At 38.8% G+C, this 72,089-nt stretch overlaps 1 long non-coding RNA gene across 1 annotated transcript; it reads left to right on the top strand.

Annotated features, from left to right (window-relative positions):
- The first annotated feature begins 32,269 nt into the window (after positions 1–32,269).
- Positions 32,270–52,341, top strand: LOC148107150 (uncharacterized). The gene is made up of 2 exons (XR_015723026.1): positions 32,270–32,331; positions 50,302–52,341. It is a non-coding gene; the product is annotated as an uncharacterized LOC148107150 (long non-coding RNA).
- Positions 52,342–72,089: the final 19,748 nt, after the last annotated feature.

The following is a 72,089-nucleotide window of genomic DNA, read 5'->3' as shown; positions in this document are numbered from 1 at the left end:
CTTACCCCAGAAACCCTCTCCTTCCCCTCGATCGGGACAACCCACAACAGCTGGGAGTTACCCCAATTCCTCCGTTCTCCTGCTCCTAATAGCTAACTCATCAGCAAATCCTGTGAGCTCCATCTTCAAAATGGACCCAGAATAGGTCTAACCACTCCATCCAAGGCCACCTGTCTGGTCCACAGTGCCTGAGTTCCTGGAAAAGCTTCGTCATTGACCTGCCTTGCCATCTTCAACCCTCTGTCATCTGTTCTCAACGCTGTAGCCACGATGGCCTAGTGAAACAGGGTCTCATGGGGTTATAGCCCTGGAATGGCTTTCTGTCGCCCTCTGTCACCTCCCTGAGGTCATGTCCTAAGCTGTCCCCTGTGGCCACAGGGCCTTCTTGCTGCTCCTGGACATATCTGGAATTCTCCTGCCCCAGAGCCTTTGCACATGCTTTCCCTTCTGTTTAGAATGCTCTTGATGTGTTCTCACTCGCCTTCTGAGAAGTCTGAATAGGAGTGACAGGGACAGAAGGTGAGGCTGTGTGTGTTGGGTGAGGCTGGAGGCCCAGAAAAAGGTTTTCTGCCAGCTCTCCACCTGTGCCTCACTTGTCCTCAGCCAGGAACTTGCACACAGCCCTCACCTGTCACAACTCTCACACAGGAGACCCACAGCCACCCCTGGAGCCCACCCTGCCCACACCCTGCTGCAGAATGCATTCAGCTCTCCTCTGGGACCCCTGTCAGCTTTACCCAGACCTGGAACTCCCCCGTCTCCTGCAAAGCTCCCGGATTCCCCCTCTTCTTGCAAAATCACACTGGCGCAAGGCTTTCATGAGAAAGCTATAATGCTAACTAATGAAAGGTTCACACCTACTTTCCCCTTCTGTTGCCTTTCTCTCCTTCTGTCCTACCTGTGCAAACTGTAACATATCAGTGGAACATGAACATGCTCTGAGATCTGAATCTTTCATTGCAGCTTTCTGAGGACTCCTTATGTGATAAGAAACTAGTGTATCTTACAACAGGGTGTTTTACAACTATCATCTATAGAACAGTACAGCCCAAATCACTACAATTTTACCTCACTCTTCATGAAGCAGAACACTTTTTCCTTTCTTCTTTTACTTAAATTCCAGTTAGTTCACATGCCATGGAATATTCGCTTCAGGGGTAGGATTTAGTGATTCCTCACCTGCATACAGTACCCGGTGCTCATCACAAGCGCCCTCCTTAATACCCCTCACCCATTTAACTCTTCCCCCCACGCCCCTGTCCTGCAGCAACACTCAGTTTGTTCTCCAAGGTTGAGTCTATTTCCTTGTTTGCCTTTCTCATCACCCCTCAACTCTGTTCATCTGTTTTCTTTCTGAAATTCCACAAGCGTGAGAGCATAGGATATTTGTCTTTCCTCACTAATTTTGCTTAGCTTAATACACTCTAGATCCATCCACATCCTTGCAAATGGTAAGATTTCATTCTTTTTGAAGCTGGGTCATATTCCCATATATATATATATACACACACATATACATATATACATATATATACGTATCCCACATCTGCTTTATCCATTCATCAGTGCATGGACTTTGGGATTCTCTCCATAGTTTGGCTACTGTGGACATTGTTGCTATAAACATCATGGTGCATGTACCCCCTTCGAATGTGCATTTTTGTATCTTTTGGGTAAGCACCTAGGAGAGCAATTGCTGGATCATGTGGTTGTTCAATGTTTAACTTTTTGAGGAACCCCCACACTGTTTCCCAGACTGTCTGCACCACTCTGCATTCCCACCAACAGGATGGGAGGGTTCCCCTTTAAGCAGAACATTATCTGCTGGCAATTTCATAAGAGGAAACAAAACCTCTGCGAGATGCACCCAGGGTCAGGCAAGCAGTTGCAGAATTCACCCCAAGGCTCCTGACGCCAAGCCCCTTGAAGCCACCAGCATGCCACTATCCAAAAGAATTCCCAGACTCTCCTTCTGACTCCACCACCAAAGAAACTACAGACAGAATATGGCACCTCAAAATATCGAGATAATAGTAAAACTAGAAAGTCAAGCTCAACTTTTAAACAGGAACAGGCCCATTTGGATAATTTTGAATTTTCCCTCCACCCTAATTTTAACTCTTCTGGTGAATAAACTAATCAATGATGAAACATCACCTTTGTCAAATGACATCATCCAAGTCTGTATCAGATGAAAAAAAGCCACCTAACTCTAGATGCTGGCCACTCAACCATATCTTAGGCCCAATTGAATAAACATTGTTAGACGAAGGAACAAATTAGATGTTACAAACAGGCACAGAGTGAATCTCACCTTCCCTTTCTAATAAAAGAGGGTTCCTAGGAAACAGATAGTCAAAATACATTTGTAAGCAATAAATGGACAGAGAAATTGTGATCCCCTGCAAAGTTCTACCTGCAGGGAAACTAAGTAATTCTTGCACCAAACCCAGAATGCTGACAGCTACTTCAATTTTACTTTGTGGCTCAACTAGAGAAAAGAGAAAAGCCCAGGAGGTTTTGGGATAATGAGAGGTTTTACCTCCAGTCCTGACATAGATAGGACATTATGCCAAAATAGCTGTGTTTTCTCTGAACACTGGCGTCCTGTGACAAGCTGCCTCCCTGACTCAGATGCTGACGTTCAAAACCTCGAGTCTCATGGAGCCAGAGCAGAGAAGTGCTGTCAGCTGGGGAGAAGAAGGCACCTCTGACCTAAAGCCTGCACACCTGCTTCGGTTTCTGGACGAAGGGGCAACACATACTTGTTGTTTAGCACTAATTATCTTCATTCTCAATAGACCAATGACCTTGCCTTTTCTGGAAAGCAGACTTACTCTTCTAAAGAAACCCTCAATTCGTCTATTCCCAATGCAACTAGAGTGGGGTCTGGTTTACGCCCGCCTCCAGGCCCCCACCTGGAGGATTTTCCTGCATGATTCTAACAGCCAATTACCACTAACTCGGGGGCACACGGGGCATAATGCTGAAGTTGGGGGATGGCTCTGGGGCTTGCTACTGCCACACCTGTGCCTGGGGGACCAGGGCACACCCTGCTGAACTCGGGGTACTGCTCAAGATGCATCACCTGCACTGTGTCAGAGAACCGGGGGACACCCCACTGAAGGTGGGGATTCTGTGAGGTCCTTGCCCGCACTCTTCCCGGGGAACAGGGGAAACCCTGAAATTCTGCAACCCATCCCACAAAAGCTCAGGTGAGTGGGCGCCCTGGAGTTCACGGGTATGGGGAATAAGGCCAGTTGAGGACATGGGGCGGAAGAGACTTTAAAGGGAAAAAGAAAACTCACCTGAGTCCCCACAATGAACCCTCTCCACGTGCCCTTCCAGAACCCTGCCTCCCACCTGGGGCGCACCCTACCCCCCGACCCCCACCCCGGGGCATGCTGCTCACTCACCAGCCCGGACCTCCGCAGGGCAACTCTCTCTCTCCCAGTGCCCCTTCTTCTGCCCCAGGTCTGCAACCCGCTGCAACTCTGGGACCGCCCACAGAGACGTAGCTCCACCCCCAAGCGGTGATTGGTCGGGGAGGGTGGTGCCCTAGCCCCTTGGATGCCGGGCAACCCGCCCTCAAGCCCCTGGAACCCTGAAAGTGCAGGGGGTCCAAGAGGCGCCTCCTCTACTCAACACCCAGCACGGGCATGGGTGGGGTCGTGGGCCGGGCTCCCCCCACACACCTGGCCCCTTCCAGGGACCCCTCTAGCTGCAGACCACCCTCAGCGTCCTGCCCCTTCCCTTTCTGCACCAGCCCTCCCTGCTGGGGTGTGCCTGGTTCTGGGCAAGGTCAGTGGCTCTCAGACCCTCCAAGGCTTGGGCTTTAGGACATGCAATGATTTCATGCATTTTCAGTATGTACATGTCAGTATGACTTTAATCTTATGGGAGCCAAAGAGGTTCTTGATTTTTTCTTATCTTCATGTTGGCATTTTTGGTTATTGTTTTCTTCTCGAAACAGATGTACAACATGTGCTTGGGGCAGAAATAGGGCCCATGCTTTGAGGTTTTGCCCAGTCATTTTGAGCCGGGTAAAATGTTAAAGGATAGCTTCCCTGGGAGCCCAGGATCAGGGCCCACAGATGATATAAGATAAACATTACTTTTATCATTATAATTGCTCCTAAATGGAGGAATTTGAGACAAAAGCACCTTTCACAAGAGTACCAAGAAATCAAAATGATGCCCACAGAAGGCTACCTGCTCCATGGTCAGCACAGGTAACAGAAGTGTTCACAGTCTCTGGACTCCTGCCCTTCTCCTGCCCAAATCTCTGAAGCACACAGACCACTTAAAATCAGAATTGTAGAACTGCTAGACACCTTAGAGATGTCTGGCACCATTCCCTTGGACTACAGTATAAAACACAGTAGCTCATTGTCACAAACTAATTTCAACATGAAGTGCCCCCTGGATGCACTAAGTTCTTTCTCTGCAAATGTTGACTAATGTAAGTCACAGTCATACCAGTTAAACACTACGATGGCTGGGAAGTCATCGCCGGTAAGGGAATATTTTAGCCTTGTTTATAAGCATTGGCTCACTTTGTAGAAGAGGCTGAGCTGAGTGTTTTTAAATACTATTTCAGGTACAAGAGACGAGTTAAGATGGCGGAGGAGTAGGGGACCCCTTTTTCACAGGTCCCCTGAGTCGAGCTGGATAGGTACCAGACCAGCCTAAACAACCACGGAATCAGCCTGAGACGCAGGAAGATACATCTGGATCTCTACAAATGAACATCTCCAGCGCTGAGTATTGAGGTACGAAGCGGGGAGCCGTGAAACCGGGCACAGATATCGGAAGATAAACGGAAGGGGGAGGGAGCCGCCGCGTTCGGGCGCCGGGAAGCGGCAGCCACCTGCACGGGGGGGAGCGGGCGCACTCACAGAGGGCACCCGCGAGAGAGCGGACTGAGACCGGTGAGCCGGGAGCGCGCGCCACCAGGCATCTCGCGGAACCCGGGAATCCCGTGTGCTCACGGGATCCAGACTGAGACCGGGAGCTCCCGGAGCGCATGCGGGGCAGCTGGCAGCTGGCAGGCCACCTGCACGGGGGAGCGGACGGACTCACGGTCGGCACCCGCGAAACAGCAGACTGAGACCCTGAACCGGGTGCGCGCGCCACCAGGCTTCTCACGGAATTCCTGAATCCCGGTGTGCTCACGGGATCCAGACTGAGACCAGGAGCTTCTGGAGCGCTCGCAGGGCGGCTGGCGGTTGGCGGGCCACCTGCACGGGGGAGCGGGCGGACTCGCGGTCGGCACCCACGAAACAGCAGACCGAGACCCTGAACCGGGTGCGCGCGCCACCAGGCTTCTCACGGAACTCCGGAATCCTGGTGTGCTCACGGGATCCAGACTGAGACCGGGAGATCCGGGAGCGCGCGGGGGCGGCTGGCGGCTGGCGGCTGGCGGCATTAGAAACACAAAGGACAGAGACGCGCCTGCCCTGGAAGGGAGGGCAGGGACGCCGGGTGTGGGGCGCACATCCCGGGACGCTACAGGGTTGAGCAGCACCAACAGTAACGGAGTTAAAGTGGCCAGAACATCGGTGGAGAATGGGCCGCAATCCCTCTGTTCTGTGACAATTCAGCCTCTGCTGCTCTGACTCTCAGAAGAGGCACAGCAGACCGCCAGAGAAAGCCGCCAGGGAACAAAAGCCTGGAAATACCGGCTCACAGCGTGCCCACCCCCAACCCCCCTCGCAGGGGACACGGAAACTCTACCCAAACAGGGTTGCCTGAGTATGGGCCTGGCAAAATACAAACTCTTAACAAGAGAGAACAAAACGGATGGTTACCAGAGAGGAGGAGGTGCATAGAGGGATGAGTGAAATAGATGAAGCGGATTAAGAGGACACTTTTCTGGATGACCACTGAGTAATATATAGAATTACTGAATCACTCTCTTGTACACCTGAAACGAATGTAACACTGTATGTTAGCTCTACTGGAATTAAAATAAATTTTTTAAAAAGATTTTTCTTTCAGGAACCTCTTTGAAAAAGCTTTTCCTCTGCAATGTGCATAAGCCCTACTTGGGAGGATTCACTCTACAATAATTATTCATTCTATGCCTCGAATTCAGATTTCACTGAGTTCTTACTGTGGATCCCAGCCCACGGGAGCCATGGTCCTTTTCTGTCCAGGCTCAGCACCTATGCCTTCAAGATTGGAAGTAGAGACACATGTCACTTCACAGTCCAGAAAGCTATTATTGTTTCTGTTTCAGTGTGAGAGAGTCACAGACTTTGGGACAGGTTTCCGAGCAGGTTTATTATGGATCCTGGATCTCTACTTCAATGTTCATTACCTGGATCCATTTGGCTAATAGGTTCCCTGTGGATGGACTTGCTTCCAAGCACATACATGGAAGATGCAAAGGTGAGTGGGCTTGGTGCGGGACAGGAAGAAGACCAAAATCAGACAAGGGTCCGACCCCTCCCCTGATCCAGGAACTGCTACAGGAGAGGGTATGGGAGGTAGAATCCATGCGAAACTCCAAGGTCACCAGCTGAACACAGGAGGCATAGGTCAAGGGATCTGGAGATGCAGGGGTTGAAGGCTGCTCTGAGCTACCTCTGGGAGGAAGGGAGGGAAGGAATGGGGAGACACTGCCTGCCCCTGGCCTATGCCAGCTGCCCACCGCTCCGACACGCATCAGTCTACACAGCTGACACACAGCCTGGGCTCAGGATGGGCTGGCTCGGGTCCCTCAATCCTCAGTGGGACAGCTGGCCCCAGGGCTCAGCGACAGGCTGAGGGAGATGAGAGGGAAAGCTGCCCCACCCAGGTCATCCCCTCCTTGAGCAGACAGCCCTTCGGAACTGCTAAAAAAAAAAAAAAAAACCACTAACGGCGTTGAAAGACATGCCATGGATGAACTAAGGCATAGAGATATGTAAAATAACATTCACTTTTAAGTTCAGAGCTGTCATCTCAGGAAGTGGGGAGAGCTTCCCTGAAGAAGACTGAGGGGAGGGCAGGCCATGCTGAAAAGGGAGACATGGCTCTCCTGATTGGGGACCTGCAGCCCCCTTCCAGGGCAGGACATCATCCTCGCATCACACGAGATCCATGGAAGTGTTCCATCAGGGCCAGATGTTTGTCTCGAGAAGGCTACCCTGGCATCGGACTGCACAGGGCACCAGGGACGAGGGCCAGATGGAGGACGGACAATACCCCGGAGGCCATGGGGCAAGAGCAGAGGCACACGACCTTGAAGATGATGATGAAAAGCAGGAGGTGGCAGCATGGAGCCGGCCCGAAAGTGCCATGGGAGCAGTGCCCACAGCTACACTGACTGGGGGCCTTCTGTGCCAGGTGTGGCTGACTTCAGTGGGCTCCAGACTAGTCCTGACCACAAGTCTAGGAAGTGTGCACCACCCCCGGCCTCCTCTCCCCTTGCAGCTGCTAGGAATCACGGTCACAGACCCTGGTCAGCTTTCGTGGAAACCAAGCAGTGGCTCCCCCGCATGCTGCACCTCTGGTGGTGGTCCAGTGCGACCCTCGTGCCTGGCCAGACACTGATGTCTACCTGTCTCCACACAAATCCACAGACAGGAGGGTGTCCCTGAATTCCACAGCACCTGATGAAACAGATCCACGGAACCCAACACCCAGTGGGTCACTCGGGACCTCACCTATGAGGTCATGGAGCTCACCATACCCTATTTCCGTCACTTCCCACAGAAAGCCTGGTTCTGATCCCCCACAATACCATACATCCTGGTTGCTGACCTGGGGTCATGCCATGAACCCACATGGCACCTTTCTTTTAGAGAAGCCTATGCCTACACCTCCTAGAAAATATTTCTAATGAAGTACAAGCCCATCAGGACTACGGTGTGAACGGTAGCACACAGCCTGCATGGTAGTAGTCAGTAATTCTAACAAGGGTTAACCCCACCCCCCGTCTCACAAAACCTTCCTCCGTCCCCACGGAACTCATGGTCTGCCCTCAGAAAACCCTCCAGGAAACAAACCTTTCATCTGAATGCTCTCTTCACCTTCTGCTACAAATCTTGTCCAACCACAATGATATGAAACTAGAAATCAGTCTCAAGAAAAAAATGGGACAGTCAAAAACAGGTGGAGATTGGGGGGCCTGGGTGGCTCAGTCATTAAGGATCTGCCTTCAGCTCAGGTCGTGATCCCAGGAGCCTGGGATCTAGCCCCGAATCAGGCTCCTTGCTCAGTGGGAAGCCCGCTTCTCCCTCTCCCACCCCCCTGCTTGCGTTCCCTCTCTCGCTGTCTCACTCTCTGCCAGATACTTAAATAATCTTAAAAAAATATGTGGAGATTTAACAACATGCTACTGAACAACCAACAGTCAAAGAAGAAATCAAAAAAAATTTAGAAGTACCTTGACACTGATGAAAAAGACAACCTACAAAAACTTATGGGATGCAGCAAAAGTAGCTCTACGGGGGGGACGTTCATAGAAATTCAAGTCTTCATCAATCCATGAGAATGCTCTCCAATAAACAACCTGATTTCTGTGGTAAAGAAGTAGAAAAAAAAAAACAGCAAACAAAGCCCCAAATTAGTAGAAATAAGGAAATAACAAAAAGGAATGCATAAATAAATCCAACAGAGACTAAAAAGACAAAAAAAAAAAAAAAAACCACACAATGAAAATGAGAGCTGCCTTTTTTGGAAAGATAAACAAAACTGACAAACTTAGCTAGACTCACCAAGAAAGACAGAGGACTCGAATGCAATCAGGAAAGAAAGATAATGGATTCCTGTCTCATATCAAAATCAAAAGAACTCTTCAACCTTGGACACAACAACTTCTTGCAAGCCACGTCTCTAAAGGCAAAGGAAATAAAAGCAAAAATGAACTATTGGCACTTCATCAAGATAAAAAGTTTCTGCACGGCAAAGCAAACGATCAACAAAACAAAAAGGCAACCTATGGAATCGAAGAAGATATCTGCAAATGATATTACAGATAAAGGGCTGGTATCCAAGATCTATAAAGAACTCCTCAAACTCGACACCCAAAAAATGGGCAGAAGACACAAAGAGATACTTGTCCAGAGAAGACATACAAATGGCCAACAGACACATGAAAAAAATGCTCCACATCACTTGCCATCAGGCAAATACAAATCAAAACTACAATGAGATACCACCTTACACCAGTTAGAATGGTTAAAATTAACAAGGCCGGGGGCACCTGGGTGGCACAGCAGTTAAGCGTCTGCCATCGGCTCAGGGCGTGATCCCAGCATTATGGGATGGAGCCCCATATCAGGCTCCTCCGCTATGAGCCTGCTTCTTCCTCTCCCACTCCCCCTGCTTGTGTTCCCTCTCTCGCTGGCTGTCTCTATCTCTGTGGAATAAATAAATAAAATCTTGAGAAGAAATTAACAAGACAGGAAATAAAAAAAAGTCAGAGAGGATGTGGAGAAAGGGGAGCCCTCTACCACTACTCGTGAGAATTCAAGCTGGTACAGCCACTTTTGAAAACAATATGGAGATTCCTCAAGACGTTGAACACAGAGCTATCCTACGACCCACCAATTGCACTACTGGGTATTTACCCCATAGACACAGAGTAATGAAAAGAAGGGGCACCTGTATCCCAATGTTCATAGCAGCAATGTCCCTAATAGCCAAACTGTGGAAGGAGCCAAGATGTCCTTCAGCAGATGAATGGACAAAGAAGATGTGGTTCATCTATACAATGGAATATTACTCAGTCATCAGAAAGGATGAATACCCACCATTTGCACCAACGTGGATGGACCAGGAGGGGATTATGCTAAGTGAAATTAAGTCAAGCAGAGAAAGACAATTATCATATGGTTTCACTCCTATGTGGAATGGAAGGAATAGCATGGAGGACATTAGGAGAAGGAAGGGAAAAGTGAAGGTGGGGAATGAGAGGGGGAGATGAACCATGAGAGACTATTGACACTGGGAAACAAACTGAAGGTTGCAGAAAGGGAGGGGTAGGGGAATGGGTTATCCTGGTGATGGGTATTAAGGAGGGCACGTGTCATAATGAGCACTAGGTGTTATATGCAAACAATGAATCCTGGAACACTACATCAAAAACAAATGAAGTACTGTAGGGTGACTAACATCATTTTAAAAAAAGAGAAAGATATGAAATCCATACAGGAAAACGGTCACTATTTGCAAATGACATGAAATCCCAAAAGATTCCACAAAAAAAAAAAAAAAAAAAACTGTTAGAATAAACAAATTCAAGAAAGCTGCAGGATATAAAGTCAATATACAGAGACCTGTTGTCTTTATTTTTTTTCAGATTTTATTTATTTATTTGACAGGAAGAGAAAAAGCACGAGCCGGGGGAGTGTCAGAAAGACGGAGAAGCAGACCCTCGCTAAGCGGGGAGCCCAACACGGGGCTCGATCCCAGAACTCTGACCTGAGCAGAAGGCAGACGCTTCACCTATGGAGCCACCCAGATGACCCAACTTCTTGCATTTCTGTATACTGATGACACACTTTCGCAAAGAGAAATTAAAAAAGCAATGCCATTTACAATTGCATCAAAAAAAAAATCTAGGAATAAAAGTAACCAACAATGAGAAAGACATAGTACACTCAACACATGGCAGAAAAGAAATGAAAAACATGTGTGTCGAGGGGGGCAGAATGTATGGGTCAAAGATTTGGAAGGCAACACAAACAAATGGAAGCATACGCCATGCTCCTTAACTGGAAGAGTTAATTATGTGAACATGTCCATCGTACCCAAAGCAATCGACAGATGTGATGAAATCTCCATCTGAATTCCAGTGGCATTATTCGAGGAAATAGAAAACAGTCCTCAAACTTGTATGGAATCACAAAAGACCCCAAATACCCAAAGCAACCTGGAGAAAGAAAGGTGCAGTCAACACACTCCTGGATTTCAAGCTAGATTACAAAGCTGTTGTCATCTAAACAGGATGGTACTGGCAGAAACACAGACACCAGGTCAGTGGAACAGAACAGAAAGCTCAGAAACTTACCCACACGTAGATGACCCTAACTTACGACACAGCAGCAGAAGATATGCCATGAGGGAAGGACTGTCTCTTCAGTGAGCGGTAACAGGCAAACTGGACACTAAATGCAGAAGAATATAACTGGGTCACTTTCTTACACCACACACAAAATTTTTAATGGATGAATGATTTGAACATAAGACCCGAATCCATAAACCTCCAAGAAGACACAGGTACTAAGTCTCTCGACATTGGTTTTGGCAAAGAGTCTTCAGATCGGACACCAAATGCAAAGGCAACAAAAGCAAAAATAAACAAGTGGAACAACATCAAACTGAAATCTTCCACACGGCAAAAGAAACCATCAAAAACTTAAAAGAGGCCTTCTCTTTCTGGGACCTGTAAGGAAACTGGAAATGTTCTTTGACCCCTTCCTGATTGGTGCTCTGCATATCTGACCCAGATGACCTCACTGGAAACTCTCACTGATAACAGCATTACTATTTCCATTTAATGGAAGAATACCAGCATTCAATCCCAGGAATCCGGAGTCAGCATCCTGCTTCCTCAGCAAACCTCCCGTGGCATTGGGAACACCTGGGTCACATGCCTACCTCCACTAATCAATGGGATGATGATTAGTTTTGGTCACACGGATGTGCCAGATCCCAGAGCAGACGAGTCTGGGCATAGCTTGAAAATTGGAAAAGAAAAGACACCGAATAACAAAGGACCATTAAGTTGGAAGGAAATGAACCTCCAAGAAGGCTTCTAGGATTTATTAAAAATCTGAACCTATATTCTCATCCACTCTGAGGAATTGCAGAACTAAAGTTGCAGTTCTAATTTATACCTAGCAAGACCGAGCACACAAAAGGGAACAGCTCATCCAAACTCAGGTTTTAGAAGTTCTGAGAGGTCAAAGATGGCGAAGGAGTAGGAGACACCTTTTTCAGCCGGTCCCCGAGTCGAGCTGGATAGGTACTAGACCAGCCTAAACAACCACGGAACCAGCCTGAGACACAGGAAGATGCATCTGGATCTCTACAAATGAACATCTCCGGCCCTGAGTATTGAGGTACGAAGCAGGGAGCCATGAAACCGTGCACAGATATCGGAAGATAAACGGAAGGGGGAGGGAGCCGTCGTATTCGGGCGCCGGGTGGACGGCACCCGCAAAACAGTAGACTGAGACCGTGAGCCGGGTGCGCGCGCCACCAGGCATCTCACGGAACACCGGAATCCCCGTGCGCTCGCTGGAACCAGACTGAGACCAGGAGCTTCCGGAGCGCGCGTGGGGCGGCTGGCGGCTTGCGACGTTAGAAACACAAAGGACAGAGACACGCCGGCCCTGGAAATGAGGGCTGGGACGCCGGGTGTGGGGCGCACATCCCAGGACTCTGCAGGGTTGAGCAGCACCAACAGTAACAGAGTTAAAGTGGCCAGAACATTAGTAGAGAACGGGCCGCAATCCCTCTGTTCTGTGACAGAGGCTGAAATTAGGCCAGCTGCTCTGACTCTCAGAAGAGGCATAGCAAACCGCCAGGGAAAGCCGCCAGAGAACAAAAGCCTGGAAATACCGGCTCAGAGAGTGCCCATCCCCATCCCCCCTCGCAGAGGACACGGAGACTCTACCCAAACACGGTTGCCTGAGTCTCGGTGCGGCAGGGCCCTCCCCCAGACCACAGAAGGCAGGCTGAAAAATCAAGAAGCCCACAACCCGGGCGCCTGGGTGGCGCAATCATTCAGCGCCTGTCTTTGGCTTAGGGCGTGATCCCAGCGTTCCGGAAAGGAGTCCCTCATCGGGCTCCTCTGCCGGGAGCCTGCTTCTTCCTCTCCCACTCCCCTGCTTCTGTTCCCTCTCTTGCTGGTTGGCTGCCACATAAATAAATAAATAAAATCTTTAAAGAAGAAGCCCACATCCCTAAGATCCCTATAAAACAAGGGGCACGGCCTGGGACCCAGTCAATAATTTGGGCTCTGGACAACCCCGCAACCTCTCCTCATTAAAATGACAAGAAGGAGAAGCCCCCCACAGCAATGAAAAGACAGTGAGTCTGTGGCCTCTGCCACAGAAATAATGGATATGGATATAACCTAATTATCAGAAATGGAATTCAGAGTAAGGATGGTCAAAATGATGAGTAGAATTGAAAAAACTATTAACAAAAAGGTTACTGAGAATATAGAATCCCTAAGGACAGAAATGAGAGCAAATCTGGCAGAAATTAAAAATTCCATGAGCCAAATGCAGGCAAAACTAGACGCTCTGACGGCCAGGGTCACAGAAGCAGAGGAACGGGTTAGTGAATTGGACGATGGGTTAATAGAGGAAAAAAACAAAATAGAAGCTTCTCTTAAAAAAATCTAAGCCCACGAATGTAGGTTATGGGAGATTACTGACTCAATGAAACGATCCAATGTTAGAATCATCGGCATCCCCGAGGGGGTGGAGAAAAACAGAGGTCTAGAAGAGATATTTGAACAAATTGTAGCTGAAAACTTCCCTAATCTAGCGAGGGAAACAAACATTCGTGTCCAAGAGGCAGAGAGGACCCCTCCCAAGCTCAACCACGACAAACCTACGCCACGTCACGTCATAGTGCATTTCGCAAATATTAGATCCAAGGATACAGTATTGAAAGCGGCCAGGGCAAAGAAATTTCTCACGTACCAAGGCAAAGGCATCAAAATTACGTCAGACCTGTCTACACAGACCTGGAATGAGAGAAAGGGTTGGGGGAGCATATTTAAAGCTCTTTCAGAGAAAAACATGCAGCCAAGGATCCTTTATCCAGCAAGGCTGTCATTCAGAATTGATGGAGAAATAAAGACATTTCAGAATCGCCATCACTAACCAATTTTGTAACCATGAAACCAGCCCTACAGGAGATATTACGGGGGGTTCTATAAAAGTAAAAAGGCCCCAAGAGTGATACAGAACAGAAAGTCACAGCCAATACAAACAAAGACTTTACTGGCAACATGGCATCATTAAAATCATATCTCTCAGTACTCAGTCTTAATGTTAATGGCTTAAATTCTCCCTTACAACACCACAGGGTTGCAGATTGGATAAAAAGAAATGACCCATCCATTTGCTGTCTACAAGAGACTCATTTCGAACCCAAAGATGCATTCAGACTGAGAGTAAGGGGATGGAGTACCATCTTTCACGCAAATGGACCTCAAAAGAAAGCTGGGGTAGCAATTCTCATATCAGATAAATTGGATTTTAAACTACAGACTATAGTTAGAGACGCAGAAGGGCACTATATTATTCTTAAAGGAAGTATTCAACAAGTGGATATGACAATTATAAATATATATGCCCCCAACAGGGGAGCAGCAAGATACAGAAGCAACTCTTAACAAAATAAAGAGACATATAAATAAAAATACATTAATAGTAGGGGACCTCAACACTCCACTATCAGAAATAGAACACCCTGGGAAAAACTAAGCAAAGAATCAAAGGCTTTGAATGCCATACTCGACGAGTTGGACCCCATAGATATATAGAGAACACTACACCCCAGAATCAAAGAATACTCATTCTATTCTAATGCCCATGGAACATTCTCAAGAATAGACCATGTTCTGGGACACAAAACAGGCCTCAACCGATACCAAAAGATTGAAATTATCCCCTGCATATTCTCAGACCACAACGCTCTGAAATTGGAACTCAACCACAAGGAAAAATTTGGGAGAAACTCAAACACTTGGAGACTAAGAACCATCCTGCTCAGGAATGACTCGATAAACCAGGAAATCAAAAATCAAACAATTTATGGAGACCAATGAGAATGAAAATACAACAGTCCAAAACCTATGGGATACTGCAAAGGCAGTCCTAATGGGGAAATACATAACCATCCAAGCCTCACTCAAAAGAATAGAAAAATCTAAAATGCAGTTTTTATATTCTCACCTCAAGAAGCTGGAACAGCAACAGAGGGACAGGCCTAATCCACGCACGAGGAAGCAGTTGACCAAAATTAGAGCTGAAATCAATCAAGCAGAAACCAGAAGTACAGTAGAGCAGATCAACAGGACTAGAAGCTGGTTTTTTGAGAGAATCAATAAAATTGACAGACCACCGGCAAGACTTATCCAAAACAAAAGAGAAAGGACCCAGATTATTAAAATTATGAATGAAAAAGGAGAGGTCACGACGAACACCATTGAAATTGGAAGGATTATTAGAAATTTTTATCAACAGCTATATGCCAATAAACTAAGCAATCCGGAAGAGATGGAATCCTTCCTGGAAACCTATAAACTACCAAGATTGAAACAGGAAGAAATTGATTTCTTAAACAGGCCAATTAATGATGAAGAAATTGAGTCAGTGATAAACAACCTTCCAAATAACAGAACTCCAGGCCCGGACGGTTTTCCTGGGGAATTCTACCAAACATTCAAAGAAGAAATAATACCTATTCTCCTAAAGCTATTTCAAAAAATAGAAACAGAAGGAGAGCTACCAAACTCATTCTATGAGGCCAATATTACCTTGATCCCCAAACCAGGCAAAGACCCCCTCAAAAAGGAGAATGACAGACCGATTTCCCTAATGAATATGGATGCCAAAATCCTCAACAAGATACTTGCTAATAGAATCCAACAGTTCATTAAAAGGATTATCCATCCCGATCAAGTGGGATTCATACCTGGGATGCAAGCGTTGTTCAATATTCGCAAATCCATCAGCGTGATACATCATATCAACAAGAAAAGACTCAGGAACCATATGATCCTCTCAATCGATGCCAAAAAAGCATTTGACAAAATACAGCATCCTTTCCTGATTAAAACCCTTCAGAGTGTAGGAATAGAGGGTACATTTCTCAATCTCATAAAAGCCATCTATGAAAAGCCTACTGCAAATATTATTCTCAATGGGGAAAAGCTGAAAGCCTTCCCTTTAAGATCAGGAACTCGACAAGGATGCCCACTCTCGCCACTATTATTCAACATAGTACTAGAAGTCCTTGCAACAGCAATCAGACGATAAAAAGGGATCAAAGGTATTCAAATCAGCAAAGAAGAAGTCAAAATGTCTCTCTTCACAGCTGACATGTTACTCTATGTGGAAAACCCCAAAGAAGCCGCTCCCAAACCATTAGAAGTTATAGGTAATTCAGAAACGTGGCGGGATACAAAATCAATGCTGAGAAATCAGTTGCATTTCTGTACACAAATAGCGAGAACGAAGAAAGAGAAATTAGGGAATCCATCCCATTTACAATAGCACCAAAAACCATACGTTACCTTGGAATTAACTTAACCAGAGACGTAAAGGACCTATATTCTAGAAACTATAAATCCCTCTTGAAAGACATTGAGGAAAACATAAAAAGATGGAAAGATATTCCGTGCTCATGGATCGGAAGAATTAACATAGTTAAAATGCCCATGCTACCCAGAGCAATCTACTCTTTCAATGCTATCCCGATCAAAATACCGATGACATTTTTCAAAGAACTGGAACAAATAGTCCTTAAATTTGTATGGAACCAGAAAAGGCCCCGAATCTCCAAGGAACTGTTGAAAAGGAAAAACAAAGCTGGGGGCATCACAATGCCGGATTTCGAGCTGTACTACAAAGCTGTGATCACAAAGATAGCATGGTACTGGCACAAAAGCAGACACATAGACCAATGGAACAGAATAGAGAGCCCAGAAATGGACCCTCAGCTCTTTGGGCAACTAATATTTGATAAAGCAGGAAAAAACATCCGGTGGGAAAAAGACAGTCTCTTCAATAAATGGTGCTGGGAAAATTGGACAGCTACATGCAAAAGAATGAAACTTGACCACTCTCTCACACCATACACAAAAATAAACTCCAAATGGATGAAAGACCTCGATGTGAGACAGGAATCCATCAAAATTCTAGAGGAGAACATAGGCAGCAACCTCTACGACATCGGCCAAAGCAACCTTTTTCATGATACATCCCCAAAGGCAAGAGAAACAAAAGATAAAATGAATTCATGGGACTTCATCAAGATTAAAAGTTTCTGGGGCGCCTGGGTGGCATAGCGGTTAAGCGTCTGCCTTCAGCTCAGGGCGTGATCCCGGAGTTATGGGATTGAGCCCCACATCAGGCTCCTCTGCTATGAGCCTGCTTCTTCCTCTCCCACTCCCCCTGCTTGTGTTCCCTCTCTCGCTGGCTGTCTCTATCTCTGTCGAATAAATAAATAAAATCTTGAAAAAAAAATTAAAAGTTTCTGCACAGCCAAGGAAACAGTCAGAAAAACTAAGAGGCAGCCCACGGAATGGGAGAAGATATTTGCAAATGACACTACAGATAAAGGACTGGTATCCAAGATCTACAAAGAACTTCTCAAACTCAATACACGAGAAACAAATAAATCAAAAAATGGGCAGAAGATATGAACAGACACTTTTTCAATGAAGACATACAAATGGCTAACAGACACATGAAAAAATGTTCAAAATCATTAGCCGTCAAGGAAATTCAAATCAAAACCACACTGAGATACCACCTTACGCCAGTTAGAATGGCAAAAATAGACAAGGCAAGAAACAACAATTGTTGGAGAGGATGTGGAGAAAGGGGATCCCTCCCACACTGTTGGTGGGAATGCAAGTTGGTACAGCCACTCTGGAAAACAGTGTGGAGGTCCCTTAAAATGTTAAAAATTGAGCTTCCCTATGATCCAGCCATTGCACTACTGGGTGTTTACCCCAAAGATACAGACGTGGTGAAGAGAAGGGCCATATGCACCCCAATGTTCATAGCAGCAATGTCCACAATAGCTAAATCGTGGAAGGAGCCGAGATGCCCTTCAACAGACGACTGGATTAAGAAGTTGTGGTCCATATATACAATGGAATATTACTCAGCTATCGGAAAGAACGAGTTCTCAACATTTGCTACAACATGGACGGCACTGGAGGAGATAATGCTAAGTGAAATAAATCAAGCAGAGAAAGACTCTATCATATGATTTCTCTCATCTATGGAACATAAAAACTAGGAAGATCGGTAGGAGAAGAAAGGGATAAAGAAAGGGGGGGTAACCAGAAGGGGGAATGAAACATGAGAGACTATGGACTATGAGAAAGAAACTGAGGGCCTCAGAGGGGAGGGGGCGTGGGGGAATGGGATAGACCGGTGATGGGTAATAAGGAGGGCACGTATTGCATGGTGCACTGGATGTTATACGCAACTAATGAATCATCGAGCCTTACATCGGAAACCGGGGATGTACTGTATGGTGACTAACATAATATAATAAAAAATCATTAAAAAAAATTCTCTGATAGCTTTTCAACATTTTTCAACAGTCATTTTAAAATTTTGAACAAATCTGCCTCTTGTTATTACTCTTGGAAGAGATGATCCTATAGGACTTTTCTTCCTTTGATATGAAGAATATTTCATAATATTATAAACTATTATCAAATCTAAAAATTAAATTTTACAATTATACAAGTACATGTATACTTGTGTTTAAGATGGAAATAGGAAAGTATAGCCATCATTTGTTATGTAAATAACTCCTGTCTATACATAAGATGTATGGATATAAAGATATCTTACAATTTTTAAAATAAGGTATTATGGACTTGCTTTGTTATTTTTATGATTGTTGAATACATGCCTCACTGTACCCTCACAAGTCAGTTATTCATATGCGCACACTGAAACTGACTCACCCAAGATCACACAGCTAGATTACTTACTAAACTGGGTTGCAATAAAGCAACATTTAGGCCATGTGATAGATCATTTTTTTGTATGTAAATTTACTCCTTAGGCATGATCTTTTGTTTTGTGATTAAACTTCCAAAGGGCATTTTTGACATTCACATTACCTTATTTCAAGTGGAAATTAATTTCCCCTTGACAAGTGTTGTGAGTTTCAAAATATCCCTGTGCACATGTTTGCTGAGAAGGTTATTTATATTACAAATGTTTGCGTCAAAGATATCTAAGCTTTTATTATGCACACATATCTTTATATACATAGTACTCATTATAAGTTTATGAGATTAGTGTTCTGTAGTGACTTTTGGAAACTAGTCTACCGCTTTATGATTATGCTGTGTGTTTCACATCCTATTTAAATGTTATTTTGGCCTTTAATTTTTAACCTTGTAAGTTTCATTACCGTGTTATACAATTTCATCTGAATAACCACGCCAAAAAAAAAAAAATTAGAGCTCTTCAGCTCTAAATTCATGTGACTGAAAGTAGCTCTCCTCGTCTTTGTTATTATGATCAGCACATTGAAACTCGAGGCAAAGTTGTTGATGGGCAGAGATCCTGAGGGCGGGAACTGCAGGCAGCTCTGTGGCTGGAGGAAAGCATCTGAATGCAGGCCCTGGCACTTCTGCAGAGCAAGTTTCTTCATTCCAAATCTGTGGAATAGACCAAAAACCCGAAGCATCTGGCAGGATATGTGGCAGCTGGAAAATCCCCTAACCACATATTTTAAAGCCCATAAGATGCTTGTGGTTTAACACGTATATGTCGTTATTCTAACATTCACTAAAATAAAATGCAATTACACATTACTGAATACTATTGATTTTCTCTTATATCAGGATAATTTCGGCTGTCTTAATTCCCTCAGATAATATCTTAGAACTCACTTGTGTGCTAAATGGTAACCCAGAGATTAATTTACATTTTTCTTTTTAGTGAAGATATAAATGAATTAAAACTTTAGAAAAAATAACCCAAGGCCCTCAAGTACTGATTATCCCCCTTGCTTTAACCTGAATTCTCCTTTTATTAAGAAAGATTCACTATTCAAGGAACATTTTATCTTCATTCATAAAATGGAGTCTTTCATTTCTGGGGACTCATGACAAATGAACAAATGAAGGGACAGATGAAGACTCATTAAGGGACTTGTTTGTATTTAAATGGGGAAAAGATTTCCAATAGGTAAATTAAATATGCAGATATATGTGCATATATGTATATGCATATACTTGCCTGTGGTTTTCTTCAGTAAGTTAATTTATAGCTTTTTTTTTTTTTACTTTAAGGAATAGGAAATGGGTGTTTATATGAATGGGGCTTAATCTTTGCAGCAGTTCCAGGATGTCTCCTTTGCTTTTCACTTAAGAAAACATATCCAGCCTTTGCCTGCCTAAATCAGGATATTTCCATTAGAAGAAGGAGGAGGAGGGGAAGAAGAAGGAGGAGAACCACCTCCCCAGGTCCAGTGTGATGCCTTGTTTTACATTAAGTGTTATAGAAATCTTTACAAATGTGTGCAGCTGTTTCCCTTCAGTCAATGACAGTATTTATTCGGAGACCTCCTGCAATTTCATGGCCGATGACTCCTGTTGCCATAAACCATTCAGAGGGAAAGGAAAACCCAATGAGTAATCACTGTGCACTGAAAATGTCATTGTAAAAGTAAGGTGGCAGAGACAAGGCCTCTAGAGTTGAACTCTGAAGACCCAAACCAACTCTAATCAATCTGTTAGATTTTGTTACTCAAACTTGGGAGCATTTTTATGCCACTTGAGCCATTTAATATTATTTTAAATTGAATGCCTTTACTTTAACATGAAATACTAATTAACCATTGTTAACTCCATAAGATATTTTTTTTATCCCCTTTCCCTTCCATTGGCTATATAACAGTGATTATAGTCAGTTCTGTAAAATGCCTTGTTTTCTTCATTTTTATTAGAAAAACTAAATTAATAAACTTGAAACTTTTCATTAAAAGAAGTTCTCAAAAATTTAGTATCTTAATGTTCAAAATAAGTAACTAAAGGGTAGCATAAGAAAATTTTTAAAAAAGGGATAATCCTTGATATATAATGTGTGTGCATACATACACAAAGATGATAGATAGATAGATGATAGATAGTCATAACATTATTAAAGCAACATTTTCTACCCTGGGATATATTTTCAAAAGAAAATAGAAACATATGCACCTAATTTTATTTATATGGTAATTTTTCACTTTTTTATATTAGGTGAAAAGGTAATAGGTTTTTTTTTGTAGAGTTTTTTCAAAAGAAATAGTTAAGGGGCACCTGGGTGGCTCAGTTGGTTAAGCATCTGCTTTAAGCTCAGGTCATGATCCTGGAGTCCCAGGATCGAGCCCTGCATCAGTCTCTCTGCTCATCAGGGAGTCTGCTTCACCCTCTCCCACTCCCGCTGCTCATGTTCTCTCTTTCTCTCTCTCTCACTCTCTCTCAAATAAATAAAATCTTTAAAAAAAATAAAAATAAAGTAAAAAAAATAGTTAAAACCCATGTTAAGACATCCCCTTTCTTTTAATATGAAAGTGACTTTTTATTTTATTCTATTTTAATTCAATATAGTTAACATACAGTGTTATATTAGTTTCAGGTGTACAATATAGTGATTCAACAATTCCATACATTACTCAGTGCTCATTGTGATAAATGTACTCTTAATCCTTGTCACCTATTTCACCCATCCCCCCACCCAACTCCCTTCTGATAACCATCAGTTTGTTCCCTGTAGTTAAGAGTCTGTTTTTGGTTAGTTACTTTTTTCCTTTGTTTTGTTTCTTAAATTCCACATATGGGTGAAGTCATATGGTATTTGTCTTTCTCTGTCTGACTTATTGCACTTAGCATTATACTCTCTAGATCCATTCATGTTGCAAATGGCAAGATTTCATTCTTTTCTATGGCTGAGTAATATTCCATTGTATATATATCCCACTTCTTTATCTATTCATCTAGTGTTGGACACTTTACGATATTTGGCTATTGTAAATAATGCTGCAATAAACATAGGGGTACATATATCTAGCTGAATTGGTGGTTTTGTATTACTGCATCATATGGTAGTTCTATTTTTAATTTTTTGAGTAACCTCCCATGTCTTCTGCCCATTTTTAATTGGATTATTTGTTTTTTTGGTGTTGAGTTGTATCAGTTCTTTATATATTTTGGATACTAGCCCTTTGTTGATTATGTCATTTGTAAATACCTTCTCCCAGTCATTAGATTGTCTTTTAGTTTTGTTGGTCATTTCCTTTGCATTTCATTTTGATGTAGTTCCAATAGTTTATTTTTGCTTTTATTTCCCTTGCCTTAGGAGAAATATCTAGAAAATGTTGCTATGGCCAGTGTTAGAGAAATCACTGCTTGTGCTTTCTTCTAGAATTTTTCTGTTTCAGGTTTCACATTTAGGTCTTTAACCCATTTTGAGTTTATTTTTGTGTACCAAGTAAAAAAGTGGTCCAGTTTCATTCTTTTGCATAGAGATTTCCCAACATCATTTGTTGAAGAGACTCTCTTTTACCCTTTGCATATTCTTGCCTCCTTTGTCAAAGATTAATTGACCATATAATTACAGGTTTATTTCTGGGCTCTCTATTCTGTTCCATTGATCTATGTGTTTATTTTTATGCTGATACCATACTGTTTTGACTACTACAATTTTGTAGTATAACTTGAAATCTGGGATTGTGATACTTCCTCTTTGTTTTTCTTTTTCATGATTGCTTTGGCTATTCAGGGTCTTTTGTGGTTCCATACAAATTTTAGGTTGGTTTGTTCTACTTCTGTAAAAAATGCTGTTGGTATTTTTATAGGGTTTGCATTTAATGTGTAGATTTCTTTGGGTAGTATGGACATTTAAACAATATTTGTCCTTCCAATTCATGAACATGGAATATCTTTCCGTTTGTGTTGTCTTTGATATCTTTTATCAATGTTTTCTAGTTTTCAGAGTATAGACTTTCATCACTTTGGTTAAGTTTATTCCTAGATATATTTTTTAAAGATTTACTTATTTATTTGCCAGAGAGAGAGCACAAACAAGGGGGAGGAGCAGAAGTAGAGGGAGAAGCAGGCTCCTCACTGAGCAAGAAGCCCGATGTGGGCCTCCATCCCAGGACCCTGGGATCATGACCTGAGCCAAAGACAGACGCTTAACTGACTGAGCCACCCAGGGGTCCCTAGTTCTAGATATTTTATTATTTTTGGTGCAATTGTATATGGGATTATTTTCTCAATCTCTCTTTCTGCTGCTTTATTGTGTATAGAAATGTAATGGATTTTTGTATATTTATTTTTATATCCTGTGATCTTACTGAATTCCTTTATTAGTCCAATAGATTTTTGGTAGTCTTTTGGGTTTTCTGTATGTGGTATCATAAGACATTCCTTTCTTCTGAGAGGAACTGAAATAATCATCATACTTGTGTTTTCTATAGCTAAATCATTCCTTAGTTCTATTTTCTCTCACACAAAGCATTGGGTTATTTTCCTTAGAGAAGATAGGTTTTTTGTTTTGTCTTAGTTTCGTTATTAAGCAATTGAGAGAATCACTTGTATTCTCTGTATCTCAGTCATCAGATGGATCTTCTCAGAAGATGATTATTCCCCAAAGGTGGTGCATGGTTACAGAGATGTTAAGGAGTGAAGGGACCATACCTTCTATTTTTTGTAACTCCCAGAATTTCCAGTTCAGATTCCTGTATCTAAAGAGAGTGCAATTTCAAAGCATCCCAATGATATTGTGGTAACTAGCTTTTTGTGCTGTTTTAACTTCAACTAGTGCTTATTAGGTCTGTAGGAAGCTCTATTTTTAAAAACGACCTTTTGCCATTCCAGTATGAACTTCCCCAGATGGAGTTCTTCATCCCCTCTCAAAAATAATCATACTTACTTCTCTATTGTTGTTGATAGTTCCATTTGTCTCTCCTTCTCTGCAACATCATTTCATTTATTTATCGATAACCTAATATTTCAGGTCCAGTTTGCAGTTTTGAAAACACAAAGATGAATGGGCCATATTCTCTGGCTTTAAAGAATTCATGGAATAGTCAGAACCAAAACACATGGTCAAAATCCAATACTGTAAGGATGATGGCATGTGTAGATCAAGGGGTATGATGGGAACAAGGATGCAGAATACAAACTAAGATTTGAATAATCAGGAATTGCTAAGTAAAATCACCAGTTGTGTTTTAAAGAATGAAGAGTAATTATTCAAGTAAGGCAGAAGGAGGAGATAGGGCATTCTAAACTAAGGATAAAGCTTTTCTTTCTCTTTTTTTAAATGAACATGAAGTACAGAGCTTGTATCGAGTATAAAAAATTGCACATATAACTAGTGTATCAAATCCATCCTCCTTGGAATGAAAGTATACATGACCCTGATCCTCCTCTTATTATTCTTTATATTCATTTGATGAGGCTAATCATTTCTCTTTTCTCCAGCTGAAACTCAGATGGGGTTTCCCTCATGATTTTTCCAGTCAGTTCCTTCAGTCAATTATTAAAATGCCCAGTCCCATAAAATAGTCAAGATTCCTAGTTGATTTAAAGTTAAAATTTCCCTTTCCCATCTTTTTCTTCCAGTTGAAGAAGGGGATGTGGAAGTATCTTCTCTTTTGCACATAATATAGGAAGATTGGAGTTAATTCAAAGGATATGTAGAGTCATTGAAAATACCTGATCATAACCATAGTATAGTTATATTTCTTTTCTTTTTTTTTTTCAATATTTTATTTATTTATTCGACAGAGATAGTGACAGCCAGCGAGAGAGGGAACACAAGCAGGGGGAGTGGGAGAGGAAGAAGCAGGCTTATAGCGGAGGAGCCTGACGTGGGGCTCGATCCCATAACTCCGGGATCACGCCCTGAGCCGAAGGCAGACGCTTAACGACTGCGCCACCCAGGCGCCCCTAGTTATATTTCAGTTTGTAACTATGCTTTGTTTAGAGAATGGATTTAAAGAAATAAGACCAGAGGCAGAAGAGAACAAAGGAGATTTTCCCCCCAATTACCCATGATAGATCTAGTAGTGATGCAGAAGAAAGAAAAGGGAAACTAAGAAAGTAAAATCTGTGTTCACTGGGTGATTGTTTAGATGTGAGTGGAGAAGAAAAATGTGAGTTCAAAGGTAAATCTCAGTTTCCATATTGGATGGGATGGGTGGAATCTGTTGTTTCTGTGGAGGTATACAGAAGGTGGAGTTTTAGACAAGATGTTAAGCTCAGTTTTAAATGTGTTGACTTCAAGGTGCATATGAGACAAAGTGAAGATGGCCATTGGACCCTTGTATCTATTACAGAAGTCTCAAGTAGAGAATGATTATGGTTGAAAACTTTACTATAGATAGTTATAAATGTAGATATAAGTACATGGAGTATACATATACATAAGATCTATGTATCTATACTTTTTTCTAGAATTTCCATTTGGTTCTTCAATGAACATTTCAGTTTATCTGCTAAGATTTATGTGTTTAATCATTATGTGTGTATTTTAATTTACATACTGAGCCTAGTTATTATAAATGCTTTTAAAATCTTGTCTGCTAATTACATATGGATCATCTCAGAAACCCCAGTGATTGCTTGTTATTGCTGAAATAGTTTGAGAAATTACTCATATGATAGAATTTATCATTTAAAGTCTATAATTTAGTGGTTTTTAGTATATTTATAGAGTTGTTCATTGATTGCCTTTTATTCTGAGTATTAGTTACATTTTAAGGTTTCTTTGTATAGCTAATAATATGGGATTATATCCAACATTGTGAATGATACCTTACAGAGACATTGGATTCTGATATATTCTATATCTGTATGTATAGACACACACACACACACACACACACACACACACACACACACACACATATGGCTAAAGTGATAGTTAAATCCACAGAATGGGAAAAACAAGTAGTCAAGGGAAGAAGACACACCTGGGCAATGCCAATGTGTATAATGAGTGGTCTACACAAAGAAGACAGAATTACAAATATCATATACGTTTGTTAAAACTTATTGTAAGTGCATTCATCCTTCCAGAAATTAAAAGAAAATGCAATATAAATAAATTAAAAACAAAAAACAAAAAAAACTTCCTTTTAAAAAAATGTCCATGACTGCCTGATAAATCTGGATTACTCCTTTTTTTGGTGGGGGGGGGGCAGTGAAGGGAGTGTTGGTAATTATGTTGTGATCAACATCTTTTCATTCTCTGCTCCCTGCTTAGCCATTTAGGATTCAGGGTTTCTGCCAGAGTTATAATGCAGGTGTTCTCTAGTACATTATCATTCCATGATTATGTATACAGACCTTCGATTTACCTCTGTTTCTGGAACTCTCTGTCATTAGGAATATAAGTTTATCGCTTTGACCTTTATCTGTGATGGAGTTTTGTTGAAATCCCCACCATAAATCATACTGGTGTTAACTATTTGTTTTAAAGTCTTTAGGGCCATTATTTTATAAATGGAAATTGAAAGCATCTTTATCTCAATTAAATGAGGTACACATTTTTGTATGTGAGAAGAGATATTTAAAGTCACCTAACAGAAATCTTTGAGTAAGATTGGGATAAGTCAACTACTTTTCTGGTTGAGTAAGTATTGTCAGCTTTATTGTTACTACTAAGAATTTTATCAGCTTAGAACTTGAATTTTGATTTTAACCATGTTTTCAGAAGAAATTTATATCTTTTCTCCTATAATTTTTTGAATGAATTATTGTAAAATGAAGTATTTACTGAGTGAGCTATAATAATGGCATCTACTATTTATATAGCACTTACTATAATTTTGTTCAAGTATTTAAGGAATAAAATACCAAATTTAACAATAAATACAGAAATATTGAAGTTCACTTGTATCCATATCAGGTATAGAAGATCTGGGATGGATGGATAGATAGATAGATGATAGATAGATAGACAGATAGGCATAAATGAAACAATGAGAGAACCAGTCTATTTCTCAAACTGGTAAGTAGTATTTCCAGACCACAGTGTTATAACTGACTGAAAACTGGTACTAAGGAGAAGACTAAGACCTTATTATTGTATTTTTTCCAACTGTATTGAGATATAATTGACATATAACATTGTATAAGGTTAAGATGTACAAGGTGATTATTTGAACACATATTTTGTGAAATGACTACTATAATAAAGTTAGTTAACACCTCCATTATCTCACATAATTACCATTTTGTTTTTGTGGTGAGAACACTTAAGATCTACTCTCTTAGCAACTTTGAAGTGTATAACACAGTATTGCTAACTGTAATCATCATTAGATGCCCAGAATTTATTAATCTTATAACTAGAAGTCTGTACTCCTTGACCAACTCTGCCCATTTCCCATCCTGTGGCAACCACCATTCTATTCTCTGATTCTGAATTTGGCTTTTTCAGATTACACATATGAGTATTTGTTTTTCCCTGTCTGATTTATTTTACTTAGCATAATGTCCTCAAAGTCCATATAGGTTGTCATACATGGCCAGATTTCTTTCCTTTTTATGTTTGCATAATATTCCACATTGATCAATTTATATGGAATATATATATATTCCATATATATGTGTATATATATATATATTCCATATATATGTATATTTGCTATTTTTCTATCCATTCATCTATTTATATGGAATATATATGGAATATATAAATATATATGTATATTTGCTATTTTTCTATCCATTCATCTCTCATTGCTCTAGGCTGTTTCTATATCTTGGTTATTGTAAATAAGGATGCTATGAACACAGGAGTGCAAATATCTCTTTAAGATAGAGATTTCATTTCCTTTGGCTGCATGCCAGAAGTGGAATTGCTGGATCATATGGTAGTTCTATTTCTAGTTTTTTGAGGAAACTCTAAACTGTTTCCCATAGTGTTTGAACCGATTTACATTCCTGCCAACAGTGTATGGGGGGCTTCCCTTTCCTCCACATCCTCACCAACACTTGTTACCTCTTTTCTTTTTGATGACAGCCATTCTAACAGATGTGAAGTAATATCTCATTGTGGTTTTGATTTGCATTTCCCTGATGATTAGTGATTTTTTTCCACGTAACTCTTGGCCATTTCCTCAATTATATGTTAACCCAATAGAAAGACAAAGCTAATGTATGAAATGAAAGACAACTTCTGTTAAACTCTGTGGAAACAACAATAAGAACAACAGAAGACTAGACTTCATTTTTACTGAAAATCTAATTGCTGAGAGCTTTCACATGCATTCTCTTATTTAATCTTCACAAGAATGCTCTGTGGCGACATTATTAAGGCCATTTTGTAGGTGAGAAACTAAGAAACCTGTGCTAATTCACAAACATGACTCAAATCCAGATTTATCTCATTCAAAAGGCTGTGATCTTTCCATTATTCCAGGGAAGTAGTGGTGAAGGACGCAGACTATAGTTTCTTTGCTCTGTTTTTCACATGAAAGTAGATTCTGCATGCTAATTCTGTTTTGTATCAGTGGAGCTCCTTTAGGTGGCATTATTTTACATTTGTAAAGGTTAAAGTAATCCGGTTTTTCCGGGGGGGGGGGGGAGGAAACTTTTCTCTTTCCAAGGATGGGTGATAACACTCTCAATTTAACCCAGAAGTAGTAGACCAGGAAGGTTTTACATAACACAACTTCCCAGCTTTGCCAACCATGGATATCTTTAGGAAAGTTAAGTCAAGATTTAGACCTCAAATATATAATCCCACTATGAAGTTTCAGACTTCTAATATGAGGTTTCAGAATTTCTAATACATGTTCAAGCAAATGCAGATATCTCTATTTTTTCCTTGCAGAAAACAAAATTGTGATGGTCATAAAAACAGACTGCGTTATGCACTTTTTATACCACTCATAGAATCTAATAATATGCTAAGAGAGTAAAAGTTATGGTAGTTGCTAAATAAGTCTGGAGGCAAGAGCCTCACCACTATCTAACCAAATAAGTATTTTACATTAAAGATCTTCAAGCCAGGCAGGAACTGTAGACAATCATGAAATGCTATTGGTGAGAAACGTAGGCCTGTCTCATATGTCTAAACTTGGAGTTATCTTTCTCACCCAAATATATGTAGTTATTTTCCATATTTTTCTTTTCAAACTATTGTTACCATCAAAACATACTGAATATATACAGAGCTTGGTAGCCTCGCCAGAAGTGCTGCAAACGATGAAGAGTTCAAAGTTTCAAGAGGTGGTTTATACCATTGAAAGGTGTTAATAATTTTTAGAGCAAACTAAGCCTGAAGACATCTCAGATCACACTACGTGGTAACTTCAGTATCCCCTAAAAATAGTGATGGAGCCAATCTCAGGGGACATTCAAGATTTGCCTCATTTGTAAATACTATCTGGACTATGTGTTTAGAGTGAATAAGAGATTGATGTTTACAGACTTCTGTTAGATGCCTCTCCAACTAGATTATACTGCTTATTATCATCACCCTTAAGATGTTTTTAAGTCAACTTTTAGAGAAAAACTGATCCATTTGTTCAACACATATATATTTTTTAAATTTTTATTGAAATTCCAGTTAACATACGGTGTAATATTAGTTTCAGGTGTACAATTTAGTGAGTCAACACTTACATACAACACCTGGTGCTTATCCCCAGGGCATGTCTTAATCCCCATCACCTGTGTAATGCATTCCTGCACCCTCAACACATATTTTTGAGCACTATGAAATAAACCTTAATCTCAGTGCAAGAGATACCACAGAGAACAAGATACACAAAGTTCACAGTCTCATAGGGTTTATGTTCTCATGTAATACCCATGTCAGCATCGTGTCTTCACTGAAAGTCAGTATTTATTTTTATTGACTGATATTATAAATATCTTTAACAAAATATATCAAGTGAATTATAATGAAAGAAAATTAACTTTTGTCACCTCATTGGTATATGATATTGATCAATGAATAAGTGAATTAATTATTTTCATCAAATATGACTGTTATTAACATAGTTCTACTTTCATTTTAGGTTTGGAGTACGAGTCAAAATTTACATCCATGCTGGATTTTACTAAAACTATAACCTCATTTGTGGCAATTAGTTTCATGTAACATCCAGGTTCTACTAAAGGACATTCTGGAAGGTATTCTGACAAAGAGTGGAGCATTACTTGTTTTCATCTGACCGCTAATAATCAAATTCCAGCCAGTCTACAAACTTTGGTCAAAAGTAAGTGTCACTTAATTGTCTAATAAATTATTTTCTATGGTGTTTCTTCCCCTTATAGTTGTTTTTTTTCCTCACTATGAACTTTTCCCGCTTTTCAGTTTTTCCTTATCTTAGTAGTCAAGTTAGTGTTATAGGAAGGGTGTATTTCTTAACTGCAACCCAAAAGACTAAAAATAAGACTGACAGTGGAATTCTTAATATAAATTTTTTTTAAAAATGGCAATTATCATTTTAAACAAAATAATTTAAAATATATAATTCTATGCCCACTGAGAATATCCTTCAAAGTAAAGGTGAAATAAAGACATGTCCATAAAATTATAGTGAAGAGAATTCACTAGTAGTAGATAGATACTAAAAGGAAGTCTTCAAGAAGAAGGAAAATACTCCTAGAAATAAATACAGAAAAGAGTAAAAGTGCTAAAAAAACTAAAGAATGGAAAAACATGTTATTTCAGCAGTATCCAAAAGAAGTCTTATGTAGTTATGCCAATGTCAAATAGGGAATATTTTAAGGCAAGAAGTATCACTAGAAATAAAGAGAGAGCAAAAAAATAAATAAAAGAAAAACATTTCATAATGAAAAAGGTCAATCTACCAAGAAGATTTAATAATTCTAAAATTGTGTGCATCCAACAATTTAAGTTCCAAATATATACAGAACAAAGTGGCAAAAGTAAAAGGTGGAGTGCAAAAATCCACAATGAAGAAGACATTTCTCATAACTAAGTCCAAGCAGGAAAAAAATTCAATAAGCACATAGAAGATCTATAGAAGTTATTAAGATATTTACCTAATTGATATATATGAAGTGCTGCAGAACAAAATAGATGAAAGCACAGATTCTCTTGACATTCAAATGAACATTTATCAAAGAGTATTGTAAAAAAATTTTATATAGACTGGAGTAAAAAGAAAATCTCAACAAATGTTAAAGTACTAGATAATTCAGAAAGTCCTTTGATCACAATGTAGTTAAACTGGAATTCAGTCATAAAAGATGACTAGAATATGTCCTTATATTTGAAAATAAAGCTATATATTACTAAATAATCCACAGATCAAGCGTTATACAGTAAAGCTATATATTACTAAATAATCCACAGACAATATTTTGAACTGAATTACAATTTTTTAAAAATCTAGTATTGCCTGCAGAGGCAGGCAAAATTGTTTAGACAGAAGGTATTACATTAAATGTATATATACAAAAAAAGAAAGGCTAAAAATGATTATTCTAAAGGAGTTAGATAATATCACTTCTAAGAAAATGGAAGAAAAACATAAAGAGCAGAAATTAAAATTTAAAATCTATGGAACACTAAATAGTCAATAAAAGTATTAAACAGCCAAAAGTTGATTTCTCTATAAATTATAGACTAATAGATTTGATACACTCCTAATAAGATCTACTAAGAGGGGCATCTGTGTGGCTCGGTCAGTTAAGCGTCCTACTCTTAATCTGGGCTCAGGTCATGACCTGAAGCTTGTGAGATCAAGCTCTGTGACAGGTCTGTGCTCAGCATGGAGTCCGCTTGAGATTCTCGGTCTCCTTCTTCCTATGCCCCTCCGCCACCCTTAAAACTATAATCTGTGTGACTATACAGATAAAGGAAGAAATGTTTTCTCTAAACAAAACTTCGTTCAAGCTAAAAGACATCACAGACCAGCTACAAAAAAAACAAAAAACAAAAACAAAAAAACCCCCAAAACCAAAAAAACCCAAAAATAGTTTAAATTATGTTCTGTTTCAAGAAAACAAAGTAAGAGATTCATCTAGCATTCAGCAGTTAGAGATTAGGCATATAATAATAAAATTATTTATGGAAATCTGTATCAAAAACTGATTTTCAACCTTTCCAATTTCATGGCGGTCTCATAAATAGCTACCGTATTTTCATCCTTGCAGATGCGAGAATGCTCGATGCCTATCAAAAAGGAATGATGAGGCAGAACAGACAGATGAATTAGGGAAGACTTTTGAAAAAACAAATCAATACGAAAGACTTTCTTTAATAATAGAGTGTAAATCCAACCAGGAAGGCAGTTGTGCCAGAGCCGCCTTGGAATTCCCCCAGGAAAGACAAGGCAAGAAGGAGTCAACACTTTAGGCTCAGCTGGTTCGAATTACTCTGGTGCGTCTGGGGCCACAGAGGTGGTCTCTAGTTGCCTGAAACCCATTCAGGGCAGAGAAAGCACCGGACTCCGCATCTTCAGCTCCGCACTTGCACCTGCATCAGGGAGCAGCTGTGGCTCCACCTCCTTCCGGTCGGAGCGTAAATAGCCGGTTGCCAAAGCTGCTTCACATGGCGCGCCCGTCTGGTTCGTCCCACTTCCTGTCCTGCTGTGGATGTTTCGTAGCACGTCACAGAGACAAGGGTGAGTGCGTTGTAATAAGGGATTTGGGGAGAGGGGGACCACATTCGTTCATGAGCTTTTGTGAACGTATATTGCTATAATGATGCTATTTTTTTTTACTGGGTACTGCTGTGTCTCTTCCAGTGCCTCCTGTAGGCATTAAGCTTTGTCAGAGGGGCTTAGGCATAGGAAAGGGCGTCATGTCCACGGGGTTCGGTACTCTCCACGGTTTCCGGCACCGCTGCGGTCCTGGCACGTGTGCTCCCCAGCAAGGGGACACGACCGTACGGGCGTGGGAGGGAGAGCTGGGTAAGACATAGTTGGGGCACGGACAGTGCACTGCTTGGTGTGTACGTGAAAACATGCTTGTGGGAAGGTTGTCATTATCTTCAGATATCCTCTAGCTCCGGGAAGGGTAGTCTCTTCCCGGGTCTGAAGGCTCCCAAGAGAGGTCAGAACGTCATAATATACAGAAAATAACCAAGAACAATTAATACACATACTGAGTGTTGACAAGGGTGTGGAGGAACTGGAATTCTCATACATTTGGGAAGACAGTTTGGTAGTTGCTTTACAATGTAAACATTTACCTGCTTTGTGACCCAGTGATTCCACAGTTAGGGGTCTCTCTACCCAAGGGAAGTGAAAGTGTAACTCCATACAGATATTTGTACACTCGGATGATGTATATAGCTGGTGTATTTCAGATAGCCAGGATTTTGTAAACCATCTAAATGTATGTCAGCAGGTGAGTGAATGAACTGATGGTGGTAAAGTCATGTAATGGAATACTGTTTGTTAACACAAAGGAGCAACAAGTGAATGTGCACGTGAATGAACAACACCATGAATGAGTCTCAGAATAATTACGCTGAAAGAATCCAGTGCATGCCATATGTCTATATTTCATATAATTCTAGAATTCTTATAAATTTATGTAAAATATATGTAAAATTGTAGAAAATGCAATCTAGGATGACAGAAAAATGTTCAGTGGTTTCATGGGGATGGGGTGAGTGTTAGGGAAATGTCAATGGCAAGGGGATCATGTAACTCTTTGAGGTGATGCATTTGTTTGCTATTTTTGTTGTCGGTTTCCTGATTGCAAATTTTATTAGTTTCCTAGGGCAACTATAATAAATTACCACAAACTGGTTGGCTTGAAGTAACAGAATTTTATGACGTCAGTTCTGGAGACTAGGAGTTCAAACTCAATGTGTTCCAGGGTCATGCTTCCTCTGAGGTCTCTACGGGAGGATCCTTCCTTGCTTCTTCCAGTCTGTAATAGTCCTGGGTGTTTCTGGCTTTGGGGCAATATCCCTGCAGTCTCTGCCTCCATCTTCATATGGCCATCTTCCCTGCATCTGTGTCTTTTTCCAAAGTTCCCACTTCTTAAAGGAAGGGGAAAATGAAGGGGGGGGCATCAGAGGGGAGACGAACCATGAGAGACTATGAATTCCGGGAAACAATCTGAGGGTTTCAGAAGGGAGGGGGGTGGGGGATGGGTTAGCCCGGTCATGGGTATTAAGGAGGGCAGGTATTGCATGGAGCACCGGGTGTTATACACAATGAATCATGGAACAGTACATCAAAAACTAATGGTGTACTGTATGGTGACTAACATAAAAAAAAAAAAAAAAACACTAGTCATATTGGAATTCCAATACGACCTCATATTAACTAATTACATCTGCAGTTACCCTATTTCCAAATAAGTTCACATCCTGAAGAAACAAATATTTCAACATATCTTTTTAGAATTTGACCAATATATGTTTATTTACATACTCAGAACTTATCAAATTGTATCCTTCAACATGTGTGGTTAATTGTATGTCAATTAAACCTCAATAATCTGTTCAAAGTTGCTGAAAAGAGAGTCCTATAAGCAATACACTACAGTAGGCCAAATTCTAGATGAGAATTTTTACAAAAAAAAAAAAAAAAAAAAAACAGCATAATAAGAATAGGCTGTGTATCATATGAAGGAAATTGAAAGAAACATTCAAGACACTGGAGTCATCCCATTAGAAGTTCCCTCAGGAGAGAAGAGAATGCTGTCAGGAAGATGAAGCATCATGATTTTATCCACAGGGTGTCCATTACATGGGTGAAGTGTGGCAGGCTTACTGCTTAGAAGACATTCAGTTAAAAAGGGTCATAGGCAACACCAAGTTTTGAAAGTACAAAATAATAGCTATGTTTTCAAAGTTTAAAGGGTCCTTTAAATTTACAGAAATGTGTTTCAAATACCCACCCAGAGGAAGGAAATAGGAGCATTGGCATATTTAAGTATCTTTACAAATTAACATATTCAAATGTTAATTAAAATTCAAATAAATAGATTTAATAAGAAAATGTATATTTTAAAATAAGAGATTTAAGCACAGTGGTCATTGAAATAATTTTCATATAAATTTCTGAATACATTTTAGAAATTGGCAGAGTGAAATTTAAAATAGCTTTTATTTGATTCACAAATTGTATTTCTTTTAGTAGGGTACATTCGAAGACTAAAATATATTGTTGAATATGACTTAGACAGTACCTGCAGTGATTTAGTACAATTTTTTTCTTACACTGGACATAGAAAAATAAGAAAAATCAAATATAATTATGTTTTCTGGTATACAAACCTATTCAAAACTGCATCTAGATTCATTTTCTAGAAATACTTGAAATTGGGGAAAGATTTCTTCTGAAAATTGCTGAATTTTTAAAATCATTAGCATTTCTGCCCATTAATAATTACCAAACCCTTTTTTTCCCTTCAAGATCTCCTCTGTTCTAATTTTATGATGTTACTCCTAAAATCTTTGTGTATCTACTAACCTAGTTCTTGGTCTGGTAGTGAATTTATTTTCTAATTACAGGTGGCCTGGTTTAGGTCAGACAGTGATGGGTCTCCACCTATATTCTGAGTCAGGAATGAAGTCTTATCATCCTGGTGTGCTAGCATGGAGTACAGTGAGCTATCCAAAGATACACTTTTTTTCCTAAATGAATTGAAGCCAAGGGGATGAGTGTCTAGCTCTCATTTGGTTGGAGGTCTAGTGTGGAACCATGCTGAGCTGATCACTGAATGAGTCTTTGTGGAACATCCTTCCATGTGCCACTTTCACTGGACAAAAATCCCTTGGGGGTTACATGAGAATAAATGAAAAAAAGTATTTTACCTTTATTAGTCTTATGAGACTAAATTTTCGATTCAGCATTATTTTCTTTTCCTAGTTCTTCTAAACTTTAGTGATCATGAAAGTCAATTTGTTCCACTTCTCATTCATTTACCAATGGAAAACAATCCTTAGGGGCCCTTTTAAGATTACATTAAATGTAGTTATCTGGTTTCAAGTGAGTAAGACCCTAATTACTTTTGAAAGAAGGTGCCTGAATGATATACCTTCAACCTACATCCAATTTGTTTTACTCAGACAACCATCAAGGAAAACATTCAGTGACAGAAATACAATGTGTAGTCTAATTTGGTATGGAATGAATATTTTCTGCAAGGCTAATTACAACCTCCTGGAAAAAGAGACTAATCTCTTGTCACTGACACAGTAGGTCAATAACTATATTTACATTCCCCATTGGCACCTGCTATGTTTTCTGGTAATCAACTCACCAGTAGATAGGACATACTTACCATGAAAAATGTGGTTTTAAATGTACTATTACATTTTATTTTTTTATTAAAACATTTTTAATTTAAATTCAATTAATATGTAATGTATTATTTGTTTCAGGGATACAGTCTGTGATTCATCAGTCTTATATAATACCCAGTGCTCATTACAACACATACCCTCCCCAGTGTCCATCACCCATGTACTATTACCTTTTATTTATATCTATTTTTCAAAGCAAGCACATAAGCTAAACTATTTATTTTCATTCCTTAATTAAATTTAGGTACAGAGAACTCATGAATTCATCTAAACAAAACATAAATTACAACTAGCGCTAAGACTAAGCAAGTTTTATTGCAGCAAATACTGCTATAAAATCTGCAGTTTAGTGTGAAACTGTGATTAATGCCCATGTTTGCCAGGTAATACCTAGGGAAGTTGTTTGGTGGGGTTGTTTGTTTGTTTTTATTGACATTGGATTTCTAGTCCTTGTCTATGAGAAATTGAAAGATTTTTATATTTCTTTTATTTTTGCTTGTTTATATTCTTTTTACTTTTTCTGGTTTAGTCTCACAGACTGATTTGGTCTTACAGCCAGCAATCATGTGTGAATGTACGTCTGCATGATAGCAAAGGAGTGACTTTGCCTTCCTTTGAGTATTAACCTTAATGTGTCTTATTTTAGTTTTCGTTTTCCCTTGGGCAATGTTCTGAGTGCATACTTGACGTCTACAAATTCTCTTGCAAAACTACATGTGGCTCCTTTCAAATTGAGTCTTCCCCTCCCCACCCTCCCAAAGATAATTTCAAAAATTTGATCAGAAGTCATAAACTGGCAGCCTGTAAGCCAAATTCATTCAGCAGATGTATTTCTATTGCAATGACTGTTGTGAGTGGTATTGTTTTGTTTTTACCTCTGTAGTATTTTTTAATTGAATAACTTTTAAAAATCGGGAAATTTCATGTAACCTGGCTTTTGAAAATTGTGGGATTTGCCAACATGGAGTTCACTTTCTACAGGGAAGAAATCTTCTGGAGTCGAGTCCTTTTAGCCATGGCAAATACACATCAGTTTACCATAGATTTCAACAATTATGATTTTTCTTTTTTTTTTTTTTTAAGATTTTATTTATTTTATTTGACAGAGATAGAGACAGCCAGCGAGAGAGGGAACACAAGCAGGGGGAGTGGGAGAGGAAGAAGCAGGCTCATAGCAGAGGAGCCTGATGTGGGGCTCGATCCCATAACGCCAGGATCATGCCCTGAGCCGAAGGTAGACGCTTAACCGCTGTGCCACCCAGGCGCCCCAACAATTATGATTTTTCTTATCTTGGCTCGTTTCATTCATGTATTACTTGCTTGGTCCAAGTAGCCATTTGAGAGTGTAATATGTGATTAATATGCATTCAAAGAGCATATATATTGGAGTACCATGCTTGTGCTTATGGCTACAGTTTGGCTTAGTTTCCACTAAATGACGTAGCTGCTTGACAGACAAAAGCAGTGCTCTGAGAAAGCGTCCTTTATATGGTCATAGTTTACTAAAATTCAAAGTGTTTTACCTATATAAAAATAGCTGTTTATTAAATATAAAGGCAAATATGGATAAAACATATATACATTTCCATTACAAGACAAAATGACGTTAAAGCAAAATGTGAGGGGCGCCTCACCCCGCAGTTGGTTAAGCATCTGACTGGCTCCGGGCACAATCTCTGAGTCCTGGGATCGAGCCCCCACATCAGGCTGCATGCTCGGTGGGGAGTCTGCTTCTCCCCCTCTCCCATTGCCCCTCCTGCTCACTCTCTCTCTGTCTCTCAAATAGTCTTTTAAAAATAAAAGAAAGCAAGATGTGAAAATAAAAAGATATAAGTCTAGTTTTAACTTGCCCACTATGAGTGAAGTTTGTTTTTTCTTACTGGTTTATGAAGACAGATTTACTTTCAAGTACACCTTGACTATATACAGCCCTGGGGCAAGTCTTGTCTCTCTCCCCTATGCAGTAGTTCTTCTGCTGTTAGCCAAGTGCCAGAACCCACCCACAGAGAGCACAGCAGTACCAGTTTTACCTCTGAATCTCAGAACTGAGACCAAGTCCTCACTGAATCTGTAGGGACTGAGCTGTGTCTCATTCTTCTCCTGTCGTCTGACTAAGAAGCTGCCCTTCAGGGTGGTAGCCGAGCCCACTAAGGTTGGCATGTCATACCAAGTCCGCCATCTTCTTGCTGTCTCTCTCTCCAGCTTCTCTTTGTGCCTTATCCCAGTGCTCCGCTCTCTTTACCCTGAATGCTCACATGAAATCTAAACCCTTCCAACCCTACATCTTCCATTGTTACATTTCTAAGTAGCAAAGCATCAAAACACAGCTGTTTCTCGAGAAGTTTTTAATGATACTCTCTTGTATGCTTTAAACAGGATTAAACAGTGTTAAACAATTTTTTAAAATTCGGTGTAATTTTTTTTTAAAGCATTTCCTACTTCATCTTTCCCATAGTGCTAAGGGATGTAGGGACACAGCTGCAATCTTCATTTGCTCCAGCTCTACCTTTGTTGTTATTGTTGGGTTTCCCCAGATGCCTCCTCCTGTCTAAAGTGGCTCTCCCTACTACTTTTCATAATAAGTTTGGTTTTAGTATTCTCTGTAGGTGTCACCGATGTCCTAAGTGGCCTTGAGAAGAACTCCATGAAAGGAGAGGATGTCTGAAGTGGAGGAGAAAGGGACGCCATTGAAGTTAATCACACGTGATGGCGATTCAACCTTCCTGTAATTAGTATTAGTTGCTAGAATGAAGCTGAGAGTAGAGAGAAAGACAAATAGTGATCCTTTCGTAAAATCACAATATAGGTAAAAATGCAACTTTATTTCTATCAGGACAAGGTGTACGTAGAAACATCACATAATCCCTGATACTTCGTGTAGCTGATGAAGTGAAATATGCCTGATTTCCAATCACCACTTCAGCACATGTTTTCATCTAGAACTTTTATTTCTTGAAATCGAGATGTCAGGGAGTGGCCAAGCAGGATGATTAGCTCAGATCATTTAAGGAGTAGACCTGGGCAACCTTGTTAACATTTTGAAGATAATTTTTTTTTAAATATAGCTTTATAATAATGTGGATTGAAATAATAGAAGCACTTCATTTTAAAAATCGAACATATCTGTACTTTAATGATTTTTCTTCAGTATTGCAAATTAAATTTTTATTTGTAGAATTTAGTAAAAGCAGAGTGGGGCATAGTACTTAAGCCTACAGTCTTATTCAAATTAAAATACCCAGATCTTTTAATTGATTATATCACTTAGAAAGGGTGTGATCTAATTAGTAACGTTGCTGTGCCTGGTTTTCTGATTTGAGAGATGGAAATGATAATAGTCATATATTAATACTAACTTAATGAAAAAAGAGGCCTTGCAGATGGGAAATACTCCTATCCATTTGACTAATGCCCTGATTTAGTTAATTCTAGGTCCTTCTTGCAATTAACAGATATTTACCAGCACGTAGGTGTTCTGGTGCCTGCTATGGAACGTGTACTGGGTAGACCTCCCATCTCTCCTCATGTGACTGCCTGGTAGGTGGCAGGGTAGAGGAGCCCCTTATTACTGGGCTGCAAAGAGGAGTTCATGGGGAATTTGGCGTTGACAAAGCAGTTACTAAGAATTTCTTATCTTCCAATCCCATGTCAGTTCCCACGGTTTATTGTCTCCGGTCAATATTATTTGCTGTGGATTAGGTACACGTGGCTTTTATTATTTTGCTAGTAATGTGGACATTTTCCTTCTTTACACATTGGCAAATGTACATCATGTTCTGTTTCCTGATGGCCTCAAATGTCTCCACTAATTCCTTAATGTAAAAGTCAGCAGTGGGAACAAGGCTGACCACAGTACTATGTCAGGAGGAATCCTAAAATTCCTAAGAAAGATGACATAAAGGTATTGTAGCTTATTCAAGAAGAGCATGGGGATTGGAATTGTATCCCAGTTTGAACACAGAAGCTTCCATTGGGTGACTAGCTGGGCTTCTTTAAACAAATCAATCAAACTTATCTATGACTGATTTTTCTTCTTAGAATAAAGCAAATCTGGACAGATTGAGAGTGATGTTGGATAGGCGAGGAAAGTTAATATATGAAAAGCACATAGCAAAACACCTGGCATACAGCACTCATCCAAGGAATGATAACAAACCTTATCATCATCAAAATCATCTTGGGGATAAAGATCAACATTACAATGACTTGCAATTTTATGCCTTTTAAGGCCTGGCTTTTCAGAGATCCTGTTACCCTGTTTCAAGTCTTTTATTTACAATATTAAAACAAGTGGTGTTTTGGGTTTTCTCTGTACGAACCAGCTTTAAAAAGTGGTAACGAGATTGGTAGATCATAGGATGTGAAAGGGTGAGCCATCATTCTAAATGGTGTATCCACATTTCATCAGAAGAAATTGAGATGTAATGTTTTTCCTGCTTTAATCAATATAAATATCAAAGTCAATATTTGCATTCTTGAAATAGAAGCAAAGGACCCTAACACTTCCCTGGTAAGGTGGCCATTAAGTTCCAGTTAGCCTGGAATAGGCCCAGATTATGTTTGTTTTCCTGGTATCCTTATTATCGGTGTCCCTTTTACTCTTAAAAGTTCAGTTTGGAAAATAGTATATAACTTACATGGTTGCAACATAAAATGGTAGACTTGTTAGGCTGTGGCAAATTTACGTAGCAAACTGAGAAAGGCACCTGACTGTCCAAATGTGATTTTTGAAATTCTGCTACCTACCTGTCTGACATGAGGACCTCCATAGTTCTCCTGGATCTAGTTGAAAAACTTTGTTATTCTGAGAACCTCCAACATAGGAGGAAGAACTGTAAACCTAAAAGGTGATGTCGTGATTGAGATCTAGTGGTTTTAGTGATTGACTAGGATTTAATGCTTTGATGGAGATCAGATTCCCATATGAAATAGTTTTTTTTGTAAACCACAGTAAAGTGCTCCATGCATATCCCACTTAAAACATATGAACTTGACTCAAAAAGAAATCAAGGTTATTTTATGAACTAATAATTGCTAAAATACTTCCCATTCTGATAGCCCTACTGCTGCATTTAATTGCCAAAGTACATGTTCTTGGGAACGCATGGACAGATTTTGATTTTTTTTTTAATAAAAGATAATTATCCCAAAGTCACACAGAAAAGCATCTCTTTTATTTTAGACAGAGTCACAGTTTTAAAAAAATGAGTAGTTACATTCACATTCAATGTGTATTAACTTTTTAGAGACTCTTAATATGTTTGTATTTTCTTTCTATTCCTTCCAGGCAAACTCTTACCTTCACTACCTATCCACCTGTTCTCTAGCTAGTATTTTTATTTATTACTTACAGCTCACTTACTTGATCCCAAAGAAAGACCAGATTTAATTGGGAAATTGAGCAGAAGAAATGCACTGGCTTAGAAGCAAGCAATGGATACTAGCCAACTTTAGGGAGTTAGGCGGCCTTTCGCTTACAAAAATTGTGGCCAAGAGGCAGGTAAACTACTCCGTAGTCATCGTCTAAGGAAGTACTGCCTAATAGGGTTCTTCTGTACTTGCAATTAACCATCTTGCTGTGGATCGAAGGTAGAGTCACTTTATGTCAAAGCTACACTCTGCTATGGAATGTTAAAGTGAAGTTCCATCACACTTACATTATTAAATCCTGCACAGGATATGTCTGGGAGTTGTAGGTGCCAATCACCCACCCACTCTACCCCACACTCCCACCCACAGGGCTGCTCTCCTGCTTTTCCCACCTGGGTTGAAAGAGCTACCAAATCATACTCATGGATAAACAATGCCATATACAATTACTCCTCAAAACTTTCTATTTTTCTGAAATATTTGATTTTATTCCTTCTGTTGTTTAAAATCTTATCTCTGTATGTAATAATAAAAATAGAAGTAAAAGACAAGATTTTCCTTCATCTCCATTTATATGTCACTAACACTGGAAATTTGGTTCATTCAAAGCAATTCATTGTATAAAAAGGTATTTATTTGAAGTCTCTTATTTAGAGTCTTCCATATTGCTCCATGTGGGATAAATGTTCGAATTTTCCATTTTACTTTCCACGTTATTATAGGGACATCAATGAAATTGAAATCTTGGTTAAAAGTACATCATTTAAGTAAATTATAGGGACAAATGAACTTTTGGGTAGAATTACACATTTTAAGTAAGTAAATACAATTTACAATTGGTACGGGCGGACTGTTTAGATAACTACATTGGAATTTTAAAATCTGATTATCTTATTCATGTACAAACCCAACTCCTCTCTTTTATGTTGAGAATTCTTGGTATGCTTTGACTTGCTCTGGAGATTCACATGAAGTCCTTGGACTTTAAATAATTACTTCACTTATACTAACTCACGTATACTAACTGCAAGTCTATGTTGTAGTTTCTCCTGAAAGCGTTCTCTAAACCTTACAAAACGTTCTTTCTCTGATTTAACTACACAGAATTGCCTTACCGAGAAATGTGAGTATAGTTTTCTTTTTTAAAAAGGGAAAATCTTTTCTCACAAAAGAACAAAGCCATGAATCTATAGAATATCCCTTCAAAATATTACTGTTATCCAACAGTATACTTGTATACTTTTTGGACTAAATGTATATATCAATATAAAAAGAGCAATAGGTTTATGTGTAGATACTCCCATTTAAGTCACTCAAAAAATACAGTTTCATGTCATGAAGAACATACGTAAGGCGTTTTCAACATATATGATTAATTACGAGGCTTTGAGTCCACAGATAGAAATATCACCAGAAAACTGTAAAATCTCAGTAAAGATACAAAACCACAAATGCTTTTACACCATCTACTTCATGAGAAGTAGCTTCTAGTTTCAGCTAGAATAAACATAAGAAAAATATTTTGACAAATACAATTCTAATTCTGGTCAAAGGGATGTAAACTACATCTCCTACATCTTAATTATAGTTGGATCCTTTAGGGTAACTACTAGATGACTTGGAGGCTGTCAGTTTCTACTGGAAATGAGAACAAAGTATCTTTGTTTGTGTCAAAGATGTGGTTTTATCATTTAGAACCAGAAATAGCTTTAGAAACAATTAGGCCTGTTTTCCAATGCCTGTGCATTTGAATATTAACCATGCAAAAAGCAAAATGTTGACTATCTCAAACTCCAAAATTTAAATAAGAGATATTTTTTTCCAATAGGATAATTCCTTCATCTGCATGATACATTTTTATATAAAACATACCACTAGTTAACTTATCAAGGCAAAGCTCAACTCAAATGCTATGGTGTTGGATTGGAGAAAGCTTTTTTAAAATGACAAAGAGCTCAAAAATATATAAATAGCTGTGTTTAATTACATTAAAGTAAAACTGCATATAAACTTCTACAAACAAAAGATAAAACTGGAAAAAATTATAATTCCTTTAACAGTTAAGTAATTCATATTCTTAACATGTCCAGCATCCATGTGAATCAGTTGGGAAAAGACCAATGTCCAATGAAGGATTGGGAAGATGACATGCATGTGGGGAAAAATCTCATCCTCACTTATACAAATTGAAACTCAGCTATGTAACATACCTATCCTATTCCTTTTTTTTTTTTTAAAGATTTTATTTATTTATTCGACAGAGATAGAGACAGCCAGCGAGAGAGGGAACACAAGCAGGGGGAGTGGGAGAGGAAGAAGCAGGCTCATAGCGGAGGAGCCTGATGTGGGGCTCGATCCCAGAACGCCGGGATCACGCCCTGAGCCGAAGGCAGACGCTTAACCGCTGTGCCACCCAGGCGCCCCATCCTATCCTATTCCTATAGTTTAAAAAAAAAAATTACTGACACAATGTGTCAATGGGGTGTCAGGAAAGCATGCATTCTCATGCATTGCTGGTGGAAATATAGATTAATACAATACAACAGGCAGTTTGGCAATATTTCTCAAAATTGAAATGTATAATTCATTTTGCTTAATAATTCCCCTTCTAGGAATTTATCCAGTGACATACATGCTATCTAAATGACATCTGTGCAAGATTTATTTGGAAATAAATGTCCAACTGGTCAAATAAATTATAACACATTTCTATAGCCATTAAAATAAGGAAGATCCTGTGCTGATACGGAACGAAGAGTGTGTGCGTCCCCAGGTGTGTGTGTGCGCGTGCAAGCACACTTGTCCATGGAGCTAAGTGATAAAAGTTGAAACTAATTTGTAGGACAGAATCATTGTGTTAAAAATAAAGGGCAGGGAAGCAAAAAGAAATCATGCTTCAGTATCTTCGCTTGGGAGATATAATTGTTTGGCTGGGATACTTCTGGCAGCAAGAGACAGAAGGGAGATAGACTTTAAATTCTTGTGCTGTGTATCTTGAAATTTGTGCTGTGTGCGTATGTGTGTGGGTGCGTGTGTGTGTTAACTTTGATAGTATTTTGATTTTTAAAAATATTTACTCAATGTTGTCTTTAGGAATTTTAATTATTCTTACTCTTCTAAATTTATTTTGTTGTGCACTAAAGAAAATCTGATGCATGCCCAACTAACAAATCTTATAAATCAAAGGGTGTCAAAATGTTCTTTATAGGCTCATAAAGCAGGGTTTTTTTCCCCTAAGACAATAACATGATGCCTAAAAAACTTAGTGAAACACAAGACATAGGGTATATGACCCTGCTCTTCAACTTATTACATATATACCTATGGGAGGTCACTTAAGTTCCATTTCCTCATTGTTAAATAGCCAAAACTTGCTCTAACATACAATACTGTAAAAGTCCAAAGACATAACTTATGTAAAATTGTTTTGTAATCAAACAAGGAATACAAGTGTAAATTATAGGAAAAGTAAATTTTTTCAGAAGGAAACCAAAATAAAGCATGTATTTAGGATACATCATCAGCAAAATCGGTACATTTTCCTATTTCCTTACTTTTGCCTCTAGGCACAGATATCCTCATCCCAGCCTGTATCAGATGAAAGTTTAACTGTACCTGCTTCTCTTTCTGTATCTATCAAGAACTGTTAATATTTAATTGTGCCTTTGTGTTTCCTTCAAATCTCTCCAGACTGCCTCCTTTTGTATTAAAAAAAGCATAGTATTAAGGAGGCCACGTATTGCATGGAGCACTGGGCGTTACACGCAAACAATGAATCATGGAACACTATGTCAAAAACTAATGATGTATTGTATGGTGACTAACATATAATAAAAAAATTTTAAAAAAAAGAAATTAGGTGAGAGTAAGGAGATAAGGTATGTGTTTAACTAGAAACATCAGAGGTCTTTGCAAACATGCAAAAGTCTCCTGTTGAATTTCAGTTTTTAGCATTTAACTTCTTAATGTGTATTCTTAGAGAAGAAAACTAATGAGTGAGGAGGAGGAAGAAAAGGAACAGGAGGAAATGTGTGTTTATTAGCTCCCCTGAATCCCAGATTAGGGGTATTAATGTACAAGGGGTATCAATGTATAAAATTTAAAAATAAATAAAGCATAGTAGGTTAATTTCTATACCCAAGTGAAATACATATCTACATGTTAATGATTGCGAGCTTGAATCCCTTAATAAGACATTTTATGGCTCTTTTCTGTAACTATGTCAGATTTCCAGGGGAGCTGTTTCAGGACAGTTTGGCCTTAAAGAATAAAGAAGATGTGTGAGTACCTTAGTGGGCTGAAGAGGAACTCGACTCTTATGTAAAAGTAGTTAAGTCTGGAAATTGAAGCAACTGTAGGCATTTCATTTTTCTTAGATACAGAATGTTCTAGATGAATGTCAAATTTCTGAATGAAAATGACCTCGCCTGATGAAAGATTGAAACAATATCACCATTTAAGTGCAACATGATTTTTAATGTCTTTCATGAAAATCTCATTTTACTGGAAATGGCACTAGAGCTGTGAGAAAGCTACATACAGTATTTAAAATAAAATATCTAAGTGATCTTGCAATGTATTAGGACAAGTTTTAACATAAATTACACTATTAAAAAAACCTTTAGAATGTATTATCAGGCCTTCACTACCCCACTACAACTTCTGCTATTTTCAAGCAATTTCTCAGAATAATAAAACTTTTTGAGAAGAAGCAAGTTTATCATTGAAATAACTACAATAGAACTTTCTTTGGGTAGACAGAACAAATAATAGACCTGAGAACCAATTAAATATGATTGTTCAGGCACATTAATATTGGGGAATACTTACAAGTTTTCAATTTTCCCTTTCCGTGGTTGGTAGCATTTATCTATTGAGTGGAGTTTTGGTTTGGGCAGAATGATTCCTGGGGAGGAGACCGATAATAGTCAAACGCAGGAGGACTTATAGGGCATTGGGATCCATCCAAACCGGCTTCCAAGAATGGAAAAGCAGGAACACTGAGATAAATACTCCCCCCCCCCCCTTTCAGGTACTGTTATGACGTAAGTTGGGTCCTAATTACGGCCACTGATTTCATTCAGTCTTACAGTGGAAACCTAACTACTTTTACAGTACCACATCAGAAAGTTTAGAGAGCAGATGTATTTAATGCAACCTCATTTTAGCAATGGGGCGATAAAATTATTGTTTCCCTTGAAGGGAACTGGAAATTAGGAGAAGGGAGATTTAGTTATTATTTTTTTCATTGATAACATATGACGCTATATCAGAAATAAAGCCCGAACTGGAGGAAATCACTTGGTTGCTGTAATAGTAGCTGATCACTGCACTTTTGATTATCAGTTTCTGAATCACAGATAGCTTGCTTACTTTGTTACTGTTGTCTTACTTGGTGTCTCCAGTCAGTGTCTAATCAATCTCTGACAATCCATTTTCTAGGTGATCCCTAGAACCACCAGCCATCTCAGCTTTATGAGTATTTCCCTTGTAAACATGGTTTGAAAGGAAAGAGTTGGCTTGGTGTTCAACAGAAACAAAATTGTTATGTTTATTTTTGTCATAGAGCAAGTTCTTGCTATTCATGAAAAGTATGTCTTGAATTCATAAATACCATTATTTTAGAGAGAGTTGCTGAGTCAGTGGAATACTAGCATGACTGACCAACATAATGAGTCCCTCCCACAGACCAGCCTTGCGGTTCGCATATCCGTAGGGTACTTACATACATTACCTCAAGAAACCCCTATAACAATCCTATATTGTAAATATTATTATCAATGTATTTTGTATCATAGACCTCGGTGTTGACTGTGAGAAGTACAAAAAGCATTTTAAATCCTAAAATCAAAATATATATAATAGATTCAGTAATCCTTTTTTATTAACTCTAAAAACGTTGTTCATCTTCTGAGTCATGAACTGTTTGAGAATCTGATGAACTAACATCATCAGATGATCAAGCATCCAGTGCCCATTACCTATAAATTATAAAGATCGATAAATATTCCCAAAGCTTTAAGATTGATATTTACATACATTTCATGGTTTCTAAGGTGACCCTAAGTCTTTGTTCTTCCACTAAATATTGGTGACATAAATGGCAGCAAATCACCCATAGTTTGTATCTGGATTTTTGAAATTATCACTCCCTATCTGTTTCTGTCCCATTTTTTTCTAAATGCACTATCCTCCTACAGACAGCCATGCAGAGCACTCAGTGTCTGCCTATTTGAAGATGTAACACACTTTTCTCTGGTGTACATGCTGGCAAATGGAATCTTGCATCACGAAGTATGTGCATATTTAATTTCCCTAATTAATTTTCCTTCCAAACAGGTTGTATACCAATTTGCATTTTCATCCCCAGTTTAGGAATGTCCATTTCTTTATACTCTCACTTACACTTAAAATTATCCAACAATAAATAGTATTTAGTTGATTTTTTAAAAAAATCCCATTGCTGTTTTATGGTACAATCCTGATTATTAATGGGACTGCACATGTTTTCATAAGGATTTTTTCATAATTTTGTGTCCCATTGTATAGGTTTTTCTGTGAATTTGCTATTTGTATCTTTATCCATTTAACCTTATTTACTGTTTTGTCATTTCCTTATTAATTTGCTTGTCTTTGATTTCCTTTGTGGTATCTTTTGTCATGCAGAAGACTGTAAAGAATGTTGAAAAGGCAGTTAACTTGTAGCATGAGCATACAAGTTAAGCATAATTCTTGATAGAAATACAACATGAGAAATCCAAGAGCCTGTCAAAACATTTCTTTATCTTCAATATTGGTGATAGTCAAAGGTTTCAGAAGATAACTCCTAAAAGAATACATGCATATATTCCTCCTTCTAAGTTCTAATCTTTACAACTATCTTAGGTATAACATCAATCCTATGTGAATGAGAATAAAAAATAAAGAAATGTGGCTTGAAGAATGTTGAGTAATCTCTCATTTTAAAAATCTTACCTTCTGTCTTAAATCAAGTCTCTGATTCTAACATGTTTCACTAAATTGTCATTATTACATTATTTTCAATTTAAATAATCCTGACTGTGGTTGAATGGATTTTGATTGAAACACCAATTTCAAGGATCAGTGTTAAGGGGGATTTAAGTCTGGGGATGAGTATAATAGGAGGACAGAACGTACATGAGAGCCTGTGGTCACAGTTGGTAACCATAAGAAAGTCCAAGGCAATGCAGAGTGACTTTGGTGTGTCTTTGATGGTGTCTAAGGCATAAGCAAGGATATTGTCAACAGTGGGAAGTTTGGATTAGAGGGCGGCGATGAACTTCATGTAAATTGACAAGTGGGCCGGATGAGAAGTGATGAGAGCTTGAACTCATATCGAAAGAGTAGATCGAGGGAGGAGACAATAGTTTTAGTACACACTTAATAGAGGAATCCTCCTTCTACTTCCCCAGTGAGCCTGGCAGGGAAATGGGTCTTGGATAAGATAAAAAGTCCGAACAGGTCAGGTGGAGGAAGTTTCCTCCAGGGTTCTTTGTAACTGGGATAGGGTAACTTTTAGAGATATGTTCCTGGCTCAGCAGTAGACTCCTTTCTTAGTCTCACTTTGTGTGTTGGGGTGTGTGTGTAGGGGAGGCAGCATGATTTGAAAGTGTCTGATTGAAGAAGGGGAAGAAACAATGCTCTAGAATCCAGAAGTACTAACTCGGGTGTTGAGAAATAACGGCCAGTGATCAAGAAGTTAGGCAGATGTTTCCCTATCTTCTTATTTGTTTAGACTGAGGGTCACGCTCACTGCTCATTGACTAAATCCTTCTCACGGAAATTTTTTGTTTGGTCTGCACAAGACTTAACTATTTTAAGTCAACATATAAGAAATTGTACATGAGGATTCCTGGCTTCTGTGTAAGAACTGGAAGCTCTGGAAACCTGGTCCTCGTTCCCATGTGGCGGCAGGCAGTGGAGCTGAAGAATCGTTTCTTGATGGAATTTTAGTGCTCACTTCTTCATTCTCACCACATAGCTTGCTTCTTACGCATGGCCTGTTCCACTGAGATTTGTGGTGTTCTTTCTCTCCTCCCCTCTCCTCTTTCTCTTCTCTCCCTTTCCACTCTCTCCTGTCCTCTCTTTCCCCTCCCCTCCCCTTCTCATCTCTTCTCATCTCATCTGCCTGATTTCAGTAAGCAGTTTGGAGACTTCAGGATAAGATAAGTCTCAGCGTTAATCTTTGGGACATAGAGGAGTGTGTGTGTGTGTGTGTGTGTGTGTGTGTGTGTGTGTGTGTAAATATATATGCACGTACATCTGATTCAACCGTTACCAATAAATAAAAGATAAAGGTCTGTAACTTACCCTTATACTCAAAGAGAAGCCTTTCATGCCTTAGATGCTTCTGTGAAATTAGCAGTGTCAAACCCATGGCCTCACGGCTAATATTATTTGGAGGTACGCGAAGGACCAGAGATAACACAAAATGACCCACTAGGAGCCTGCACCACAACTGCCACCAGAGGGTCCTTCTAGACTGATAATGCAGACCTAGTGTTACATCCTAAAGACAAGAGGGATTTGTGTCAGGGAAGGTCTAACCTCGCTAGTAAGGAGGAGATTGTGCTAATGGTGGCTGGAGATTCTAAGGCAGAAGTTAGAAGTAAGCACTCTCAAAGGCAGGGGACTTGAGGATAGGAATTTTCAGGATTTACTGAAAGACTCTCTGGAAGGTGTTAACTCTTCACGTGTGTTACCCTTGAACTTTGGCAAAAGTTCTGTACTGTGTACAGTTCTGTGTGTTTTAATTTAATAAATTAGTTTTGGTATTTTTATGTGCTTATTGTACAGGCATGGCAGCATTGTTGGCACACATATTTTAGTTAAGCCCCCTCAAGGATGTTTTCGTCCTTGTTTGTATTCCATGGTGTGCTATGGATGTGCTATAATTTAAGTAACCCATGTTTTTTCACCTTTTCTTAAACAGTGTGGGAATGGAGAACAAAGACATCTTTTGTTGGTACTATGCCACTCCCGGAAAATGGACATTTTTGTAAGACAGCCTACTGTAAAAGGACATGCTTCTTATAGTGTGTGTGACAGTGATCCAGTGGCTCACGCTATTCGAGCCCCTTCCTGGTTACTCTCAGAGCTACCTTATCTATGGCACAGAGATTGGAAAATGCTGCATCTGTGTATAATTTTCTTTTCCTAACATGACCCTTTCAAAAATTGTTATATCCTTGATAGTCTGCAAGGTTGTGTTGTGAGAGACAAAATACCCAGCTAGGAAAAGACACGTGTTCCACTCTGACAGCCATATCTGTTTTTGTGTTACGTTGACTTACCTTCCTGGTGGAGAGTCCATGCTCATCTGATTCTCTGAGTACATTCTGTTATCTGTATTGATAGAACTACATAACTGGACCAATGTGGAAGCAAAGGAGAAAAGTGTTCTGGAACCACCCTGAGGTTCCAGGCTGTGAAGATGTGCACATTCGATGTGCCACTCCAGCTTTTCTCCTGAGTGGAGCAGATTTCAGGATTCACCCAGTTGTTTAGGCCACGAGCCAGGCAAGATCATGGCATCGCACAAGGGGAGCACTGATCTTAGTTACACATTGGACATGTTCCTACACTTTCTCCACATAGAATATTTTGGGACTGCTCTGGGCAAAGTTTAAGACATGAGAGTTGTTATTATAATTGTTCTTATTGTTATTTATTTATTTATTTATTTATTTATTTATTTATTTATTTATTTATTTTATTCCTCTGCCCATTTCTGTGTTTATTTATGTCCTGGTATCACCTTTTTCATTCTCCCCTGACTTCTATGTTTCATGTTTCCTGTTGGCTACTAAAATTTACCAGGCCTCTCTTCTCTGAAAAATATCCCAGTGCTCCAAATTCATTTCTGCTTTCCACCAAAAATTACCTCTTTTTTTTTTTTTTTTGATCAATCACAGCAAAGAGGGAGACTTTCTGGAAGTTGGAATGGCTACCGTAGCTTGCTTAAGCTTCCTGGAAATACTTGAGCTTAACCACATAAGCGAATGTTATTTTGGGTGAAATCTCAGGCAGAATGACAGAGCAAGGGGTGTTAGCCACTGGGGCGAGATATTTGCCAGCCTCGGGGAAGCCTTCCCACACTCTTTACTGGACCCCAGCTGAAGATCTGTTTCTGGCTTGGCCGACTCCTACTTCCATCAGTGTCTTGACCTAGCAGTGAAGAGAGAAAACCAATACTGCTGTTACACGTTACAAACTGAGCGAACTAATATGTTTTCAAGGGCACATTTTCCAATTTCCAAATTATGCTGGCACTTCATTTATCACTCTTAGTTCTCACTGAGTTCTTAGCATTCTGCTTTCAATTGGTGTCTTGACAAGAGAGTAGGAATTAAAGCACAACACTGTAAACATTGTCTCTGACAGCAACTCAGGGAAACATTCGGTAGCAGGAGGGTAAAAAATCTGTATCTTCTGATTATTTGCACATTTAGACTATACACGTTATTCAAGTTTTCACTTTGGATAAGTAATTGAGAATTATTTACATTTGATCCTTTTAATATTAAATATAATCTTTTGTGGCCTAAATGTCTCAAGATGTGTATGAAGTGTTAAAGCAATGATATAATAAGTTGAAATGATTTGTATATTCAAAAAAGCTAGAATTACTAGTGAAAATTACAGTGTAATTAGAAAAATGTGTTATCAATGTGTGAGGCCAAATTTTATCAACAGACCTAGAAAATAGTTCTAATAACAATATAAATGAATTGTAGTGAAAACATTGACCTTGTCTGAAAAATAGGGAGCATGTGTGAAGCATATGTGTATGAGAAATGTGTAAGAAATATTAAGGAAGTTATTTTGACTACAAAACTTGAAAATATCTAACATTATGGATTCCTATATTTTTGTAGCATTTTCAGAGGAATAGATATAGTATTCATGTAAAATTGGTTCTTTCCGTAATCTTAAAAGCCTGCCAGTTAGTAAATACTACTTTTCCTATTAAGTTTGAATGAATTTTGTTACCCCTATCTTTCTGACTCCTTCAGAAATGTCACTCCCTACAGTGAATCATTACCGAACCCCTTGCACATGTTTTCCAAAACCACTTTCAAAACTACCATCTCCTTTTTATACATTTACACAAGAGATACATAGTAGGGTATGTTTTGTCATTTTACAGATAAGGACATTGATGCCCAAAGAGGTTATGTGTCTTGCCTGAAACCCGGAAATTGGTATCTGAACCTCATTTTCTCTTTTCTAATTGACTAAAATGTCTGTGTTCTATTGCTTTCTAGAATAACAGTCTCATCATATACATATAGTGTTACAGCGATGAGATCATAAGTTTACATATATCTGTGTATGTATATAAATGTGTATGTGTGTGTATCTACATATATAGCCTTCGTCGTGATGCTGAGACATACCACTGAAGGAGAGCGGTATCACATTTCAGTTTCGGAAGATCATAAATCCATAATATGATTCAAATGATGGTGTTTTTATGAGTAGGCACTAGTTAAAATAGTTTAGATTTGTATGCAATCACGTCTCTCTCCTTTTGCATTTTTCATGCATGCCTCTTAGATCTATATTTCCCTCAGACAATTCACTTTTCAGATAACATGTCTGTTTCCACAATACACACTTTACATTTTCTTAGCCTCCGTTTACCTCTCTTTTCATGTTATCATTTCTTCAAATCAGTAAGATCAAATATCTAAGCCTTTGTTTTCATGTATCTTTCAGCACAAAAATGTAAATGTGTTCACAGGTATGGAATACTATGGGACTTTTCAGATAGTGTTTAGTCACATTTGGATGATTGAAGATAAGTGTTTTAATAAAACAATCTGGGAACTTGAGATGATGTGTAGAGAATCTGTGCTTAAGAGATAAATACAGGGGCACCTGGGTGGCTCAGTCGTTGAGCGCCTGCCTTCAGCTCAGGGCATGATCCTGGGGTCCTGGGATCAAGCCCCACATCAGGCTCCTCCGCTGGGAGCCTGCTTCTTCCTCTCCTACTCCCCCTGCTTGTGTTCCCTCTCTCGCTGGCTGTCTCTCTCTCTGTCAAATAAATAAAAATAAAAAACCTTAAAAAAAATAAATACAATATTGTTACAAATAATACAAGGAGATCTATAAATAAATGGCTCCTCAGACTAACAGAATATTTTAAAAGTAACATCTGTAAAGTCTATTACAAAACAATAGTCATAACAGAATAAGTTGAGAAGTAAGTTTATTTTATTTTTTTTTCTTTCTTTTCCATCACTACCACAGGGTAAGACAGTATCATTTCTTATCTGAACTGGTCTAATTCCATTATTCCCTCTAAAACATTCGTTATACTTGAGCCAGGATGATCTTTCCAAACTGAAATGTGATTATATCACTCTCCTTCAGTGATCTATCTCAACATCAAGATGAAGACCAAACTCCATTTTAAGTCTGATTTAATATGACTTTAAACCTCTGTTGTAACATATTCCTACTGTCCATGTAGACATGTCTTCTCCTGACTGGCACACTCTCTCTATTCTAGGACCTCATGCCTAATTAGGTCCTATTTGAATATCGCTTGTTAACAACTTTCCTGAATGGGTGTAAGGTGTGCCAGTGGTATCCTGAATAAATCCCTATACTGATAGTTTATCTCACAAATTAAAATTACTTAGGTATTTTTGTTCCCACTTGGCTCTAGGCTCCTTGTTATTACACAGTGAAATTTGTTCATCAGTATATCTTATGATCTAAGAAATATAGGTTTAATAAACATGCCATTGATTAATGTTTATAGCTACATTTTATCTCACAATATTATGAACTGTGAATATCTTGGCAAATACAGTTGTTATTCAGCATTGTAAATATTGCATGTAGTGAGTGAACATGGTCACTTCTGTCTAGTTAAATTTGTATGTATTTATACATATTAAGTTGTAGACGCATACGGACTCTTGACTTTAAATCTATGCTATAGACTTTACATTTTTAGAGTTATTTTAGTTTTGATTATGACATAGAAGATACTAAAAACCAAAGGAAATATTACACGAATTAATGAAACGATACAGTGTAATAATATGAGGCAACATATTTTAAAATAGGCATTTATGACTTAATAATAGCATTCCCGATCAGCTTTCTGTCAGAGTTAAAGTGGAACTGGTATAATAATAGGCCTACTTTATAGAAAAGCATTGATAAAGAATTTTCGTGGTTGATGATAAACTTGAGCTGGCTTCCTACAAAACAAATTATTCACACACACACACACACACACACACACACACACACACACACACACGAGAATTTAAGGTCTGGTATCCTTAAAGGGAAGAAAGCCCAAACCCCAAATACCCACTTGTTCCTTTAAATTCAGTGGATGTGGGGCGTCTGGGTGGCACAGCAGTTAAGCGTCTGCCTTCGGCTCAGGGCGTGATGCCGGCGTTATGGGATCGAGCCCCACATCAGGCTCCTCTGCTATGAGCCTGCTTCTTCCTCTCCCACTCCCCCTGCTTGTGTTCCCTCTCTCGCTGGCTGTCTCTATCTCTGTCAAATAAATAAAATCTTTAAAAATAAAAAAAAAAATTATTCAGCTATACAGTGACTTTCCCAAAGAGCACATTTGCATGATCTTCAAGTTCACTGCTGGAGAGACTCTAAATAATAATCAGGCCATAAAGCCAGAGAAAGGCATTTTAGATTGCCATATAATTTGCACTGAGAACTTTTGAGAATTCCAATGGAGGCTGAACATCAGTAATCCTTCTTGGATAATAATGGAAATAATTAGGAAGGCTTCAAACAGCCTGTCTCTGTAAAAGTTTAGTGTCCTAAATGTGAGAGAGCAAGAACATTGAAAGTTGTTTAATGGCTTTTTGAACAGATCTAATCAGGCAAGTTTTACCCTCTGACACAAATTGGGTCTTGGCTGATGAAAATTGAAGCTACTGTTGCAAGGAACATTCAGATTCTTGCATACTTTTTACCTGCTTGAACAAACCATAGAGGAAAGTAATGATATACCTGCCTTAAATCACTTGGCCTTTCAAATTTGATATGCATTTAGAAGCAAACTGGAAATCTTTTCAAAGTGAGCAAAAAGAAAATATTTCAAATGTCCCTACATATTACTTTTATAACTCTTTCATAAGCCACTTACATAGTCAAGGCAGAATCTTAATTATACTAGAAAAATTAAGATAATTAAATAGAAGTGAACCTAAAATCTGTTTCTGAGATCTACTTTTATATCTTCCATTGAATTATTGTGTATCTTTGGGATACTTTCAACTAAACATGTTTACAGAATTTCCATGTTATTCTACTCCAAGATAGTATTTATCATCATTCAGAAGAACAAAGTCAACTTGAGTTAATGTAGGGAAGTCACCTATTCCAAAATTTGCTTATTTTTTTTCATACTATTGACAACTTTAGAAGTGTGCTCTTGATTTGTGAAAAAGACAGAAATAATATCAATATTAACTCATACTTGACATAACTCATACCCAATCCAGAAATCTTACAGAGAGCATGAAATAACCTGGAAAGGGACCATTTCTGAGCATTGTGGTTGTTCTGGAACTTAAATAGTATTTTGAAAAGTGTTGCTAACATTAATTAATGCTTCATTTTACACATTTAGGAGTTCAGATCTATGAGAAGGACAAATTTTAAAGTCTTAAGAGAGCTACCCATTTCAACTAATCTATGCTAGATATTTGACTACTATACTTCAAGCTGTCTAATAAATTTGGATGATATGTTGTATGTTCAAATTTATTACGAACATTAAAAAGTTGTGGACACCACTCACACAAACTAACTCAAAATGTATCAAAGACTTTAAGATCTGAAACCATAAAACTGCTAGAAGAAAACAGGAAAAAAGCTCCTGGACATGGATCTTGGCAATGATTTTTTTTGGATATGGTAGCAAAAGCATAAGCAACAAAATAAAAAATAAGGAAGTGGGACTACATCAAATTAAAAAGCTTCCACACTGGGGTGCCTGGGTGGCTCAGTTGGTTAAGCGGCCAGCTCTTAGTTTCGGCTTGGGTCATGATCTCAGGGTCTTGGGATCTGCTCCATGCTCAGTGGGGAGTCTGCTTGAGGACTCTCTCCCTCCACCCCCTCCCACACTCGGGGTCATGCTCTCTCTTTCTCTAAAATAAATATTTAAAAATAAATAGAAATGAAAAGTTTCCATACAGCAAAAGAAATGATCAACCAAATGAAAAGGCGGCTGCAGAATGGGGGAAAATATTTACAAATTATATCCAAAGTATATAAAGAACTCATACAATTCAATAATAACAAAAATCCTCCAATTAAAAAAGGGCCAAAGACCTACATAGACTTTTTTTCCAAAGAAGACATTCAGATGGCCATAGACACATGCAAAGGTGCTCAACATCACTCCTCATGAGGGAAAAGCAAATCAAACCCACAGTGAACTATCTTCTCCTCATACTTGTTAGAATGGCCATCATCAGAAAGACGAGTAACAAAGGCTGGTGAAGATGTGGAAGGAAGGCAACCTCTGTGCACTGTTAGTGGGAATGTAAACTGGTGCAGGCACTGGAACACAGTATGGATGTCCTCAGAAAATCAAAACTAGAACTACCATGTGATCCAGAAATCCCAGTTGTTGGTATACATCTGAAGGAAGTGACATCACTGTAGAAGCGATATCTGCCTCATGTTCATTGCAGCATTGTTTGTAACAGCCAAGACATGGAAATAATGGAATGTCCATCAGAGGTGAATGGATGAGCAAAATCTGGAAAATGTACACACACACACACACACACACACACGGAATATTCAGCCATAAAGAAGAAAATCCTGCCATTTGTGGCAACATAGGTGAATATTGAGAGCATTATGCCAAGTGAAATAAGTCAGAGAAAGACAAATACTATATGATGTCATTTACTCGTGGAATCTAAAACAACAGCAAACAACAACAACAACAACAACAAAAACAAAAACAAAACAGAGAAAGATCAGATTTGCTGTTACCAGAGGTGGGGATGGGGGGGTTGGAATGAGGAGAATTGGAGGAAGTTAATGAAAAGAAACAAACTTCCAGCTATAAGATAAATAAATACGAGGAATGTAACATATACAACATGATGACTATAGCTAATACTGCTGTACGGTATATTTGAAAGCTGCTAAAAGACTAGATTCTAAAAGACCCCATCACAAGGATAAAAACATTTTTCTTTTCTTTGTGTATCTATGTGAGCTGATGTTAACTAAGCTTTATGTGCTAATCATTTTGTAATATATGTGGGTCAAGTCATTATGTAATTTATACCGTTCTGTATGCCAATTATCTTGATAAAACTAAAAAAAATCAAATTTGTGGAAATGGCTTTCTATGTGCTCTAAAAACTAAGATATTTTTGTAGAATCACCTCAGTAATTTTCAGCAAGACACTTACTGGAAATATTCAGGTTGAGAGTTATCTTTATGCTTTTTCTGATAAATAATAGTTTGTCTTTGAGCACATCTTTCTTTTCTTCCTTCTGAAAATTGTAGGCAGAAAGATGAATAATTGATTTTTAATAGACTCTGTGTGCATGTACATGTGTGTAAATTTCAGTAACATCTGGTTTTAGTTTCTAGGAAAAAGCTAATACTGGTGAAATCAGTAAGTGATACAGTGGTGTTCCTATCTGACATGGGATGTCAATGGAAAGCTTATTGGATTAAGCAACTCTTCATGGAAATACACACATCATTGTAAATCTACTTAGGGAAAAGATAGTGAAAGTAGAAATTATTATCATTTTTCCCATAAAAACCAGTTCTCAATTTACACTTGCCATGTTGCTAATGGGTCTTGGGAAATCTTAAAATTGAAATGAAATATTTACTTCATTTTTCTATTTGTTGTTATTTTAACAAATTCCAAGTTTTACGTGGTGCTTTATCTTCCTCTTAAATGTGACTTCTTCATGGCCTCTCTGTTAAATTTCATTGTTTAAGATTGCCTTTTAGCCCAATTTTAAGAGTTGTTGTTATTTTGTAAGCTATCCTTTGCCTTTCTGATGCTACTAAGTATCTTCGGAATATCAGAAAAATGTTGTCCTTCTTTAGCTTTTGAGTTATACTCACTTGAACAAAAAGCCATACAAAAGAATTTCAGAAGCATAGAAATACACCTTAAATTATTATGCTGTTTTCAAGTTATAATAAACTTCCTTAACAGATTTAAAATTTCACCATCGGGATGACTCTTTTGAGCAAGTAAGAGGTTTTATAGCCAGAATGCTATTATTCAAGTATTATCGATAATATATATAGGAACATCTTTATAAACTCTCAACCAAGATAGCCTAGTCCAACTGTGGGCAAGTCTAAGAACTAGAAAGCTTTTTGATATTTTGAACCTACTCTTAAATTTTTCATTTTCTTTCAGAACTCTGTCATTCTCTTCACTCTTCTTTCTGTATTCTAGTGTGTTTGATTTTGACTACTGTCCAATTTCCTTATTCCTCTGTCACTATCTTGAAACTTTGTTCAGTACACACTGACATCATTTTTCACTCATCAGTATTCTTCCTTCTGAAATTTGTCCTTCTCCCATCAATATCCAAACAGAACTCTCTAGAACCAAACCTAAACTTAACATCTTATATAAAAATTAACTCAAAATGGATCATAGATCTAAATGAGACATTTAAAAAAACGCTATAAAACTTCTAGAAGAAATCACAGGAAAAATTTTTCCTTTGCTTAGGTTAGACAAGGAGCTCTTAGACATGACACCAAAGGTACAATCCATAAAAGAAATAAAATAATATAGACCATCAAACTTAAAAACTTTTGCTCTGTTGTGTGATCCCTATTAAGAGGATCAAGGTCTATTTAGAGTATCAAGTTTGTCATTGACACATTATCAAATCACATATCTGAGAAACAATTTTTATCCAGAATATATAAAGAATTCTCTAATCTCAGCAATTAAAAAAAAATCAGAAAATAGGCAAATCATTTTAACAGATATTTCTCCCAAAAGGGTATAGAGATGGCAAATACACACGAGAGAAAAGATGTTCACCATCATTAGTCATTAGGGAAATGCAAACTAAAGCTACAGTAAGATACCATTGCATACCTATTAAAACGGCAAAAAAATTAAAAAATACAGTATCAAGTGTTGACAAGGATAGAGGGCAACTGGATTTCTCAAACATTGTTGATGAAAACGTAAAATGTCATAGCCATTCTGGAAAGCAGCTCAGCTGTTTCTTAAAGTTAACAACCACGATACAGCCCTGCCCTCCTGGGTTTCTATCCTAGCGAGCTAAAGTATGTTCAGTCACTTTATAGTAGCCAAAAGCTGGAAAGCACCCAAAATTCAACTGGTGAATAAAGTGTGATACAACAAATACAAAGAAACAAACTAATGATACAAAGAATGATTTAGAAGGATGTCAAGGATTTATGCTGAGTGCAAAAGCCAATCTGAAAAAATTGGATATGATATGATTCTGTTTCTATAACATTCTTGAAATGGCAAAATCATAGTGATAAGTAGTCAGTTGCTGCCGGAGGTTAGGGTTGGGAGGAGGACAGAACTGTTAATGGGTAACATAAGGGAGTGTCTTTGTGCCCATGGAGCCGTTCTGTACCCTAATGGTAATATGTACCATGTGGTGATGCTTCGACAAATTTACACTTGGTATAAAATTTCAAAGAACTATACACATAAAAGAGAGCAAAAGAAGAGTGCATTTAAAATCTATATAAAGTATATTTGCAAGTTAAGGGTATTGTGCCAATGTTGGGGCACCCGGGTGGCTCAGTTGGTTAAGTGTCTCGCTCTTGATTTAGGCTGAGGTCGTGATCTCAGCGTCATAAGATCAAGCCCCGCATTGGGCTCCACTCTGGGGGTGGAGCCTGCTTGAGATTCTCTCTCTCTCCCTCTCTCTCTCTGCCCCTCCCCCAACTCGTGCATGTGCACTCTCTCTGAAAAGAAAAATTAAAAAAAAAAAAAAGAGTATTGTACCAATGTGAGATTCCTGCTTTTGACCATGTACTGTGGTTATGGAAGATATGATCATTGGGTGAAGCTGCTTTAAAATATACCAGAATGATCATTACTATTTTGAAACTTCAGGAAGCCAACATATTTCAAAATAAAAAGTTGCATTTAAAAGAAAGAAGAGGGAATTGGGTATTTAGGGACAATTAGAAGTCTGTCACACTCAATAAAAAGATTTAAGGTCTTGAACAGGATTACAGTTTTTAAATTTCATTATTTTCCTAACACTATCATAGCTTAAGCAAAACCGCATTTAATAATATATGAATCTAGAAGAGAACCAGGTGATTTAAAATTAAATTTCCAGCTAAACATCTTAGGATGTTAAACCATAGTTTATTCTTAAATTTCATTCTTAAAATTATTAATGTCAATTAAAACCAATATATTAAATTACTTTTAGTTTATGACAAAAGTAACACTTCTTAAGAAAAATCAGTTAAAAACTTCAGTATGCTTTTATTAATTACTTGAATAATAAAGTTTCAGGGAGATCACTTAGATTCTAATTTATCATATTAGTCCTTATCAACAAAGATTTTCAAAGAAAGAAAAAAATCTATATTTAATTAATTTATATTTAACTTCAATTAAATTCCTCCATATAACCTTCTGTGAAGTTAAATCTTTTTTTTTTTTTTATTTCCAGACAATTGGATGAATTTGGGCATTAAATCCTGACCTTTGGTCCTTAGATATACTTCACATGCTTCAGGTATTATTGATTGCTTGAGTCCAATTATTTCTCCAGTGCCTGTGGGATTCTTAAAAACCCCTAACATTTGCAGGAAATGACCTTTATCGTACCCCATCATGCAACAGCTGTCAGAGATGTTTCTGCTGCCCATTCTCTGTCATACAGAGATAGAGTTTCTTCAGTAAGACCTCTGTTGTTGGGTCAGTAAAACTGCAGAGCTTCATTTTCTAAGACTCTTTTGACATTGAGGAAGATACCAGGTGACAATAACAAAGATAAATGTTAGTGATTACCACATGAGACTTATATATGGTCCGTGTCCTGCAGCAATGGAGATAATTGGAAGCTATGGAAATACTACAGATCCTAAACTTTTGCCATGTTAAGAATAAATATTTGGGTTGAAACCAGGAAAAGAATTTAGTTGTCAATTACTTGGCATTAGGCTGAAAATTCCCCTTGCTCATAAACTCTTATGAATGCAATTAAGTGCCCCAAGAAGCTGACACCTTGTCTGGGGGCTTGGTTGGAATTAAGTTGATAATCAGAATCATCAGAGGAGTCCTAAGAGAAAAGGGATTGACTGAACTGTTGTGGTTATTTTTCCCTAGAATGTGAAATCTGCTTTTAGATCAAACTATTCAGTTTCAACTCAGGGTAGGAAATAATAGCCTAGGTGATTATGTGCTGTGCCATTTTTTAAAATATTGATTCTTTCTTTAATACCACTGGTTTTTCTCAAGCACTTGGTGTTTCCTGGCCAGTTGGTCACATTTACTACCAGGTGATTAAAATCTACAGTATATGCAACTGGTAGAGGTTTCCTTGGCTACTGTAGAGGTTGGCTTCCTCACAGGACTTTCCCAGAATGAGGACCATGGTAGCCGCTCTCTGTAAATGAGCAGGGGTAATCATAGTGGTCTCACCTATAAGGTGACTGGCTGAAGAGCAGACAGGGTATTGGGAGTCCATGTAGTTCCCAATTTAAATAATGAATTTCCCTCTAAGGTTAAAAGGCTTTAGTGTATTTCTTCTTTAAAGAAAGTTGCTCTTCACATTTTCCTTTTTTCCTCCTCCTTGGTGAAAAAGCAGAGAGGGGGAGCAGAGGAAACTGCAAAGAATAAAATAGGACAATAAAAATGTGCAAAGGTTAAAAGAAGAAAAAGTTAAATTATAACAATCTTAGTGTTGTCTCTGTGCAGCTCTTATGCTTTGCATGGTTTTATTTATGTTTGCATTGTTGGTCTGCATTTGTATTCACTCTTAGTTTTGGCTTATAGCTTTTCTGTTACACTCACAGGGTCTTGTGGTTGGCAAACCACCCACACTTAACGTACTCCTAAACACACATGGTGCACATGTGAATCTGCACATGTACTCAGAGGAAGAGAGAGAAAGGGGAGACAAGTGATGAAAACAAAAGCAAAAACAAAAAGCAGTGAAACAGAAAAAAGCATTTAGCTAAGTAGAAGTAAAGAAGAAAAATGAAGCCTATATGGAAGAAAGAGATAGAGATTATTCTATGGAGGATTTGTGGCTCTGATTCATCTTCCAAAGATTGAAGAAAAGGATTTGAACTCAGATTTCTGCCACTGAAGCCTATACTCTAATAGCTGTCGTATTCTAGCATTACATTTAATATTTTTATTTATTTAGTAATTTTTACGCATGAAGTCCTGTTAAGTTCTATAAGAAGGAAAAATGCAATGAAGACTCATCCCTGCCTTCCAAAAACTTAACTTGCTATTCCCTGAAGACCTAACTAAATAGAAAAATTTTAAGGATATTTAATTACCATTTACCAACATATATTGAGTGCCTTTTGTGCATTACACACTGTGCAAGGCAATAGAAATACAAATAATAATAGATGATAAATAGGTAGCAGAATATAATCTTTGTCCTCAAATAATGTACAATATGGCTAGAGAATAGATTAGATTATAGAATGAGGAATGAGAACTCAGAAGAGTGAACCTAACCTAGTTGGGGTGGGACCCGGGGAGAATGGGGTATGGCTTTCTTTTAGAAGAGTTGATCCCAGCAAGGTTCGTAGGATGATAACAGCATTGCAGAGAGAAAGGGTGGAAATTACAAAAACGTAGAGAAAATACAGTACAGCAGAGGCACTGAAAGGTGTTTAATGTTGCTCAGGGTAGTTCCAAAAATGATTTGAGAAAAGCATGTTGGAAATGAAGTCAAGGGCCAATCTTAGACTCCCTTGCAAGACTTGCAAAGATTTAAGACTTAACCTCTACCTAATTAGAGAGCCTTTGAAGGCATTTAAAAAGTTAAAATGTCCATGCTACCCAGAGCAATCTACACTTTCAATGCTATCCCGATCAAAATACCGAGGACATTTTTCAAAGAACTGGAACAAATAGTCCTTAAATTTGTATGGAACCAGAAAAGACCCCAAATCTCCAAGGAACTGTTGAAAAGGAAAAACAAAGCTGGGGGCATCACAATGCCGGATTTTGAGCTGTACTACAAAGCTGTGATCACAAAGACAGCATGGTACTGGCACAAAAACAGACACACAGACCAATGGAACAGAATAGAGAGCCAGAAATGGACCCTCGGCTCTTTGGGCAACTAATATTTGATAAAGCAGGAAAAAACATCCGGTGGGAAAAAGACAGTCTCTTCAATAAATGGTGCTGGGAAAATTGGACAGCTACATGCAAAAGAATGAAACTTGACCACTCTCTCACACCATACACAAAAATAAACTCCAAATGGATGAAAGACCTCGATGTGAGACAGGAATCCATCAAAATTCTAGAGGAGAACATAGGCAGCAACCTCTACGACATCGGCCAAAGCAACCTTTTTCATGATACATCCCCAAAGGCAAGAGAAACAAAAGATACAATGAATTTATGGGACTTCATCAAGATTAAAAGTTTCTGCACAGCCAAGGAAACAGAAAAACTAAGAGGCAGCCCACGGAATGGGAGAAGATATTTGCAAATGACACTACAGATAAAGGACTGGTATCCAAGATCTACAAAGAACTTCTCAAACTCAATACACGAGAAACAAATAAACAAATCAAAAAATGGGCAGAAGATATGAACAGACACTTTTCCAATGAAGACATACAAATGGCTAACAGACACATGAAAAAATGTTCAAAATCATTAGCCATCAAGGAAATTCAAATCAAAACCACACTGAGATACCACCTTACGCCAGTTAGAATGGCAAAAATAGACAAGGCAAGAAATAACAAATGTTGGAGAGGATGTGGAGAAAGGGGATCCCTCCTACATTGTTGGTGGGAATGCAAGTTGGTACAGCCACTCTGGAAAACAGTGTGGAGGTCCCTTAGAAAATTAAAAATTGAGCTACCCTATGATCCAGCCATTGCACTACTGGGTGTTTACCCCAAAGATACAGACGTAGTGAAGAGAAGGGCCATATGCACCCCAATGTTCATAGCAGCAATGTCCACAATAGCTAAATCATGGAAGGAGCCGAGATGCCCTTCAACAGATGACTGGATTAAGAAGTTGTGGTCCATATATACAATGGAATATTACTCAGCTATCGGAAAGAACGAGTTCTCAACATTTGCTACAACATGGACGGCACTGGAGGAGGTAATGCTAAGTGAAATAAGTCAAGCAGAGAAAGACAAGTATCATATGATTTCTCTCATCTATGGAACATAAGAACTAGAATGATCAGTAGGGGAAGAAAGAGATAAAGAAAGGGGGGTAATCAGAAGGGGGAATGAAACATGAGGGACTATGGACTATGAGAAACAAACTGAGGGCTACAGAGTGGAGGGGGGTGGGGGAATGGGATAGGCTGGTGATGAGTAGTAAGGAGGGCGCATATTGCATGGTGCACTGGGTGTTATACACAACTAATGAATCATCGAGCCTTACATCGAAAACTGGGGATGTACTGTATGGTGACTAACATAATATAATAAAAAATCATTATAAAAAAAAAGTCTGATTGTAAAACCAGCACTGAGTGAAATGTATTTGAAATGTCATTCAGAGAACAGTGAGAGTATCAAAAGGCTGAGACCAATTAGGAAGGCAGCAAGAAAAGTTGTAAACATCATCAGATATCCAGGAGCTAGGTGGAGGGTGAAAAATATCTAAGTGTCCACACTCCCTCGATATATATGATAGCCATGCTGTGCACTTCACGAAAGCAGCGCATGTGGGCTTTCTGGACCTGTAAGTAAGTGTGCTTTGCCCTGCCCTCACACCCCGCCTGCTCCGTCTCTCTCTGTTAGCTCATGCGCAGCTGCTGCATCTCTCCCCAGACCTAGCTGCACATGGTTCTTGGCTTTGGCTTTGCCCCATACGCATTATCTTCTGAATGACGTGTATGTGCTCTCCAGCTAGTCCTGTCCTACTCAGTGCCCCAGAGTAGGTAGGACACCATATGGTTAATGACAGGTAGAAAAGACAAAATGATTAATTAGAAAGATATTTATGATGTAGGTAGGGGGGATGGTGAATGAGAGATGGTGCTTTTTACATGGAGGAGTAAGAAAAGATTAATCAACCACAACTCTGCCTACAACAACAGAACAGGAGATGGTATCATTTATTGATTTAGAAAATGTACAAGAAGGAGCCAGCATCATAACCTAAGGACAAGGTATCCCGTTTGTATCTATTGAGATGGAAGTGCCTCTGGGATACCGGATGGCAATTCCCTAAAAAGCAGCTCAATCTCTGAGGCTATGGAAAGACAGTTGGGAGTAATGAACATGTTAGCAGTAGTTGAAACCATGGCAACAGATGAAACCATTTAGATGAATTGCATAGAATAAGCAGAGGAGAAATTCCGGACATCAAACTTTGCAAGCATGGGCAAAGGAAAGGGAACATAAAGAAGGATCTGAGAGGTCAAACAAGATGAGAGTATTCAGAAGAGTGACAAGCAGTATCAAATGTAATGAGTAGCATGTAAACTGCCACATGTTCTTTGGAATAGATGGACATTATATCAGTGACCTTGGAAAGGGGACTTCCTGTAAGTGACTGGAAGTTGGATTAAATGAAAAATGAGGAAGCGAGGCATTACAGGTTATTCTTCAGCTTGTTTGTAATTGGTAAGGTAAAAAGTTGAAAGACAAAATTTTTATAATTAAAAAATTATCTTCTTTCTTTATTGAGTAGGATAATCTAGCAATGAAGGAAAGATAGAAGATTTGGAAGAAAGAATATAATGAACGAGTCAAGTTTCTGAAGGAAGCAGGATGTAATATCCAGCTTGGAGAAGTTGGGATTGAGCCAAGAACGAAGGGAAAATGGTAATCTCTCTCAGGCCAGAGGAACAATTGGCAGTGATGTGTGGAAGAATGGAGATAGTCTTCAAGGACGAGGATTAACTATTTAGCAGTATAGGGTAAAAGAATGTTTTCTAAGTTTTAAAACTAAAATAAGTGACAGTGATAAGAGGCATGTCATTAAAACATTTACAAGCAACATTCACTGACTACTGTGTACTAGACATCGTGTCAGCCAGTTGGAAGTAGCAATTAAAAGGTCACCTATAAAATTGAGGAATTAATAATGAAGAATAACATTTTTAAATAAGAAACCGTTGGTGTGATGAGTATCCCAAAGGGGAAAGCAAGGTTTCTAACAATTTTTAAATAATTCAGATATTATAACTTTCTCTCCTATTACTAAATGGAGAAAAGTAGGAGCTGTGTGTTTCTACCTGCATTAAAGCTCTGATCATCATGTTCTCAAGTAGAATGTATAGTTCAATGCAGAGACATCTGAAATCATAAAAAAAAAATGTCTAAAATAACTGCCACCACAAAGCTGCTTTGATGAGAGAACAGATGGGTGACAGCACGGAGTTTCTATAAGCAGGTAGGAAAACAATCAGAGTTAGCAAACAACATCCGTGGTAACAAGCCTAGAATCCCCAAGAGGATATTTTCCTTTATTGGTGGGTAAACATTTAGCAGTTTTGATTACCAGAGCGTCTTCTAACCTGGTGGTGCCCACTCGCTAGAGTGTTTTCCAGAAAGCATTTCATATAGCTCATATTACCTGTAAAATATTTCATCTAGACAGCTTTATCAAAAAGTATTTAGTACTTTATGGGTTGTGCATTTAGGGTATGTGTCTCAAAGCACATACAATTCTTTCCAGATTCCTGAGAGAGGTAACGGGGAAAAATGAGTGTATGGGAATTGGTACAGTAGCCCTAAAAAAACCAAAAAGATGTGCTGAGAAGCTAGAAGTAAGATTTGACTGCAAAAGAGAAATAGATAATTATTCCCGTATGTATTACGTATTCCTGTATATAATTAAATTTACATGAGTGGTCCTTCTATCAGTTTTCTATTGCTACCATAACAAATCACCACAAACTTGGTGGCTCAAATCAACAAAAATTTATTATCTTAGAGTTCTATAAGTTAGAAGTCAGCAAGGATCTCACTGGGTTAAAATCGTCATGTTAGTTTGGCTGTATTCCTTTCTGGAGACTATAGGGTTGTGTATTTCCTTGCATTTTCCAGTTTCTAGAGGCCACCAACATTCCTTGGCTCCTGGCCCTCTTTTTCCATCTTAAAAGCCATCAATGTTGTATCTGGCCATTCTCAAATGGCCACATTTGCCTCTGACTCTGTCTTCTGCCTCCTTATACATTTAAGAGCCCATGTGGTTATATTGGGCTCACCCAAATAATCCAAGATAATCTTCCTATCTCAAGGTCCATAACTTTAATTATCTCTGAAAGTTCCTTCTGCCATATAGAGTACCGTATTCATACATCCCAGGGATTAAGATGTGGGCATCCTTGGGGCCATTACTCTGCCTACCACAGACCTATTGCTTAATAAAAAGTTGGTAACAGGAAAATGAAAAAAGACAAAAATAATTCAGATAATGCTGATTATTTTAAAGCAGATTTAAAAAAATATATATTTCCGTGAGATGAAACTAAGTTTTATATTCCCTGTGACCCCAGCAGTACCTTTCTACTTGAATAACAAATGATAAGAACTAAAAAAATGTATAGAAAGACCGAGGAAATAGTGAGGCACACCAGACAAGAAAGCAAAACACTTATACGATGATATGGGCTCACTTACAAACTCTGAGATCTAGGAAAAGTCATAATTTTAAATGTAAAATGGGGATATCAGTTACCACTATTGATATATGCATAGGTACTTTGTAAATGTAATTTCTCATTCTGCCTACCTGAAAACATTATTGTAAAAATCATACGAGCAATCTGCATGTGAAGGTTCTTTGTAAATTATAAAACACTGTGGGATTTTTACAAGATTTTGAAGGCACTCCACATATTTTACCAGCGATTTAAAGAAACTTGTGATATATTTGCTATTTGTTATTCTTATTTGTTATTGTAGGACTTTGATTATTCCTTTTTTAAATATTACAACAACTGAGATTGACAGGATGTTTGTTGTCCCAATTCATATATTAACAGATTCCACATTCTAGTGCTCTAGAAATAGAATTCTTTCCTCTCACCTCTTGGGTGCCCGCTCGTATTTCTATTTGTGAATTAAGGAATTCAACTCCAAGGGAAAGCCTGTGACATAATTTCATATCTCAGTTGAAACCTTAGCCTCTAACAAAGTGAAGAAAGAGGCTACCAATTTGAGGAGAGTGGTCAACTTGAAGGAAAAGAAAACTTGGACACAATTAATTCCAGAGATTTATAAAGAACTGGGATGTAAACCAGTAATTCTGACAACTTGGAGTTAGATTTCAGTTTGTTTTGGTTTGGTTTTAGAGGAAATTACACACAGTGTGGAATTTTGCCAATGCAATGGTATCTGTCGTACAATGAAAAAATTCTTACACTTGACCAATGAGCATATAAAAAATGCTCAACATCATTAATCATCAGAGAAATTCAAATCAAAACCACACTGAGATATCACCTCACACCCAATAAAATGGCTACTATTAAAAAAAAAAGGAAAAAACAAAACAAAAAGTGAAAACAGGATCTTGAAGAGAGATTTGCATGCCCACATTCATTGCAGCACTAGTCACAATAAACAAGAGGTGGAATCAACCTAAATGTCTATCAGAAGATAAATGGATTTTAAAAATGCAGTGTATACATAACACCAGAATATTGTTCAGCCTCAAAAAAGAAAGCCTATTACATGCACAACATGGATGCACCTTGAAGGCATTATGCTGAGTGAAACAGGCTGTTCACAACGACACAGTTACTGGACGATCCGCTGATCCAGGGTATCTGAAGTAGTCCAGTTCTAGAAACAGAAGGTAGAATGGTAGTTACCAGAGGCTAGGGGTCAGGGGGGAAAGGGGAAACTGTTGCTATCTAAGGAGTATAGAGCATTTTTGTTTGGTTTGTTTTTGGTTTTGTTTTTCATTTGGTTTGGTTTGGTTTTACAAGATGAAAAAGTTCTGGCGATCTGCCTCACAACACTGTGAATAAACTTAACACTACTGAATCGCACATTTAAAAATGGTTAAGATGGTAAATATTAAATGTTTCAAAAAATCGCAGATGTCCTCCTGAAGGATACAGACCTGATGAGCACATGGTTGAACCAGCAAAGGCCTGGGGTCAAGATGAAGAGATGCTACTGGCAATAACTTAAAATGTATGTGGAAAAAAAAGAACGTATGGCCGTGAGCTCCTGGGGCAGATGCCTGTACATCACAGCAAAGGATTAAATGATACCAATGTAGTAACTCAAGAGTAAACACCCTCCCTCCCCACCCCACCCCCCCCGGCAAAGATGCTGGGTGTATACCAGGACGCACTAGCTTCCTGCCACGGACATAGAGTTTGCCTCATGGACACAGATACCCTCCTAGGGCAGAAAAGGGAAGTGAGGAAAAAAAGCAAACTATTAAATATTTTACCTAAGAAAGCAAAAACAACAAAAACGTCAGTTATTCCACAGTAATCATTTAAAATCTAATAGGGAGTTGTATTTTTAAAATGTTCAATATTTAAAGTGAAGGGAGACAATTCAGACTGAAAGAAACTCTATTAACTGGCAATTCTAAATCTAGCCACCTGCTGAAAGGTGGTCTCATAAGCAGAGCATGGCCATGCTAGAGAGTAACAACTGTGTTTTCTGCGGATACCTTAGTTGTAGTGTATGTTAACATGAGTATCCCTTTTCTCAGTTTTGGCTGAGGCCTCAAGCTAGTAACGGTCAGTCATGCCCGCATTGCAAAAGAGGATATGAGTTCACTGAAGCAGACCTTGTCATAATTTTCATGAACTTTAGAAGACTACCTGCCTCTATTCTTTTAAAAATGTTGGAGAGAATATTAGAAAGGATTTTTTTTTTAAGAAGAGATGTTGGAATGCTCTTGTCTCACTACTGTGCTTTGAGGAATTTTTTGAGGGCCAAAGATACATAGGATGGATCCACTCGACGTCTATGTCAGGAGGTAGGTGGCTCCTTGGATTAGTCCAGAGTCCTGGATGTTCTCTTTGAGCTGCTTTAACAAGGTACTGGAGACTGGGTGGCTTATACAGCAAACTAGAAGCTGGGAAATCTGAGATCAAGGTGTGAGCAGATTTGATGTCTGGGGAGGACATCCTTCCTGGTTTACAGACAGTGCCTTCTTGCTGAATCTTCACATGGTAGAGTGAGAGGGAAAGGAACTGAGGTCTTTTCATCTCTTAAGAGATGAAAATCTCTTATACCAATCCTATCATGGAGGTACCACTCCTAGACCCTCATCCAAACCTAGTTATCGCCCAAAGTCCCCATCTCCAAAAATCATCGTATTGTGGATTAAGACTTCAACATATGAATTTTGGGAGGTCATGAATATTTGTGCATAGTCAGTACCTACTCTGGAGGATGTCCACTGGTCACATTTAATCCTTGGCTGTAACTTGCTGACATCTGTCCCTAGAGCCCATAGCCATTGTTCTTTTTGTTTGTTTATTTTTGCTTTTGTTTTTTTGGGGGGGGTTATTTTTAATTTTTTTAATTTTTTAATATATTTTTTAAATTTATTATGTTAATCACCATACAGTACATCCTTAGTTTTTGATGTACTGTTCCATGATTCATTGTTTGTGTATAACACCCGGTGCTCCATGCAATATGTGCCCTCCTTAATACCCATCACCGGCCTAGCCCAATGCCCCACCCCCCTCCCCTCTAAAGCCCTCAGTTTGTTTCCCAGAGTTCATAGTCTCTCGGGGTTCATTCCCCCTCTGTTTAACCCCCCTTCATTCTTCCCTTCCTTCTCCTACCGATCTCCCTGCTATTCCTTATGTTCTACAAATGAGTGAAACCATATGATAATTGTCTTTCTCTGCTTGACTTATTGCACTTAGCATTATCTCCTCCAGTTCCGTCCATGTTGCTGCAAATGTTGGGTAATCGTTCTTTCTGATCATAGCCCTTGTTCTTTGATTTGCTTTTGAAGTCCTCACCAGTGATCACCACTTCATCTTGACTCAAGATGTGGCAGAGGAGAGGGGAAGAGAGATAGTGTGCTGGTCTGAGTTTCATCTAAGATCCTGTCCAGGACTCTGTAGAAGTACTGAGTGCATCAAGAAAGGGGTAAATCTGCAGATTCCTAGGAGCTGAGGGGGGCAGACATAAGTGGTTGTCCACAGAGTGCAATCCTGTATTCCTAGCACCATGAACAGAAAGTCAGTAATGCCTTCATTTCCTGACTGTTTGAGGGCACATACTCTATAGGACACCAGAAAAAAAGATAATGGGTGCATTTATAACCATTCAGCAAATATTGGAATTGAGTATCAAAGCTTGCTTTGTTGCAAGGGAAAATTTTGTGTCCCCTTCTGCCGTGCTTGCATTATGATAGCTAGCATTTCTTGCTCTCTCTTCCCACTGAGACAGAGCTAGAAGAAGAAGAAGGGAAAACTAGTGCATGAAGAAAGTGAAAACATTTACTGAAACAGAGATTTTACTATGTCCCCCAAAGAAATAATTGGTAGATTGAAAATAGCTGACAGTGTCCACCC

Source organism: Ursus americanus, chromosome 35, assembly GCF_024610735.1.
Source record: "Ursus americanus isolate L20-20 chromosome 35, mUrsAme1.1.p, whole genome shotgun sequence".
Lineage (NCBI taxonomy): Eukaryota > Metazoa > Chordata > Mammalia > Carnivora > Ursidae > Ursus > Ursus americanus.
Note: the sequence above shows the minus strand (reverse complement) of the source record. Positions and strands in the feature narration are given on the sequence as shown.